At 39.3% G+C, this 71525-nt stretch overlaps 1 protein-coding gene and 1 long non-coding RNA gene across 8 annotated transcripts; both read right to left on the bottom strand.

Annotated features, from left to right (window-relative positions):
* Positions 1–8901: 8901 nt before the first annotated feature.
* Positions 8902–11746, bottom strand: LOC118493051. The gene is made up of 2 exons (XR_004894993.1): positions 11049–11746; positions 8902–10988 (listed from the first exon to the last, which is right to left on the bottom strand). It is a non-coding gene; the product is annotated as an uncharacterized LOC118493051 (long non-coding RNA).
* A 3236-nt stretch (positions 11747–14982) lies between these two features.
* On the bottom strand, positions 14983–67052 carry sh3glb2b (SH3-domain GRB2-like endophilin B2b). 7 transcript variants are annotated; one of them, XM_031287296.2, is made up of 13 exons: positions 66750–67052; positions 63137–63278; positions 61828–61839; positions 60780–60908; positions 58024–58157; positions 54230–54322; positions 49767–49829; positions 46279–46335; positions 39470–39493; positions 39245–39334; positions 35222–35322; positions 29637–29883; positions 14983–15350 (listed from the first exon to the last, which is right to left on the bottom strand). In XM_031287296.2, the coding sequence occupies exons 1-13, from the start codon at positions 66810–66812 to the stop codon at positions 15243–15245; spliced, it is 1263 nt and encodes a 420-aa protein (XP_031143156.1). In that variant the 5' UTR covers positions 66813–67052; the 3' UTR covers positions 14983–15242. The 7 variants fall into 7 exon arrangements, with proteins under 7 accessions (XP_031143156.1, XP_035847276.1, XP_031143157.1 ...); XM_035991383.1 differs by having other exon boundaries at positions 46279–46329; XM_031287297.2 differs by lacking the exon at positions 61828–61839.
* Between the last annotated feature and the right edge of the window lie 4473 nt (positions 67053–71525).

Here is a 71525-nt window from a genome sequence, read left to right as displayed (position 1 = left end):
CCCTCAAGGCATTCCTGAGATATCACGAGAATGGGACATACGGACGAAGGGAGGGACTTAAAAAACATAACGCCCCTGGCCACGGTTGTTGCCATTGCAAAGCATAAAAAGGAAAACCTTTGTGAAATACTCATCTGTGCTGTTTTTGTGGATGTTCAAGAACCAGACAATCATATTACTGTAACACACATGCAAGTTTATTGCACATCAAACCAGTGGCCATAAGTTGGAGAATGACAAGAACGTGATGACAACAAGATGTGTGGACATTCTATAAGTCCCTACCCCAGGCATGTAACAACACGCTAAATTAAAAACATGAAAGCAACAGCAAACACAGCCCATTAAAAAACAACTTTTGTGAGAAATACACACACACACACACACACACACACACACACACACAATTTGCATGCTATATGGTGTGCTTCGGTCCTTTATTATACAAGAAAAATAGTGTTTAATAATTTGACAAAATAATCTTAACTCTTAACTTCACTGACAAGCTTTTTCTGGAGCTTTCAACTGCCTACATAAGTGGATAGAGTTTGCTCACTTGTCATCCATGTTTGGAAACTCCATTCGCTGATAAGAACGGTAAAATTAAATGAAAAGCTCTGGAAAGAGAATGAATTTGGGCCATGAGGTAAGATTAATAACTACTATAACCAAGGTGAAGAAAGACTTTAACGCTTAAACATCCAATTAGTTCTAAACAAGACCAAATCTAAAGCATTGTTGGCCTGAAAGTCGCTCTAGATAAATTGTCAGGGGGTCACAAAAACATTCAGCATCATCCTCTGGGAACCAATGATATCCATGCCATTTGTGATCTTACTACTGTTAGCATGTTGTGATGTTGTGAAATCCCAATTGGGATTCCCTTTGAAAGCATTGCAACATTACACACAGCTGTGACTCACACTTATTGCACTGCCACTGGTGAGGTAAACCATCCAAATGAAGACTTTACATCATCCATTGTTGGTTACGCATAATCATACAAGACTCCACTCTCTCATGAGTTCATGACTAATTTCTTTGACTTTGATGAATTCCCCAGAACATCATGAGTTCTATTAGCTCATCACATATCACAGCAAACTGTATCACTTTATTTTAAACTCTGTTGTCACACTCACTGCAAGGACATTACACAAATTGCATGTCAACAGTGTTGGGCAAGTTACTCAGGAAGTGTAATATGTTACTCTTTACTAATTACTCCTTAATATTAATTTATCAGAAATAATTAGTTACTTTACTCATTTTATTACTATATTACACCCCCTCAAAAAACACAAAACGAAAGCACAACGTTCCAGCTACTTTACAATTATTAACCTTACAGGAGGAGTCAACAACCAGCCAAACTGCATAACTGCCAACGTTCAAACATGTCAAACCATATCCTATCCTGCAATATCCGTGACCTGCCCTGGCCTGCTGCGCGCTAAATTACGACAGGCGTACACTCCACGTTATCATATAAGAAAGCCTACCTGGGAAAAAGAACAAATCACATTGGGGTAACACCATAACGCAGTGTTACCTGGCTTAGCAACTGTAATATAATTACCATTTTGGAAATTGCAATCCCTTACAATACTCAGTACCGTGGAGAGTACTAATATTACATTAATATGTTACTGAGTATTGTGTTACTGGCAAACACTGCATGTCAAGTAGGTCTACTTTTGTGGAGACAGTGAAATTCTTTTCAGCAGCTGGTGGTTGCTCAAACTTTACCTTGCCCTTTTTTTTGGCCTCATAACCTAGTTAACCTGACATCACCCTACATGGTTTTTGAGTTGAGGTTTACAGTACAGCAACGTTCACAACATAAAAGTCCAGAATTTGGATTCCATTTTAGTTGAAAGCCCTTTTCAGCAGATGACGATGTATTTGTATTTCTGCTTTTCGAGAATTAATGATGAAATAGAAAACACAGCTTTGCTGTAACTGTTGGAGATTGTGGAGGTGAAAGTGGACTGGGGTCTCATTTATAAAACTGTGCGTAAGATCCTTACTATAAGTGTACGTACGCCCAAAAGCCCAAAATGGCATACGACAAAAAAATGTCAGATTTATAAAACCATGTGTTTTACGCACACCTGTAAGCAATGTTCCCTTTATAAATCAGAGATTACCTACCTAAGTGTGCGTACGTGGATCAGCCTCTTATCCCGCCCTGTACACGCCCATTTTTAACCATAAATAGTCAATGCAAAGCACCTCGTGAATGCTGATCAGTATATGAATGACACTGGCAGTTGTTACACCAAATCATGATGACTGGCAGAGAAAAAGCAAAAAACTTCTCAGACGTTCAGGAATTGCTGCAAATTGAATTATAATTTCGGCCTGTTCTTGCCCAGTGTAGGGAAACCTGATCTATAACTACATGTATTAATAATACGTCCAAAACGGTGGCATTATGGCACTCGGGGACAGCTTCGATATACCAGAGCTATATAATAAGATTTAACAAAACTATATATTATATCCAAACCAAAAGCCTTAGCGATGAAGTTGAAGATTATATATAATATTTATTAAAAAAAACATTTAGCTGTCTGACATTTCCCTCTGGAAACAGCCGGTTGCCCCCAGAGTGGCGAGGACCTGTATTTGGACCAGGATGGACTGGGATGGCACGGTTCTGGCATGTTGCCTTCTCTACTGGACCCAATTCAGTACATAGATCCAAGAGCTCAGCTTTAGGGAATCTAAATCGGCATATTAGCCAGTTATCGTCATGGTCCCTGAAGTCTCTTTTTCTCCTGATTCTTCCATTAGCGTAGTCCTCCTGCAGTGCCATCAGTGCCATCATGCAGCATTACGCACGGGGTCACCGCAGCATGTATATGTTTTAGGGCTGTCAAACGATTCAAATTTTCTTAATCGCGATTAATCGCATGTTTTATCACATGATTAAAATTCTATTATTTTACATTTCAGAACTGTTTTTAAGTACATATTAACAATGGAAAGCAATTCTTACCAGTGTATCTTGATTGGGAATCAAATGAATGCAAAGAAAATTACTTTATGAACTTGATTTTAAGATTTCTATTTGTTTATTATTTATTTATTTATTGTAAACTAAAGAAAACTGTGTGAATCTAGTCACACATTTGAATCTAGATTCAATATTAGGGTTGGGTATTGTTTGGTTTGGATACCGGTGCTAAAACGGTATTTCTAAAATGGTACCGGTGCCTTAACGGTGCCTGAACCAATACTTTTTAAGAAAGTAAAAAAAAAGAAGGTTACTAAACAGTTGGTGACATTAAAGAATGGCTTGTTTATTGCTAAGGCCATATCGTCAAAATTAAATGTTTAATAATAATGTAATCACTATAACAACTTATTTCACTAGTAAATAGCTGTTGAATGACAAAAACAACCAACAGATGGGAAAAGGGCATTTAACAAGAACTTTGAATGCACCACAAGGGTGTAAATTACCAGTTTCATTAAACACACCGTCTGTGTTTTTCCGACAACAGCAGCTGCAGATTGTTACATCCCGGTGTCGGAATCCTCTACAGTGAAATACAGACAAACTTTACACCGTTTAGGGTTAGCTGTCAGCATTGTAACCGTGTTTAATCCAGCTACTAGCTAGCAGTAGGCTAACGTTAGCTGCTGTCGAGTATAGTGTTAACTAGCGTCACGTCCAACAATGTTTCTGTTGCCTGTAACATCTGTTTCAAAGCATCAGAGAGAAGTGCAGGCATATCAGTGGCACCAGAATGAGGCACCGAAATCCGCCTTGCTATTCCTGCAGCAGCAGGATGTGTTACAAGGAAGTACGGCAAAATAGTAACCTGTTAGGCACGACGCAAAGCCGAGTGAAGTGAAAATAAATTAAAAGGTTGATTGAATGCAAAACCGATTTTACCATAGTCATAGTTGAATAATGACAGTTTGGTAGGTAACTAGGACATACATAGAACCTCAAAATCCCATTGACACCTCTTTCCTCTGCAAATCTCACAATTTGAAACTGCCTCTGAAAACGGGCAAATCTCAACGAGCCGCCTAGTTGACGTCACTTTGGCGGCTCCTCCTCATTTGGCTCTAGTCTCTATCTTTGTAACGCCCCAAAATTTACATAGGCCACTAACTGATCTGAGGTCAGTTAGTATTCTAAATCTAGGTCGCGCAAATCTCAGACACTTTTTACATTGTTCGCCTGCTCTTGCATTATTAAAGTCACTTCTGAGACTTTTTCATGCGAGAAATCAACTATGTAGAGGTCAAATATGGGCTGTTTTACGAAAATTGATGGCTAATTGCAAATTTTGTCTGACTGTGTGTCGCAGTTCAGCAGGAGCTCAGCAGGCTACGTGACAGTGGCTGGTGCTGCCTCGCCGCCCGGCATGTCCTACTTCATAGACCCCGGCTCGCTGTGAGCTAGCTGGATCTCCGTCACAAAGGGAAGCCCGCGGCGCTCCATACCCGCACAAAGTCACCGTTTCTCGGGTTACTGGACTACAAAATGCCGAGGCCCTGATGGAGCTCCAGGGCCTGCAGCTAGCCGCGATCTTCACCCATAGGATTGGAGGGACAGTTGCAGCTAACGAAACCCCTAATGTATAATAATAATAATAAATTTGCAATTAGCCATCAATTTTCGTAAAACGGCCCATATTTGAGCTTTATATAGTTGATTTCTCGCTAAAAAAAGTCTCAGGAGTGAATTTAATAACGAAATAGCCCGACAAACAATGTATAACTTTGCAGTGTCTGAAATATGATACCTGCTGTCTCGTCTCCAATGTGTTTCTATGGGGTTCGCTCAAACCAATCAGCGCGCAGCTCATCTAAATATTCATGAGCATACCATATGTGGAAGAAAAGCTCTTGTTCCAAATAGAGCCATATTCACAGGGTAGTTAAGGGCCTAATAAAATAGCATTCGGGCAATTTTCAGCCCAACCAATGTTACATACCCTATTAGGAGACCTTAAGGAACATTGTAAAATACCCTATATAATCACTCAATCACCCCTTTAATAAATGGTGGCATGCGATTAATACGATTAAAAAAAATTAACGCATTATGCTCAGCCCTTAATCGCATCGCGATTAACGCGTTAATACTGACAGCCCTAATATGTTTACAATTTGTGATTGTTAACCCCTTGCCAACACAGCATCAACTAGTGGTATCCCCCACTCCGAGATACAATTTGAAGGCAAAAGAAAGTCTAATAGGCAAACACACTTTTCTTCATGCAGATTTAGTCACAAACAGTATTAAAGTTCGGACTGATAACGAGGACATTAAGGGTAACGATTGCGCGAGAGCTTAATGGCTGTATTTTCAGACTTTGACATTTGATGATATATGCACAGTATTAAAGACAGATAATTAGTTATTTACACTGTGTTCTGCCGTTATCTAATGCTAGGGTCGGGACTGAGCAGTCGGGCCATCTCCTCCTCCTGCGTTCTGTAGCGGACAATGTGACGGTGAGACAGTGCTGATTAAACATGTTCATTTTTATTTAAGATTTGAGTTGGAGGTGTTTATGGAACAATTATCACTCAGTACAAGCGCAAATAACACTTAATCTTCATGGTAAGGTGGATGATATGGAGTGAAAAAATGTACGTGAGGCATCAATACTTGAAAATATTATGAGTAATCATTATTCCCATTTACTTTCTGCAGTCTGACTTCAGTTCACCACCTCACCATCTGCGTCGCCAATTCCTATTTTGTCTCCAAAATGTGCGTACGCATGGGTCAGAGTTTGCGTGGTGGACTGCACATTCTCCCGTCAAGTTTGTTTTTTATAAATCACAATCTTTGCGTGGGAAGTGGCATACGCACATTTTCAGCCCCATTTTGTGCATACGCCACATTTATAAATGAGACCCCTGGAGAGTAGAGGCAGCAAGCAGATATAATTCATCACGCTAGCCCTACATTATCCTGCAAAGGATAATTCTGGTTTATAATTCTGGTAATTGTACTCACCACTTTAATTACTGAGATTTGGAAACATGACAGCATTACTAAATGTTTAGATGTCTGAACTAGTCACAGCCTCTCCCCCCCATCAATGCACTCATAGCCTCGCACTGCCAGACCTACGTAAAGTGTGATTTATGGTTGCGCGGAGGCTCCACGCCGCACCTAGCGCCACGAGGGGGCAAAAGGGGACTTTGCCCCCTCAGCTGTATTTTCTGCCCCCTTGGTCCAACATCGTCCATAAAACGTACAAACATAATTACTATTACAAGGTCTCCATGGCGTCTTTATCGCAGGGGGTTTTCAACTACTAACAATGTAATCCCATCTGCAGCGATGTTTGACACAAGAGAGCAAGCGCTCTAGCCGTCCTCTCACTTCATTAGTAGCCTAGTTTTAGTGTTGAACACACATGTAGCATCTTGACAGTAACAGGGTTGACAAAATATGTTATTGGCAGCCATTACTAACCATGTGGTGGACACCATGAAAACACATGTTGTGCATTCAAGAGAGGTTAAAATGCTGTTAAATATTTACATTTTAAATCAAATTACTTTTTAATGCATGGTTTTATGGTAACATGGTTGACAAAATTACCTTGCCCCCTTCTGTCAGACAGAGCAAAACTTTAAGAAAAGTAATTAAAAGAAAACAACACTTACTTGTCTTTTCCTGAAAGGCAGTTGATATCACTTCTCCAGGGGGGGTTTTATCCAAAAGTAACAGGGTTGACGACAATATAGGGACCAATGTAAAATGTTGATTTTTTTTATCATTTTAAAAATATTATGAATAAAATTGTTTCATAATTCATGAGCAAACAATTGAGGCTTTTTAGAAGTGTATTTATTTTTATGATAGTTTGACTTTTTTATCCTAAAAAGCCAGTGATACTAGACAAATCATACCAGCCCTTTTTACTGCTTCTGCAATATACTAATACGAAAACTGCTTAAAATCCTTTTAAAAACAACAAAGGCTGACTTTTTTAAAAGTAAATAAAAAAAACAACAATCATTCTTCATATATGTTTACAATATATTTATAATTTTATCCTTAAAATTCTATCCTTTAATTTTTTATCCTTACTGTAATTCTATTCTGTTGGTGTGTTCTGTACACATAACATCTACTGCATGTCTGTCCAGCAAGAGGGATCCTTCCGGTTGCTTTTTCTGAGGTTTCTTCTATTTCTTTCATTGACTTGACTCAAGCATCCACATTTGTCATCATCCTGTGTGTCCACAGTCAACAATGGGATATCCAGATGTATCCAGATCATGGACTGAAGTAAGCTATTGCTTTTATAAAACGGTCATCAAGTATGGCAATATGAAAGTTATAGTCCAATTTGACTAGATTTTTTAATAACCCAATATCTCATTAATCAATACAGTGTACACTTACTTTTTCTGTTTAGAAGCAGAGAAACTCATTGTTTTAACAAAGTCCTCCGTGCTATTGTAGGCCTTGCAGAAGCTTTTAAATCCAGCCTGGATCTAGAGTCTTTGTACAACAAATCCATAATTATGAATCCATAAATCAAGTTACATAATGTTCGAAATATTGCTTTGCTTCAAGCTAGCATCATCTTGTTTAGCTTGATAGCTATAATCTGGGCCTTTCCAAATACATCTTCTGTAGGATCCTAGGCCTTCCAGAAGCTTTGTAATCATCCGCAATGTTCCAGAGGACATGACGTCCATGATTTCCAAAAACAATTTGAAATGTGGACTAGTCAGACCACAGCTAATTTTTCCACTTTGTGTCAGTCCATCTCAGATGAGCTCAGGTCCAGAGAATCTGGTGTTGTTTCTGGGTGTTGTTGATATATGGCTTTTCGCTTTGCATGGCATCCTCAACTCCTTTTGTTGACCCTGTCCCAGCTTTTTTGGAATGTGTTGCAGGCATAAAATTCTAAATGAGTGAATATTTCCAAAAAAACAAAGTTTATCAGAACATTAAATATCTTGTCTTTGTAATGTATTCAATTGAATATACTTTGAAAAGGATTTGCAAATCATTGTATTCTGTTTTTATTTACGTTTTACACAACGTCGTAACTTCATTGAAATTGGGTTGTATAACCTTAATCTATATCCACAACGTTCCACTTCTGGGATTGCTCCGTTGCCCCCCGGAAACTGTGCCTGATTTCACTATTTTTGGCCACATATCCAATAACTTTGGGTTGGAATTTTTTTTGGAATTGGGGTTTGTACAAGCATTATTATAAACTACAATTACGGTCTTGCCAGTTAACATCCATGTCTGTCCAGACTCAGATAATACAGTATATGAAGACTTTGATGCAATTTAATAAAAGATATTGAGTGTATTTGTTGGCAAAACATGGATGCTTCACACATTTTCAATTTGACAGCACAGAAGATCCATACAATCATCACAGTTTCAAGGTGGGCACCCACGATTAGTGTCACCACTTATGTATACGACCAAATGTCTCCCCATCTGTTCCTGAGTTATGAAGTTGAATAATTGAGAAAAAAAGGTGTGTTTGCAGAACATTATGATGTCAAAGTGAAATTGACCTTTGACCTTTTGGATATAAAAAGTCCTCACTTTCATCATTTTATTCTATTATACGTTGGTGTTAAATATTGTAATAATTAGAGTAGGAATTCTTAAGTTATGGCCAAAAACGTGTTTTGTAAGATCACAGAAACCTTGACCTCCAAAATCTAAGTGAATGTTTGTGCTAAATGTGAAGAGATTCCTTCAAGGCATTCCTGAGATATCACGAGAATGGGACGTACGGACAAAGGGAGGGACTTAAAAAACATAACGCCCCTGGCCACGGTTGTTGCCATTGCAAAGCATAAAAAGGAAAACCTTTGTGAAATACTCATCTGTGCTGTTTTTGTGGATGTTCAAGAACCAGACAATCATATTACTGTAACACACATGCATGTTTATTGCACATCAAACCAGTGGCCATAAGTTGGAGAATGACAAGAACGTGATGACAACAAGATGTGTGGACATTCTATAAGTCCCTACCCCAGGCATGTAACAACACGCTAAATTAAAAACATGAAAGCAACAGCAAACACAGCCCATTAAAAAACAACTTTTGTGAGAAATACACACACACACACACACACACACACACACACACACACACACACACACAATTTGCATGCTATGTGGTGTGCTTCGGTCCTTGACTATACAAGAAAAATAGTGTTTAATAATTTGACAAAATAATCTTAAAGGGGTGATAGAATGATTATATAGGGTATTTCCACACTGTTCCTTAAGGTTTCCTAATAGGGTATGTAATATTGGTTGGGCTGAAAATGTCCCAGGTGCTATTCTTTGGGCCCTTATGCATCCCTGTGGAATGTCTCTATTTGGAACGACAGATTTTCTTCCAAATATGGTATGCTCATGAATATTTAGATGAGCTGCGCGCTGACTGGTTGAGCAAACCACATACACATACATTGGAGACGAGACAGCAGGTTGATTTAAATCTATAAGGAGAATAGTGTTGGCCTGATGGTGGCTTTAGACAAATTGTCAGGGGGGGTCACAAAAACATTCAGCATCATCCTCTGGGAACCAATGATATCCATGCCAGTTGTGATCTTAGATTCACTGAACTACTGTATAGCTTCTATTATTAGCATGTTGTGATGTTGTGAAATCCCAATTGGGATTCCCTTTGAAAGCATTGCAACATTACACACAGCTGTGACTCACACTTATTGCACTGCCACTGGTGAGGTAAACCATCCAAATGAAGACTTTACATTATCCATTGTTGGTTACGCATAATTAAACAGTCATACAAGACTCCACTCTCTCACGAGTTCATGACTAATTTCTCGGTTGAATTCCCCAGAACATCATGAGCTCTATTGGTCATCACATATCACAGCAAACTGTATCACTTTATTTTAAACTCTCTGTTGTCGCACTTATTGCAAGGACATTACATAAATTACATGTCAACAGTGTTGGGCAAGTTACTCAGGAAGTGTAATATGTTACTCTTCACTAATTACTCCTTAAAAAGTTAAAAAATATTAATTTATCAAAAGTATTAGTTACGTTACTCGTTTTATTACTATATTACTATTTGTGTTAAAAAAACACAAAACAAACGCACATCCTGCCAGCTACTTTAGAACTCAGTATACTTTATTGCAACAATTATTAACCTTACAGGAGGAGTCAGCAACCAGCCAAACTGCATAACTGCCAACATTCAAACATGTCAAACCATATCCTATCCTGCAATATCCGTGACCTGCCCTGGCCTGCTGCGCGCTAAATTACGACAGGCGTACACTCCACGTTATCATATAAGAAAGACTACCTGGGACAAAGAACAAATCACATTGGGGTAACACCATAACGCAGTGTTACCTGGATTAGTATCTGTAATATAATTACCATTTTGGAAATTGTAATCCCTTACGATACTCGGTACGGTAGTAATAATATTACAGTAATATGTTACTGAGTATTGTGTTACTGGCCAACACTGCATGTCAAGTAGGTCTACTTTTGTGGAGACAGTTTGAAATTCTTTTCAGCAGCTGGTGGTTGCTCAAACTTTACCTTGCCCTTTTGGCCTCATAACCTAGTTAGCCTGACTTCACCATACATGGTTTTGAGTTGAGTAGTTAAAACTTAGCCCATTACATAGTCACCGAGATTATTCAAATAAGCAGACAGGACACATCTGGAGAACTTCCACACAGTACTAATGACACGTAGCTGTTGGGTGCCAAGAATTAGTGATTCCCACATGTTAGTTTCCTCATCAAAGTTACAACACACTGCTACTCTGTACTATAATTCTTTGTATTATAAAAAACTCTTTTACCACATTTACAGCATTGTCACATTTATTGCAAGGAAGTTACACAAAGTGTCACACGGCAAGGCTTAAGGCCTCCGTCTGCACTGCATATTTTGTAAATAAAGGGGAAGTCCGTTTATTTTTTTAAGCCTCTGTGATCTACTTTTTGCAGTGTTGCAACAGTTCTTTAGGCTGACGTCACTTTGTAATCATCTTAAAAACCAGTTTGTGGCTTGACTTGATGATTAGTGGAGATGTACTGTGGTGTAACTACTCATACAGGAAGTACATTTCTATTATGTTCCTCCACAAACATTTTAGAAATTCAGATTTAACTACGAACCAACCAGCTGTAGCACCATACTATGTGTCAAGTTGTTCTTGATGATGACGAAGCATGATCACTGTAGTAGTCATTAAACTGGTAAATTGTGAGGTTATGATTCAAGTTCTGCATCTGAAAATCCCTTCCCATTCACCATTCTAAGAGGTTTACAGTACAGCAACGTTCACAACATAAAAGTCCAGAATTTGGATTCCATTTTCGTTGAAAGCCCTTTTCAGCAGATGATGAATGTATTTGTATTTCTGCTTTTCGAGAATTAATGATGAAGTAGAAAACACAGCTTTGCTTTAACTGTTGGAGATTGTGGAGGTGAAAGTGGACTGGAGAGTAGAGGCAGCAAGCAGATATAATTCATCACCACTAGCCCTACATTATCCTGCAAAGGATAATTCTGGTTTATAATTCTGGTAATTGTACTCACCACTTTAATCACTGAGATTTGGAAACATGACAGCATTACTAAATGTTTAAATGTCTAAACTAGTCACAGCCTCTCCCCCCATCAATGCACTCATAGCCTTGCATTGCCAGACCTACGTAAAGTGTGATTTATGGTGTCTACGGTGTATACAGTGGACGGCAGTCTGCAACGTCACAGCGTAGCCACGTGGCGTGTTATCGCGAGGCTACCTGTTATCGCGATGCTACGTGTTATCACGAGGCTGCCCCCTTAGTCATTTTACCCTGGCGCTGGGCCTGCTCCATGCAGAGTTTTCACCGTAGCCTACATAAGTGGCCTGAAGTTTGTACTTGTGCGTCGATCTCAGCAGGGCCGGCATGTGTGTGTGTGTGTGTGTGGGGAGTGTGTGTGTAGATCAAGTGAGAGAGTGACGGTGATTTTTCGGAGTGAGTAGCGATTCTAGAGTCATAGTGAGAGAAACAAAGTGTCTCCCCTGTGCTTTCTGACCACGGTGGGAAATCTGTAGCAGGAAAAGTTAACCCTCTCCTTGATTTCATGTTGTTTATGGAGAAGGAGAACCAGCAAATGAGTAGGGGGACATGTAGTCTCGCTTTGCCAGGCCATCCACACGCTGCGGAGCAGAGGAGGGTCTGGCTACTCCACACAACATTCCGGGATGGGAGAAAAACGTGCTCTGGTTTATTGGCATTTCTTTAAACCAATCACAATTGTCATGGGCGGCGATAAGGTCTGATCGTCAAAATAGTCGTGCGAGAGAATACTCGGATTGGACAGATAGATCCACCGGAGTTTAAAATTTCAACAAAAAAGAAAGTGGAAGGAAACAGAAATCGTCGAAAATACATGCATCCGGTGGAATTTCCTGCAGCACCGGAGCAATTCCGGAAGTGGAACGTCAAGAATATAGACTAGGGGACATGCAATGCTACCAAGCCACAGCCAAGCAACATGCGTCACCGGGGCGTGCGTCGCCGGGGCGTGTGTCGCCACAACGTGTAGTTACAGTTTTTGAGAGCAGCGTAGGAGCCGTGTCTCCACGTACCTACGTACATAGCCACGCCGTAGATTTAACGCAGAAACATAAATCACGCTTAAGGTCTGGCTACACCACAGATACATTCTGGTATAGGACTTTGTCGAAAGTAAATAGCTCAATATAATGTTTTCAAATTAGCCTTTTCCCCATTTCCTGAAAAGCTCAATTCTCAGCAGTTACTCTGGTGAGTAAGACATTATTATGAAGGTAAATATGGTGCAAAAAGGGAGAGCTTGTAGAATACGATGTGAGAACTTGCAGAACAAAAAATCTGAACTTGTATGTTAAAATTTGCACTTGTAAAAATAAAATTTGCACTTGTAAAAAATATTCACACACGTGATCTGAATTTGAAGTCATACAAAGAAAAAAAACATGAGAGCTTGTAAAAAAAATCTGAACTTGTAAGTTGAAATTTGCACTTGTAGGAAATGTTCACACACCTGTATTCTGAATGTGAAGTTACAGAAAATATATTCACAAATGTGTAGATTGATATTTACATGAACACAATGACAGCTGTAAACTTATAATGCAACATTTACTCGTATACTTTTTTTTTTTTACTCTGGTTCATTTTCCATCACAACCACAACTCAGTGATTACAACCTCTCGAATCTGTCACTGCAACTTCACATATGTGCTCTCTCGCATCACAAAGTGGCGAATCTGCGCACCTCGACTTTCACAACACTCTTGACGATACATTTGGTGCAAAACTAATTTGTACCTGTGGACTTAGGCTGTGGAGCTCTAAGCTAACAGAACGGGAAAAGCAGGGTTTCTATCGCCAGATGAGGGACAACTCTGTCCAGCTTATTTATGTAGCATGGAAACTTGGTGGAATAGCATGCTAGCGTTAGCTAACTAGCAGCCAGCCCACTTCTAAATAAATACCTTTTAATTGTCTAAACACTTTTTAACAGTCAAACTAAAACACTGGCGGTGAGCTCCAGGGCCTGCAGCCGCAGATGGACCGTCATCAGTGGGTAACAGGTGCCAAGTTTCGCAACCCTGCCGAGAATTGCATCCACTAGGGAAAATAATGATTATAAGGCAAAGTACTGTTTAAAAACTAGGCAAAAGTAAATCTCTTTGTCATGTTCATCAATAATGATTAGAATTTTAGAAGGTTTAGAGACATCAATGTTTTATCAGACTCTGTAGTAGCATTTCCTTGTTACCTAGATGCAATTTTCGGCAGCAATGAATTCTGCAGAAATGATTGTTTCTGCCCGAGCGGATGCAATTCTTAGCAGGGATGCACAACATCAGCAAAGCAAGCTCTGGTCATGGCCGGGGGATGGGCCGCTGCTACCGGATGTGGGGCTCTCCGTGTCCCGCTGGAGCTCCGACTGCAGGTTGAGGTCAGCAGCGAAGCTTTCTGGCAAAAGCAGTGTTGCTACGCTGGTCGATCCCCACTGATGACGGTCCGTCTGCAGCTGCAGGCCGTGGAGCTCACCGCCAGTGTTTTAGTTTGACTGTTAAAAAGTGTTTGACAATTAAAAGGTATTTATTTAGAAGCGGGCTGGCTGCTAGTTAGCTAGCTAACGCTAGCATGCTATTCCACCAAGTTTCCATGCTACATAAATAAGCTGGACAGAGTTGTCCCTCATCTGGCGATAGAAACCCTGCTTTTCCTGTTCTGTTAGCTCAGAGCTCCACAGCCAAAGTCCACAGGTACAAATTAGTTTTGCACCAAATGTATCATCAAGAGTGTTGTGAAAGTCGAGGTGCGCAGATTCGCCACTTTGTGATGCGAGAGAGCACATATGTGAAGTTGCAGTGACAGATTCGAGAGGTTGTAATCACTGAGTTGTGGTTGTGATGGAAAATGAACCAGAGTAAAAAAAAAAGTATACGAGTAAATGTTGCATTATAAGTTTGCAGCTGTCATTGTGTTCATGTAAATATCAATCTACACATTTGTGAATATATTTTCTGTAACTTCACATTCAGAATACAGGTGTGTGAACATTTTCTACAAGTGCAAATTTCAACTTACAAGTTCAGATTTTTTTTACAAGCTCTCATGTTTTTTTTCTTTGTATGATTTCAAATTCAGATCACATGTGTGTGAATATTTTTTACAAGTGCAAATTTTATTTTTACAAGTGCAAATTAAATTTTTACAAGTGCAAATTTTAACATACAAGTTCAGATTTTTTGTTCTGCAAGTTCTCACATTGTATTCTACAAGCTCTCCCTTTTTGCACCATATTTACCTCCATACATTATCATAACCGCTATAATGATGGTCGTAATAATTTGGAATTGGTCTTGTAATGCCACATGCATGCTTTTGTGGTAAAAACACATGTAAGATTCAGAAGAACGGAGTTTTAGTTTCTACACAAAAACACCCAAATTGCACAGTTAACAAAATGAGGGAGTGAAGCTTTAAAAGTGGTCTCATTAAACTCACCCACACATTACTGGAATAAGGGGAATTCTAAAACGCGTTGGTTGCAATCTGTATTTATAGAAACATTCCCAACAGACAGGTTTGCATAAATGTTTTAGATAGCCACGGATCAAAATACCTTAACTAAAAGAAAAAAAAAGTGTGTGTGTGTGTGTGTGTGTGTGTGTGTCTCCTGTTGTTTGGTCCATTAGCTCAGCAGTTCAAGGTAGGTGACAGGGACTTTGCCCTTTTGGTTCCCTCGTTCTCCAATCAACCAATCAGGGTCCATTCCTGGTACGGTGTATACAGTAATAAGCTGGAGAAACAAAACAACAAATGTGGACATTATAAGATAAAACAATACTCAAAGTAAAAAAAAAAAAAAAATAATAAAATCTGCAAGCAGCGCTGGACGAGCCCTCGCGCCTCTGCACGCGTTGGGGTTACTGGCGGACGCCGCTCCTTGCGACCGTGCATTTGCGCGGCACTCAGACACTGCAAATCGTCACCAATGAAAAGGGAACTCCCTGCTGAGTTCAATGATACCTCACACAAGACTCTACGTCATACAGTTCATTAGCTGTGAAAGGGGGCGTGGCCAAAGCATAGGGGTCGGGGCAAACCTTTACCGACAAAAAAGGAAGTCTCTGCTGAGTTCATTGATACCGCACATAAGACTCTACCTTAAAGGGGTCACCAGTTATGAAAAGGGGCGTGGCTTAAGCATAGTGGGCAGGTCAAACCATCATCAATCAAAAAGAAACTTGCTGCTGAGTTCAATGATACCTCACACAAGGGTCTACCTTAAACGGTTCAAATGTTATGAAAGGGGGCATGATCTGAGTAAGTGGGCGTGGTTAAAGTATAGGGGGCCGCTCAGTATCACATTATACATTATAAGTTTCATGTAAATCGGATGATGTTTGTCATATAAGGGTGATTTCCTGTTGCCAAAAGTCAATTTTGGCCTATAAATGTCCTCAGGCCTGGACCCTTTTCAATCGTGAGAAATTACGGCCAAATTGGATAATGTACACTAAAGTTACAACAACTTGGATTAGTTGCTCAAACATGGATAAATGCTCAAAATGGCCGCCACGCCACGCCCACACCGTTGGACAAAAAGTTTTGTTTTAATAACTTTTCATCGTTAAGGTCTTAAAGCACCCATATTACGCTCATTTTCAGGTTCATAATTGTATCTTAAGGTTGTACCAGAATAGGTTTACATGGTTTAATTTTCAAAAAACACCATATTTTTGTTGTACTGCAGTGCTCTCTCTCACTGCTGCAGATCCTCTTTTCAGCTAGTCTCTGTTTTAGCTACAGAGTAAGACTGTTGCAATCAGCAGGGGAAAAAGGACCCAAACGCAGAGAGAGACAGGCAGGCAGGAGCAGTGTTGAAACTCAAAAGATTTATTTCCTCCAAAAAACAAAAACAAATCAAGGGAGTCCTGTGAGCTGCAGGCAAAAACCAATACCGGGGAGAAAAAGGAGAGACGGAAAACTGACTGACGCGGACACACACAAACTGACACAAGGGGATACAAAACGATCTGACAAGAGACAAAGGGAACACAGAGGTTAAATACATGAGGTAATGAACAAATGAGGGACAGGTGACACGACAGGTGAAACACATCAGGGCGGGGCAGGACAATCAACAAAGGCGGGAACACAAAAAGTAAAACTAGACATGACAGGACAGAAAACAGACTATCAAAATAAAACAGGAAACAGGAACCCCTGACAAAAACCTGAAATCAACTAAACACAGTAACTTGACAACACAGAACACAGAACACAGGAATTAACCAAAAAATACACTATAAACCAGGAGATAACTAAACAGAAATATACAGAATATACAAACACAGGGAACATGCACAAATAAACAATAAAGACAACAGAAATGAACAAACTGGAAACAGAAATATCCCTAAACCGTAACAAAGACCTCTTTTCTTCTTCTTCTTCTGTACTATCTTTGATTGCACTCGCACATGCGCAGTAGCTCAGATGTAGATCATGTCAGCTAGCTAGCTCCATAGACAGAAAGGCTGTTTCTACAACTTCGGTCAGTTACAAGGCAGGATTAGCTGGGAGACTCTAAATGAGGGCGCACATGTAAGTAGTTCTTTTGTAGATTATGGTGAACTTGTGTGTGTTGTAGCAGTGCTTTGCTATTGAGAACGACGTAGCATGCTAGCATTAGCATTAGCGTTAGCATTAGCATGCTAACGCTACGAGCTAATGGTTGCGGTTAGCCAGCTCGTTTCGGCTTGTGACGTCACAAGCCGTGCCGATTTTGAACAGCTCACCCGGAGACTGAAGGCAGGACACATTCAGAAACTGTATCTCACTCAAAACAGCATGGTTGTTTTTTTTTTCAAAGTTTGTATGTGTGTGGAAGCACCAGAGACACAAAAGAACACCCCAAATCCCAGAAAAAGTGTTTTTTTCATAATATGGGCACTTTAAGATGACAAGAATGACCAAATTTGAAGTCGATCAGATGAAATCTCTAGGAGGAGTTCGTTAAAGTATAGCACCTTGACTTTTAGGCCTACTTCCTGTTGCCACTAGGGGGCGCTATGACTTTAAGTAAATATCGGCCTTTATTTGTCCTCAGGGTTGGACTCTTATGAATCCTGAAAAGTTTCGAGCCAACTGGACAATGTACACTCAAGTTACATCCACTTCCTGTTTCGATGGTGAAACGCACACAATGGCCGCCCCGCCACGGCCATGCCCTATGACGAAATTTTTTTCTTTTAATAACTTTTCATCTTTAACGTCTTAAGATGGCAACCAAATTTGAAGTTGATTGGATGAAATCTCTAGGAGGAGTTCCTTAAAGGGATACTCCGATTTAGCGTCAATCTTTGTATCAGTAGAAACCTGGTAGTATTTTCGAATGACCGTGCTTCCCTCCCTCATGTGCCCCTGAGACGAGAAATCTCTGTATATGTAATTTTTTATTTTTCATTTTTTTATTTATACATACAGAACATTACAGACAAATACAACACAAAATACATAGAACAAATGACATACAACATTAAATCAGATATACAGCATACAGGAATACAGCCACAGTCACAATAGGCCTAAGTTTTTACGGCCTTAGTGTTTTTTGAGTACTTAATTGAATCAATATAATTTCTAAACTCAGTCATAAAACCAGAAAAGAAGAGCATTTAGACTCAATATCCTGTTTGTATCTTTTAAGGAAGGATTTTGCTGGGTAAAACCTGTGTATTAGTTTAAACTTCTCTCACTTTATTAGTAACAAGGTATTTGAAAGGTAAGGACCACACTTTCTTCCAAGGAATATTCTCTACAATACCATTCCAGTATGGAATAACATAGGGAATAGTAACAATGTCAGACTGTTCTAATTTTCCTATTAATGCTGCGATTTTCTGTTGAGAAGCACAAACCACCCAGAAAGTACAGAAGTATCAGTTAATTTGATTAGATGAGTAAGTGGTTGTGGGGGAGTATTACCCTTTAACAACATTATAATCCCAGTGGGAATTGCATCAAAAATAATAGCATATTCCTTGATTGTTACTGGAATTTGATATTTTCTTAGGAAATCTGAGTATTCGTATAGTTTACCATTCGGATCAAAAAGTTGACTAACAAGTGTAATGTTATTGTTAAACCAGTTTAAAAAAAAAAAGAAGAGAGATTTGTTTTTGTAAAGAATGTTCTCGTTATTCCAAATGTAGCATTTGTGAGGTGAGAAGTTATGCTTAAATATGAGAGACCACGCCAAAAGCATTTGCTTGTGAATTTTGCTAATCTTGTAATTGCACATCAATAAAACTCCAGGCCACCAACTTTAGAAAAAATATATTTAGGGATAAAGTTCCATAAGGATGTGGGGTTATTAATAAACTGTCTAATCCAGTTTATTTTGAAAGTGTTATTTAATGTTGTGAAGTCTAAAAGGTTCAGACCCCCCCCCCCCCACTGATTAGAGTTCATTATAACAGATTTTTTTTTAATATAGTTTATTCTGTTTTTCCATATAAAGTTAAACAACATTGAATCAATTTTTTTGGACACGCTACTATCTACAGCTAAAGAGAGAGCACCATACGTAAGTCTGGATATACCATCAGCTTTTGAGAGTAAGATTATACCTCTTAAAGATAAGTCTCTTTGTAACCATGAATTCAGTTTCCTTTGTGTTTTCTGAAAGGTAGGACTAAAGTTAAGGGAGCACCTTGTAGATTGGTCTTTGGCTATGATAATTCCTAGATAAGTGACCTGATCTTTTACAGGGATGTTATGTATAGAGGGCACCAAGCAATCTTTTATAGCCATAAGTTCACACTTTTTAAGTTCAAGTGAAGACCAGAGGCTTTCGAGAAACCTTTAATTAATTCTAACGACAGAGGAATTTGGGAGGCGTCCTTCAGGAAGATTGTGGTGTCATCAGCAAGTTGACTGATTATAATCTGCCTATCCGCAATAAAGATTCCTTGTAAGGCACTGTTTGAAATATGAAGAGCCAGGAGTTGAGAAGCTATTAAGAACAAGTAGGGTGAGATAGGGCAACCTTGCTTAACCCCACGAGACACATTAAACCTTGGGGATGTACCAAGATTTAATTTTACTGCACTATTGCCATTTTTATACAGGGTTCTAATAGTTTTACAAAAGAAGTGACCAAAACCAAATTCATCAAGAGCTTTCAAAATGAAGCCATGTTCAAGAGAGTTGTCTTTTTGTATGTTTATAGTCATTATTTAGCAGTGTAATCGGACGCCAGTTCTCCAAATTTTCCTTCTTCTTTATTTAATCTTTATTTGGCTTTGGAATCAGGGTGATGATACCTTGAGTCATACTTGTTGGAAGAGCTTCATTACGAATGCTTTCTGAGAAAACATTTAGCAAAAAGAGGGACAGTTATTTGTCAAACATTTTATAGAACTCAGAGGTTATACCATCACACCCTGGACTTCTATTATTTTTAAGACTATCAATAGCTTTCAGAACCTCAACATTGGAGATGTTATAATCACATGCATCCCTATCCTCTGCGGAAATAACTTTACAATTGTTGATTGAGTCTATAAATGGATGTGTATAGATTGCTGTAAAAACGGTGGCAAACGGCAGATATATCTTTGGGATTATCAACTATCTGGTCATCTATTTTTAGTTTGTCGATTGTATCAAGAAGAGATCTAATTTTCTCCAATCTAAAAAAGTAGGCTGATTTTTGCTTGCCCTCTTCTAACCATTTGGATCTAGATTGAATGTATGCACCCTTAGCTTTTTCTATATGTAATTCATCTAGTTTATTTTGTAAGTGCATATATTCAATCCTCTCCAATTCAGATAAGGGCTCCTTTTGACAAAGAGATGCCAGTTGCGTAGTAATCTTGTCTTCACTTGCTCTTTTTTGTTCAGCCAAATCAGACCTAAACTTCCTAAAAAACTTCCCTAGCTCATATTTTAACAGTTCCCAATTCCTCCTGTAAGCTTTCTGGGGTTCTGCATGGTTCCAGTGAGTTATTATAAGATCCATAACTTTTTCTTTGACCTGTGCGTAGTTCAGAAGAGAACTTTTCAATTTCCAGAATTATGCTTTTGGGCCTGTATGACTACCAGACAATGATATTGATAGATTGCTTTATGATCAGTCAAAGGAGTATTATAAAAATGAACTAAAATGTTATCATTTATCAGGCATCTGGAAACCAGCCAATAATCAATTCTAGATTGTCTTGATCTGTCCTTATTAGACCAAGTATATTATTGCTCACTAGGAAACAATTGCCTCCAGACATCAACTAGTTCAAACTTCTCCATAAAACATTTCAGAGTTGAGTTGAAAGATACTGAATTCCTTGGAGGGAATCTGTCTGTGGTGTTATTTAGGGCTATATTAAAATCCCCACCTAAGATTAAAGAAGCATTGGGATATTTGGTTAACCAGTAAGAGACGTTATCTTCCAAAGTATCAAAGAGTGTACTATTTTCCAGAGAGGAGTGGTATCCATAAATGTTGATAATAATAATATTAAGAGTGTTTATGGCTATAATCATACTGACAAAGTGACCTGAAACATCTGCATCGGTCTCCATAACATGTCCCTTAAAGGAGAATTCCGGTCGATTCCAACCCGTAGCTCTGTTGTTTGTAAATTAGGAGTACTGTCAGTAGCGAGAAAAACGAAACCAATCGGTGCTGCCTACACCGAGTTATCCTCCTGCTAGCATTAGCACCCAACAGGCTTAAACAGGGCAAGTTTTAAATGTGTTTTTAGCCTCTAAACATGCTCGAAATGCCATTACAAGTGCTTAGCCATGTGCAGTTATTCCTTCCAAGGGAACACAGCGAATTTGACTGCAGTAGATGTGACAGAAAGCCATAAAAGTTGTGTTAATCCATACCTCTGTTTAATTCCTGGTTTATGGTGAAGCCCACACTAGTCGAATGCCGATCTCATACAATCCAATATTCCAAAATGCATTTTTTCCTCAAAAAACGATTTGCCGAGGTTCTTTCCATAGTAACGCGTATGTATCAACAAGGTGTAACCTGACACCACAGTGGAGCGAGCAGAGCTGCAGTTCAAGAGTTCAACAGCTAGGTAACCTAGCAACGGCAGCAGGGGGAGGAGCTCACAGAGCTGACAGACGGAGCGTGGAGTTAGATCAGGACTAATATGGGTCCGTGTACTTGGTGGCCAACGGATTTTCGTTTTGAAAGGAAAAAAACAAAAACGAAAAACGGCCAGTTTCCCAATTACCATTAGTAAATAGGAAAACAAAAAACGGAAAACAACCCATTATTCGTTTTTTGTTTTGATATTAAAAATCGGAAAACGAAAAACAATCTCGTTATCCGATTGTCTTTGATGTATTTGTAAAAGGATGGAACTCGGAAATTAAAATGTGTGTATAAATCTTATTCCTTTTTCCGTACCGCCTGTAAAATCCGTTCTGTGCACTGCCTGATCAGTTCTACGCTTGCGCGAACACCGGCAAACTTCACAGCTCTATGCACGCATTGGCGTAAGGATGTTTGGACATTTCTGGTTACCGGAAGAAAACATTAGACAGTGACAGTAGACCATTATGATGGCAGAGATGAAGTTTACAAGGTGTTTGCTGGAGTTGCCTAAAGTATCTGTTAATGATATACGAAGGGTCGTCTGGCAATCCAGTACAACACCATGTAGCAAATTAAATAAAGGCTTCAAATTTTACGTTTCGTCATTTCTTTGCAACTTTGAAGGTAATTTGCTAACGCTAACTAGCCTGAGCTAGAAGCCTTGCTTTGGTGTTTTAAGTCATAACTCCGTCCTGCTTCAGGTTAACCATGTTTTAAATAAAGTTTAAGCATGTGTATACCTCTCACTTCATGTGTTTGTACTTTTATGAAAGTATCGGGTAAAAACAGGGCTACAAATGAGACCTCTGTGAGAGACCAGCTAACTCCTAGCAAACTATTATGTAGCTCAATGCTGGACATTTCACTCCTAATTCCGGTCACTTTACTGTATTTGTATTTGTTTAGTATTTGGTTTAGAAGCCTTTATTGGTGATTTTTACGGTACAAAGTCCTGCTACATACGTAAATAGCTAGCTATATGCTCCGCTATGTCACGTTAGCATGCAGCTACAATAGTTAGCTATGAGTATGCTAACGTTAGATTGTAGTGGAACGAAGCAGCACTTTCTAACGTCAAAAATCACAGATAAAGGCTTCTGAACCAAACACTACACAATCGGACATGTTTCAGCAGGAATGTGACCCGGAATTGGGGAGAATTTAACAACATTGCCAGCTAACATGACCGTTAGCATGTAGCTACTATAGTGTTTACTGCCGTTGGCATGTAGCTACAATAGTGGTATACAGTGGTGGCTGGGAGAGCTGTCATCCCATCGTCAAAAGGACACTTATGTACGTTTACACTTCATCGCATTAATAATAGACAGTCTATGGTTATTAGTCAAGACGAAGTATTAAAGGTAAAAACATTAATGTAAACAACACAACAACGATGTCGCTACACTGTTTTGGATCAGTGACAAGTTTCGAATGTTTGTAGCTATGACTATTGTATAATAAAGATTTAATAAAAAAAGATTTAATAAAAAAGTTGTAATGTTTGGTCGTAAAGTGTTGACACATGGTAAATCGCACACTGACAACAACCATACAGTCAATGACAGGGACATTGTTAGTTTTCTACTACGTAATTATGCGCATGCACAGAACGGATCTTACAGGCGGTACTGGCCAATAAATGCTATTGAAGGGCGGGTCTTGGCGTGGTGGGAGTAACTTCCGGGTCACGAAAAAATACCAATGCAAAATTAAGGAATACGACTTATACACACGTATTTTAATTTCCGAGTTCCATCTACAAATACATCAAAGACAATCGGATAACGAGATTGTTTTTCGTTTTCCGTTTTTTAATATCAAAACAAAACGAATAATGGGTTGTTTTCCGTTTTTTGTTTTCCTATTTACTAATGGTAATTGGGAAACTGGCCGTTTTTCGTTTTTGTTTTTTTCCTTTCAAAACGAAAATCCGTTGGCCACCAAGTACACGGACCAATATGAGAAAATGGTTCCAGTTTGTGCCTTTCCAAATTGCGGCAACCAAATGAAGAGATATTTGAGCTTGAGCTTTCACCGTCTACCCCTCCGCAACCGGGAGATTTCACAGTTGTGTGTAGCATGATTATGTATAAAACCACACACTGCACTGTACATACTTTACATTGATTATGTATAGATTCTGATATTGTAATTTCCTTTTTGTTGATAAAGTAAAGACACAAAAGCACAAATGTAATGTGTACTGTTATATTATAAAACCACTGATAACAGACAGGTGCAGCAATATATTATAGAACTGTACAATGTACTTATTCTTACAATTTATTTATTCTTACAATTTACTTTACTTGTACAATATACATATTCTTACTTTTTCCTAATAGAACTGTGCAATTGCTTTGTTTATTCCTAATAATGGCAATACCAAGTATTACTAGAAATCATAGTATTAGACTCAGAAAATGTCCTCTGCCTCTTTGAATCCCGTGTAACTTCCAGTACTCGTGTCTGATAACTGCTATAACACAGGTAGGCAAAGTTCTTCTGGTGCCACGGCCAGGGCGCTCTCCTCTCAGAACCCACTCCAGAATCACCCGGTAGGCCACGAGTCTGCATTGGTTGGGGGGGAGGAAGGGCAAGCTTTGGTTATTTCACTAAAGAAGTGATGCATTTACTTATAATAAATAATAATACATTTAATTTATAGAGGGCTTTTCATCGTACTCAAAGACACTTTACAGTAAAAAGCAGCACATATAGCACATTAAAAACAGATAAGCAATAAAACCAACACATACAACAAGCATATTTAGAAGCAATTAAAAACATTAAAAACAGTAACTATCAGGTGAGAAATGTAAGATTATTGTATGTGGAAAGCTAATCTGAAGAGGTGTGTTTTGATTAGTGTTTTGAATGTGTATTTACAACAAATGTACATGTACCTAAGCTAGGACAGAGTCACGACAGCCTGTTGTACTCACTCATTAGACAGCTGGCCATCAGGTCCGTCCGGTTTAGGCTGCTTCTTCCAATTTACTTTCAGGACAAAAAAAAAAAAAAAACCATCCTTATAGATCAGATAGGGAAACCTCTGTGTATGGGCGAAACCATGTCCGTTAACTGGGGACCCATCCAGACCAGGCTGGATGAGATCCCATTCCTTAGAGCACAGGCTTTCTTCCTCGGTGGTCATTGCGATACAGTATCCACACAAGCATCATGTACCCGCATCACGTGCAACCAGCCACAACTGTGAAATCTCCCGGTTGCGGAGGGGTAGACGGTGAAAGCTCAAGCTCAAATATCTCTTCATTTGGTTGCCGCAATTTGGAAAGGCACAAACTGGAACCATTTTCTCATATTAGTCCTGATCTAACTCCAAGCTCCGTCTGTCAGCTCTGTGAGCTAAGCACTTGTAATGGCATTTCGAGCATGTTTAGAGGCTAAAAACACGTTTAAAACTTGCCCTGTTTAAGCCCTGTTTAAGCCTGTTGGGTGCTAACGCTAGCAGGAAGATAACTCGGTGTAGGCAGCACCGATTGGTTTCGTTTTTCTCGCTACTGACAGCACTCCTAATTTACAACAACAGAACTACGGGTTGGAATCGACCGGAATTCTCCTTTAAAGATGTGTTTGAAAGTTCCTACCCCAGACGAATGTTCAGATCCGTGTGCTAGCCATATGTCGTTCCCCCCATTGTGATTTCCAAAACTTAAGTAATTTGGAGTTGAGTGACATTCTTGAAAAAAATAAAAAATCTGCCTTGTATTTCACATTATCTTTCAGACCCCTAACATTAATTGACAATAAAGACAAAGACATAGAACAATACTATGAAGGAAACACAGATAACTAGAGAAAAGTACAATTTTTCCCTCTATGAACACTTAATAGCAGACTAACTCTGCAGTAGAGGAACAAATTCTGTAGTCAAAATAGCAAGGGCATGTTTTCCATCCTGTTCAGTAATATACATGCTGAATAAGCACCAGGAGATAACCTATTACTTTCAACACTAGGATACTTTAACGACTTAAACTCCCCCTTCTTTACCTAAAATAAAAAAATAAATAAAAATAAAAAGTTGGTGATATCAAATATCAGCCATTTTCTGGCGATTAACAGTAGTGGCCTACGAAATTTGCATATGAAAGAACAGAAATAGACTAGATTGTTATCTATGAGACAATATTAATAACTTCATTACCCATTTAATAGTGGGCCAAATTAAATCTCGGACAGCACCGGCAAAAATGACAGCCTAGTAGCAGTAAAACCATAGATATAGAACATTTCACACTTCATTTACAAATGATTAGCTGTGACTTTTTTACCGTCAATGTATGCAAAGGACCCTTTGAAGCCTGCTTTCTTCCCCTCCTTCCTCGCCTGTTCAACCAACGGCCACAGCTTGTTTCTGGTGTCATTGGTCTCCGAGTATGGCTGCTGATCTAGCATCCCTCCAGATTCTGTCCCTTTGCGATCTTGACAGGAACTGCACAATGATGCGATGGCTGGAGTTCACCTGAGCAGAGCGGGGACCTAGTCTGTGCACAATGTCCATGGAGTAGGCCAGATGATGAGCGATGTCAGGGGAAACCTTGCTGAAAATGTCGACGATGATATTCTTAACATTCTCTCTAGTTTGCTCAGGAATGCCAGCAACTCGCAGGTTCCATCTTCTTTTGTATGTATCCAGGTCGCCGCATCTGTCCCGGAGAATGACATTCTCCTTTTCTGGGATGTCAACTTTGTTCTGCAGGGATACAACTTTATGAGTCACGTCTTTGACTTGTTTTCCCACGGAGTCAAGTACATCGGTGACGCTTTTGATGGAGTTGGTTTTGTCTTTTACCGTTATTTCTAATGACTGAAGTCGTCTGAGTGATTCCTCTTGCATTTTTTCAATTCTTTCCATTACCATTAACAGACGTGAGTTGGACATAGGCTCAGATTCATTCTCGTCGCTGGTTCGTAACTTGGACTTCTTTGCTCTTCGCGGTTTAGAGTTTCTGGTAACTTTGAAGGCTCCACACACATCTCAGTTTGCTCTGATAATGTTGAAGTGTTTGATTCAAATTGGTCACTAAGGGATTTCTTGGCATAAGAATGCATTACAGTATGCATATCTTCCACTTCTTCCATGCTCCAAAATATTTTCGAAAAAAAAAAAGAGTCAAAAAGGGCACTTACTGGGTTAGTTTCTCAAAATGCAGTCAGGTCAGCTGGACCACGCTGAATTAGCAGGTTGCTCGAACCTTCTGGATAACTAGCTAACTAGTTAACTCGGCTACCAACTTTTGTTCGAGAATAGAGTGAAGAAAAAAAACACTTGTATGAGAAGTTCTTCTTGAAAGTTGTCGTCTTGATAAGTTATTCTTCCATAAGGTTTCTTCTGCTCAGCCCTTAGTTATGTTTAGTTATTCAAAACGTTAGTTTTATTCCTCACACTGCAGAGCCACACGGAAAGGATGTTACTTAGACGCCATCTTGAACCCCCCCAATCAAGATCACTGTATTGTGGGTCTAGAAAAAAGCCTCTGATGACGAAAAAATCGTTGTTTTCCGTCATCGGAGGCATTTTTGCCAAGAGGCAATGGACTACAGCCAGTAGTAGGAGCTACTTCCGCATGTTTTCAACCTGCCCATAGGGGGTTGGACTGTCGTCTTTACTTGAAGATTGCCGAAGCAAAACGAGTGTCAGCCATCTTGAAGGTGCGCTAAACTGGCTCCGTCTTTTCAGAAGAAAACTTTTACAACAATTATGTGCATTCAAATTACATGTGTACCACCGGGATACATTGGTACAGATCGGAGAATATGCAGGACACTTTATTACAGATGGAATACTCTACACACTACGCGAGCTTCGCCTGCTACGGAAACCAGCACCTCAGCCTGCGGTGTTGCCCGATGAAAATAGCCGGGGAAAGGGACCTCGACAGCGGTGTGCAGAAGTTCGAGGCGAGCTAGGTGGAAAGCTAACGCTAGCCGGCCACCTGTTCCATCAATCCTGCTTGCAAGTGTCCGCTCATTAGACAACAAACTGGACTACATCCAACTTCAACGAAACTCCCAACGCGAGTTCAGAGACTGCTGTGTTTTTGTTGTTGTGGAAACATGGCTGAACAACAGTGTACCGGACTATCCAGCTACCAGGCCGGCTGCTCTGTCGCCGTAAGACTAGTGGAGGTGGGCTGTGTTAACACATACAGACTTGTGCAGAAATGAGGTGATTTGTATCCAACTAACTGCTAACTGCTAGCGTAGTTTGTGACTGTTAAATGCCGACCATTCTACATTCCACGCAAATTTACGGCTGTGTTTATACTCGGTGTTTACAGCCCACCAAGCGCTAATGCTAGTATGCGTTAGCTGAACTTTACGGAGCCTATAATGTGTGTGCACTAGCTAAATGTAGCCTTCTTCGTATGTCGTTTTTATATAACAATAAACAATAAAACACACAAGTTGAGTTGAATGCTGCCTCACTGTCTGTCTGTCTGTAAACGGTAGGTGTGGCTTGGGAGTGGACTCCTAAAGCAGCGAAGCAAGTGCATTCTGGGATTTGGTGTCTTTCATCCATATGAGCCAAAAACACATTTTCTGGCTTATCTTGGCCTAGAAAGCACTAATTTCTAAAATGTTTTCACATTTCTACTACATAAGTGACCCAATTTAAAGATATATTCATCTTCCCAACGGTGAAATATCCCTTTAAAGTACGACATGTGGAAATGGCCAAAATCGCACTAATTTCGAACTTTCAATTCAAAATGGCAGACTTCCTGTTGGATTAGGGTATAGCTCCAATGACGTTTGTTGTATGTCTTGACATGCTTCATATGTGTACCAAGTTTCGTGAGTCTACGTTAAATGTACTACAGTGGCTAAATTTTTTTTTATTTTGTAGGGGGTGCTAGCGAGCCATTTTTGTGCGCCTATTCCCAAAACCCTTAAAATACGTAACTTTTCACCAGAATTGATGCGACAGCCAATTTTTGTGAGTTTTTGAGTATATTAAGCCCCTCAAAAAGGCGATTCATTTGCTGGAAGAAAGAAAGAAAGAAAGAAAGAAAGAAAGAAGGAATAATAATTCCTTCAGTTTCAATAGGGCCTTCGCCGCTGTTGGTGCTCGGGCCCTAATAATACTGACGTTTCTACTGCCTGCTCTGCTCTGCTAGTGCTGCCTGTGATGACGTAAGGTCTGTCTCACAACAATGTAAGTGCCTACTTAATCTATTGGGTCTCATGCTGTCAGCTGTCAGAGTTTTTAGACATAAAATACACACTGGCTTCTCGGAGCATTCACTGTGAACTCTTGACTTGTTTTTTTGGTTAATTACTGACAGTTGAGCATGCTATCTTGTTTGTTTGGCTGAACTTTAAATCGTTGTACTTTCGAAATAGACTAATTAAGCCTGAATGTTTATCTCTTACAAAAGATAACATCCCGTGTGCAGGAGATTTGACGATCAGCCCAAATCTAGGGGGGGCATGCTCTATTTACAGCAGCTATATGCTTTATTTTCGAAGCCATTTAATAATAGAATGCCTAAAACTCTGTACATCATTTGGGAAAAACATGATAGTTGCCAAGGAAATAATGTACAGTAGGTACGGTAGGAATTTGGCGTAAACAGTATTACTAATCTTAAAACCTTTTTTGAGTGGAGCTCATGGGATATTTCCCCAATAATATAACTTTTGCTCCATTGTTTGCTGGTTCAGTCAGAGAGTCTGAGGGGAAATTACATTACGTTGAAGTTATTTTAAAACCCTAAAAGATTCGGGGCTTTTGCGAAAACAATTGGGGCTGGAGCCCCAGAAGCCCGAAAATGTTTTTTTGTTTTTTACCCTGCCTTTCAGGGCTTCCGTATCTACCAGTCTCACAGCTAAAAGTCTTCTTACTGTTTCCTGACATTGTTCCTTATGTAACAGAGTTACACAACAGAGATGTTAGTGTGTGGGGTGACTCAGAATATCCTACTTTACCTCATCAGCCAAAAGTGAAAGTTCGCTGGCATCATGGGCATCGTAGTCATATAGGACCTTGGCCTTTCTGGATCCTGTGACAGGGTGCTGTGTCTGCTCCATATCCACCGTGCTGGGCCTTTGGCTAGACAAAGAGGAGACTGTGGCCCCAGGAGACGATGGACCAGACAGGAAAGCAGAGGAGAGGTGGTCTGGGTCGGGGCAGACCGCAGCTGCAGGGTGGGGTGTGCTCACCGAATTAGCACATCTGCGTGAACATTGAAGGACAAATTAAAGAGTTGAGTTGTTGGAAGTGGTGTATACACACGTGGATGTGACCACTGCCTCGTTTTTGTTGAATTTGTTCATACGAATACTATTCCAGGTCAACCAACATGGTAAAAGATTATTTTTTCTTGTGGCAGTGGTGCTGGCGTCTAACAGCTTCCTCCTGGTCAAGTAAAAACAGATTTGGAAGCCTGACTCTGGCGTTTATAGATGACATGATATATAATTCACAGATTCACTCCTACTTTGTTCACTTTATTTAGCTAATGAATAAGCCCTTTTGAGTTCCTCTTTGGGTGAACTATAAAATCTTTTAAATATCTTACATTACTGTATAAAAATGTATGAAAATAAGAAGTGATCAGTGATGAATAAAAAATGTCTCAGCATGAGGACGCAGTGCTCTTCCACGGTGTTTATGTGTTAAAACTACAAGCATGCAGACATGCAGACAGGAGCACGTCATTGATGAGATTTCTTTCCAGTCCACATCCTGACCACAGAAAAAATACTTAGAGATACTTAAAAAGGACTCATTTCCCAACAACCATCAGACTGGAGAGGGTAAGAGTGCTTTCTAAGAAGTGTGATTCTAAAAATGCTGAAAAGATTAATGGATTGATTTTAAATTAGGGTAGTTTAACTGTATGTAAGCCATTTTATATGTTAAAATTGCATTCACTTCCGATTAAACTATCCCTTCCTCTCTTTCCTTGAAATATGTGTTTGACACCATCACACATACAGCATATTCTGTATCTGCTTGCGCCAACAAAGTATTGAAGTTATATGATGTTTACACCACATGCTCAAAACCCAGGAGACCATGTTTGGAATGACTGCACATTTCCATCAGATGGAAATATCTGTAGATATTTAACGTTCTTCTACATCATCTCAGAAAGGACAATACAAGCATTGTATATCCTTATAATCATGACACTGATGGTGTGTTATTATAGTCAGGACACCGCTTTTCATTTCATTTGCATTTATATCTCACATATACCTTTAGTTTGTCAATGACAGGAAAAACCAAAAAGTCCTCCAAACCGTATAACAATATCTGCCGTTTATTCCTACCCTCTAAGCGTTTCATAAATAAGCTCCCCTAGAAGTTAACCAGAGAATGTAACCGTTGCGGTTTTAAACTAAGTCAACGGTCGCAGTTTGGTGGGGTTTAGGCACCAAAACTACTTAGTTAAGGTTAGAAAAAGATTGCGGTTTGGGTTAAAATCAGACGCTACTTCACTTCTGGTTACGGACGTGACGCAAAAAGTTATGTAACTGTTCCATAAAATAAATAAAAACTTGTTTACTTTTATTTTCAAATGGGACTCAAACCCCGGTCTCCTGGGTGAAGGTCCTGTTTGTAAGACCCATCCACCACCCCAACCTACCTTCCTACATGGAAATTTGGCGGTCTTATACCTCGTCACCTTCCTTCCTGCTCTGCTCCATTCATAATTACTACTGCCACTATAGGACACCGCCACTAGAAACGTAAATATGAGTCGTAATTGCAGTCTTGTAAAAACGTAGCTTGTGGTGTACAACAAGGGAGTTGCTTAGGTCCACTTTTATTTTCAATTTTAAAAAAAGATAGATATTGACAAAAAAAATTATGTAGTTATTTATGACTTAAAGGACATATCGGGCGCAAAATAAACCTAGGGGTTAATAACACGTGTACCGAGTCGACCGTTCTATGGGATATGTTTTCATGCTAATCGAATGTGACCAGTTTTATCACTAGTCGTCGGGGCACGGGTAAAGTAAAAAGAAATCACTGTTTCTATACCACTAACAAGGCTCAAAATAGCACCACACTTCCACGTTAGCATAATGAGGGTCCCTACATGTAAACCGAAGCATTAAGAACTTTCTAACCGGCAATTTCCACTGGATGCGGAACGTCTGCGTCCCTACTCCGTCCCAGTTCCGTCAGTCCGCAGCCCTCCGGAGCAGATACGCAGAGCTTCTATTTTTGACGGACGACGGAGAGCTCCGCAGCAATTCAGCACAATTCAGATTGTGCGGGACAGGAAGTCGAGCACAGAAACAAAATAAAACATCCGGTTACTTTTCAAAATAAAATACACCGTGCTCACAGCTGGTCATATTTTATGCCTATGTTATCTCCTTACATATACCTACGCTCTCCGTCTCTGCTAGATTGGGAATGATTGAGATTTCTCGTGGCACAGCTACCAGAAGACTTACAACTTTCAGACACGTTGCTCACGCCACATTTACGTCGTCTCTCTCAGTTGGAGGCTGCGCAGTAACGCTCAGCGCTCACCGGAAAAGTGCTTCTAACGGCCTTCACTGGTCTGCGTCCAGAGCAACGGGATCTGTTGGTCCATTCTTATATACAGTCTATGGTATTGACGGACGGCGGAGCACGCAGCCGTTCCGCAGCGGAGCCAGTCCGCAGACGTTCTAACGTTCATCCTGTGGAAATCCACGGTAAGTGTACAGACAGTTTATTAAAGAGATAGTTTATATAGACAGTACCGTTCACGTATACATGCAGGCGCCATCTTGGGATAACAACACGACCAGTCCAACGACGAACGCCGTGCAACCAGTAACATAGCTCAAGCACGGCGTTCATCGTTTGACTGGTCGTGACTGTTTTCCCAAGTGAACGGTACCGTGTTTATAAACTATCTTTTTAATAAACTGTCTGTACACTTACAAAGTTCTCAATGCTTCGGTTTACATGTAGGGAGTGGTGTGGTGCTATTTTGAGCCTTGTTAGTGGTATAGAAATAGCAATTAGCGACTAGCTTTATAAGCTAATTAGCGGTTTGCGATAAAACCAAGGGGGTAAGCGAGCATCCGGAAAGCGTACCTCCTATGGGGAGATTCTCAGGCTAACAAGCCATCACCTTCCGCTAGTATTCCATTGACTGCCATTCATTTTGGCAATATCTGGCAACCCGGCCTGGCTGTCAAACTGGGCAGTTGATAACAACACACAGGCCAAAACAGACCAGTTAAGTCAATTAGAAGCACTTTTCCGGTGATGGCTGAGCGTTACTGCGCAGCCTCCAACTGAGCTCGAAGACGTAAATGTGACGTGAAAAGTCTTCTGGTAGCTGTGCCAAGAGAAATCTCAATCATTCCGAATCTTGCAGAGACGGAGAGCGTAGGTATATGTAAGGAGATAACATAGGCACGGGCTAATTATTGCTAACTAAAATGCTAGTTAACATTAGTAATTAAACTTAAACAGCTAATGTAAGTCGAAACTGCCTGTGAGCTTCTCCTGTACTATACAGTAATTCCTCTACTATGCGACAGTAAGTCGCGTGGTTATGACACAATCGTTACTGGGGTGGGCAAGTATATTTTTATAAAATCGTCTGCTACGGAGCCATAACGTGAGATACAAGGTAATGGAGCCTTTTATACATTGTCGTGTTTCTTTAGAAATAAACAATGGACAAATAGAATCTATACACGCTTCAGATGTAAAGTTATTCGCTGTCAAAGTGGTGCCAAAATGAATGGCAGTCAATGTAATGCTAACGGGAGGTGATGGCTTGGTAGCATCAAAATGGCGCCATAGGAGCTACGCGTTCTGGAGAGAGGCTTACCCCCTTGGCCACTTCACATTTTCCATTTTTTTTATATTGTTGTTTGTTTTTATTGTTGTCGTTTTTTTAAGTGGAGCCAAGGAAGAAGAGCCACCACTTTTGTGACAGCTAATGGGGAGCCAGATACAGAATAGAGAATAGTTTCACAGTGGTAAACTGGTGGTGGTTTATCAGAACACACTGGGGCACACTTGATTAATAGCTTACGCAAATAGATAGCTCAGTCAGGCTCATATGCTTTGTTTGTTTTATTCAATTTCCACATAAAGAACAAATAAGTACAATCAATGAATACACTATTACAGTTACACTCAGATGATTGTACACATTCAAGGGCTTGGAGGAGTGGATAGTACAATTAATTAAGCAATTCAATCAAGTTATCCAAAGGAAATGTAGGTCTATTGTTTTATTATTTTTAATGGTTTTGATCTGATAAAGTTTACAGAAGAACATATTTATCTTAATCATTGATAATATGATTTGCCATTTAGTTTTTATAATGTTAGATACATCATTCTGATCAGTCTCATTAAGATATAACTATGGATAAATACTGACAAAGGCGTGTCCCGGTCAATGCAGACTCTGTGTCTATATTTTATATACAGCCTCTTTTATTTTTTCAAACTGGACCCTATTTTCCTAAGCAAGATCGCTGCAGCCGACAGCGGCGAAACCAGCTACAGTGTTAAGTTATTGGGCAATTCTGTAACTTTAATTTACATTCACAAAATTGCTTGTCCTACCACTGACATGATCACATTATTATTCTAAGTGTCTGACAACATTATGGAAAGGATCCCTACAGACATTCACCTTTTTGTCAAAGAGTAAGATTCTTTTTGTTTAACATCCCGTAATCGCCGTACCCCCAGAGTCCATTTAAAATAACAGTTATTTTATCATTGTAAAACGCACTTGATTTAAAGTCAACAGCAAAAAAGTCTAATGCCGTCTTGGTTCGTCTTTCCACTGTTCACCCATTTACATGTGAAAATATGCTGGCTCTATATACACTTAAAGTATTGTTTATTTAAATTGTTTAACCAGAACTGTTTATTGTGAAAATCTATCACATGTAACATTTTAATTACTAGTTTTAGTCTGAGATATTTGTTTAGGTCTCGTTTAGGCAAGTTATGTAAACACACAGTGACTGAAGTAAATGTCTGAAAAAAAGCCATTTCTGTGTACGCGTGGATATGGAAAGAATTTGGGTAAATGCACACATAAACAACTGTGCCACTAAGCTTTCAGACAAAAATGTCTCCACCAAAGTTAAAACAGAACCGGCATTGACTACAGTAGCCCACCCCTCTCACCCCAGACACAAACTGTCTGAACCACTTCCCTCCGGCAGGTGTTGTGATCTTCTTGAATTAAAGATGTGGGAAAATGGGGCACTTTTTTTTTTTTTTTTTGTCCATAAGCAGTCCGAGGGGTCATCTGACATAACAAGGAAGCATATGGTTTAGCTCAGATTATAATTGCCTTTGTTTAAACATTAAATGCCATTACGCACTGGTCTGTGGTTAGTCTGTGGTTAACTCTGAGCTCTTCCCATAAGCTGAAGAGAAGTGGGAAAAATGTAACCTTTCACAAAATTCTATTACTCTTTGACCTGAGTGACTGAGCTACAAATATATTATCCTGATCTAATCACCATCTGGCATACACATGTTACAGATGCAGCTACCACTGAATCCTCACTTGTTGAGCTCTCTCTGAAGGTCCTGCATGTAGTGATGACACTGGGCGTAGTAAGTGGCCTGAGCCTCTGCAAAATCCTGCAAACAACGCAGGTGGTTGAGCTGAGGGGAGGAAGGAAAAGATGAAGTCAGTATGAGCGGAATCCCCAGCAGAACACAAGGATACATACATATAGGGCTGCGGCTAACGATTATTTTCATTATTAATGTATCTGCAGATTATTTTCTCGATTAATCGATTCATTGTTTGGTGCATAAAATGTCAGAAAATAGTGTCCACTAAAAAATGCCCACCCCAGTTTCTCTAAGTCCAAGGTGATGTCTTTAAATGTCCTATGATTTATGTTTATGTGGGTCTTTTTACTATTTTAAGGGGTGTACAAGACTGACATGACACCGTCGTAACCAATTATGACCCTTTTAATGCTAAGTTAGTATTGTTTGAGATGTTTGTTTTATGACAACTTCACATTAACCAAGGCAACAATCTCTGTGTTATAACAACTTGACATTAAGCAAGACAGTAACCTAGGCAGCATTATCTGAATAAATATGTCATAGCAGGCCTAATTCTCAAACTTTATGTGTTACCAATACATCTGTCATTAAATGTCATTAAGTTGTTGTTTTTTTTGCATTGGCTGTCATGAGACCATTATAATTGTTTCATAAACATTTTCCTTGACCTCAAGTAAAGTGAAACTATTTGGACTTGTCATAAAGTAAGATTTCACTGTCAAATGCTTTAATAACAGTGTCATGAATAATATCATTGACCTCAAGTATAGTGAACCATTTTGATTTTTCATTAAGATAAGTTTGATGACAGTGAATGCAGTACCAAGGTGATTTGATAGGTTTTCAACAGATAACGTTAGCTTAAGGCTAACGTTACTTGTTGCTAAAGTAACCGCTGTAGTTAGCTGATGTTAGCTAGTAAGCTTGGTTAGCTGTACAGCTGACTCAGCCCCGGGGATGCAAGGATCCAAACCTGGGAAAAAAATTTCTCGGTAGTGTATTTTCTGTCGTAACACTGGCCTCCTTCTTAAATCTCGGAGGCTGTTTTGTTTGCTATAAAGTTTGATAATTAAGCCTGCTATGAAATATTTATGACAGGTTATGTTGCCTAGGTTAACATCAAGTTATCATAACAAAGACATTGACAGGTTATAGTGTCTTGCTCAACACAGATGTTGTCTTCATTAATGTCAAGTTGTCATAACACAAACATCTCAACCAATACTAACTTAGCATTAAAGTCAATTTAGTGAATGGCACATTCATAAAATTCATAAAGACTCCTTCATGTTCATGACGTGTCATGTCATGGTTATGACAGTATCATGTCAGTCTTATGCACACCCCTTTAAAGTAAGTGCTACCATAACTTTTTGTGTGTTTAATGGTGTGTATAATTAGTCATAACTTTTGATCTCCAATCCCTGCAAATATTGTGTGTACGTTGCTGTTAATTTCTTATAATGCTGAAATGCGTGCGTTTGACTACTTTTTCCAAAACTGTCTGGCAATAAGTGATTTAGGCTTTTGGCCTGTGGTTATTGCAGAAGGCTTTTATCTTGGGCATGGGGCATTCAACTTTTTGAGCACCCACCAGCAGAAACATAAAAATGGCGCCTATAATTTATATAGTATAATACTATATATTTTATTACTATATATGAGTACAATACTATATATTTTATTACTAACTATATGATTATATTTTATGTAAATGTTTTAGTTACATTTAGATCCAACATGGTCTAAATGCTGGTTCAAAGCCTTCTTTAGAGTGCCAAGAATTCTGTTCAGGAATTACTGAATACTTTATTTATTTATATTGGTCCGCCTAAAAGTTAAATTAAATATTAATATTAAATATCTGGTGTAAGAATAGTGGAATTGGCCTATAATATCATATGTTAGTTTTTTGTGTGTGAAATTGTCAAGACTTGAAATATGTGGCTCTAGAGCCTTGGTGACATAATGACTAACTAAATGTTTAGTTTATGAACTACTGTAGCTGGCAATCTAAAAGCTAACACTCTAGCAGCCAAAAACATGCTGGTGCTAGTTAGTCACAATAGCTCTCCAAACATCTTTCTATTTTCCTTGTACTGTTCTGCATGCTCCACCTGTTTGTTCTTAGGATAGTACACCATTTCATACAATAGTTACTGAAGTGGGAAAAAAAGCTCCCGACGCTAAAGAGCCTCGTAACTATGGAGCTAAATCAGGGCCAAATGTTTTGTTAATTTGAAAAAAAATATATATAGTTATAGTATATATATATATATATATATATATATATATATATATATATATATATAGTTATAATCTGAAAACATGAAATGTGGAACTGAAAACAAATATAAAAGTGAAAATTAATTAATTAATTATTAATAAATAATTCCAGAATTTAATCTAAATTTTATTCAAACTGAAAGAAAAATTGGTACACTTATTTTTAGTCTGAATACATGGTTTTATTTTTCAAGTTTTAGACCAAAACCTAAATTTTCAATTTCAAGCTTTAGTTTTTCAACTATATATATATTTTTTCAAATTAACAAAACATTTGGCCCTGATTTAGCTCCATACATAACAGGCAGTTAAGTCAGACTGTATGCCTATCTCATTATATGATGCTATTCACTAATGGGACAATAAGTTCACACAGTTAATTCAAAAGATGTACTTGTCCCATCGACTCCTGTTACATAACTGCCTGCAAACGGTTCTTCTTCTGTTGTGTAGCTTATACTGCGACTGAGGAGTGTAAAGGCAGCTACACACCGGGCAATAATCGGCCGTTGGACAGTCTGACTCGAGTCTGTTCGGTGTGTTCCGTGCCGTCGTCCGTCCAAGGGGCTGTCGGCCTTCATTTTGGCCGACCTGATGTGTTCAGTTGGAGACAGGGCAGTCGGGACTCACCCGGAAACGGCGAGCGGAATGAGCGTGACTAATCCTCTCAAAATCTGACGAAAATCTTTTAAACTGACCTTTGTTGATCTGAAATGAAGACAATTCAGCAACTGCATGGCCTATTTCTCGCTTAAAATGTTTTCAGAAACACGTTTTAGTTAACTATTTTAGTACAATATGAGATCGTATTCTGAACAAGCCGCCATGACAGTCTGTCTTTGAATTTCTGGAGAAAACAAACCCCTGTGACGCGTTCGTCCAATCAGCTGCCGGTTTTCATTTTTGGGCGACAATACAGATTAGCGCCGCCTGCTGTTATGGAGACTTAGAGCTGTTATTTGGTGTGTTCCGAGGCACTTTTTTTGACCAACTCGGGGAGACTGATCAGTCCAACTGCCTTTTCTGCCAACGGTTGGCCGTCTGGTTGGTGTGTAACTGCCTTAAAAGCGCTGACACAACCAACCCGATTATCTGCCGTCGGACAGTCTGGCGAGGTCGGTGACTCGAGTCTGTTGTTGGTGTATTCCGTGCCATTGTCAGTTGGAGGAGCCGTCGGCTTAAATTTGGGCCCATTTGACTTGTTGAATCGGCCAGTGGGCAGTCGGACTCAATGACCAATCTGATTGGTGGAGTGCTAGCCCTTGACTAGCGAATCAGTGCACTTATGTTAAAACACTTATCGGAAATGACGAGCAAGATGAGCATGATGAACGCCTCTCAAAATCTGACGAAAATCTTTCAAACTGACCTTTGTCAATCAAAAAGCAACTGTATGTCCTATTTTTCGCTTAAATTGTTTTCAGAAACGAACGAGCCGCCATTATGGTCGGCTTTGAAATTCGTGTGTCTGTCGTGTGTCAAAGTTCCCCGGCTATGTTATCCACTGATAGCAGAAAAAGCTTATTCAACCTTTTTCCCAATAAATGTGTAATTCGCAATAATTGCAGTAATCTGTTGTGAATTTGTGTTGGACAAACATTGAATCAACTTTCTCATTTCCTCTACATTGCTACTCTGGACAGGATGGTCTGGCAACAAACAGTTTTCCATCACTGCTGGCTCACAAAAGGAGTCCCATGCCGGGATATGTTTAACTCACATGTGTGCTGCTGATGCCTTCCAGCAGCAGTCTGGTGACCTCAGCTTGTCGATCAAACTCTGTCTGAGCAACTCGAAGCTCGTGCTCAGCCTGCATGTGGAAATGACAGGGCAGGAAGGAGGCATTAAAAGAGAATACAAACACATGTCATGTTTTATGTGTCTAAATAAGTATTTAGACATAAATAGATTGCCACCCACACTGTCCATGAGTGAAGGTACTTACTTTGTCCACTTCCTCACTCAGCAGCTGAAAAAAGCAGCATGAAACAGAAACATAATCAGTCATGAACCATTCCCAGACTCAAACATCAAATGATGTAGACAATATAAAGATCTACTATAAGCTATGTCTGCGCTTTAATCTAGCCAATCTGAAACTATGAGGGGAGCTAGCAAGGTAAATGGATGCTGAATATTCAGTTTCAATATATTCAGGACTTTCTTTATCCGCAGAAACTGGGTTTAGTTAGTCTGTTTCTGTTACTTTGACCTTTTCTACCCTGAATCTACCCAGTTTAGTGGCCAACTATATTTTACCCACTGATCTCTGGCCAGTTTTCAGTCAAAAACAAAGTTTATGTAATCCAATTTCTGTACTGAGATGCAGGTATCATATGTATCAGACTTTCACTTGTCCTGGCCATGTTATATAGCCCACAATATGCCTACATTAAAATTAGTTAAGTATTTAAGTTTGACTTCACTTAAATTAAACCTGCATACCAGCTCTCCTTTCATTTGTTTTACTATTATATCTTGTAAAGTGTCTTATTGGATTTTGCATAATAAATCTTTGAAGCCTCAGCATTAACAAAACACTTAACCCTTGTGTTGTCGCCTCATGACATGAACTAAAATTGAAAATTTGCTTATATTTGTGCTTTTTTTCGAGGTTTTTTACGCTTTTTTAAACGTTTGTCACTTTTTTTAATGCTTTTTTAAATTCCTTATCAATAAACCTTATTTAAATTACATTATACCTAATAATAGTTTTTAAAAAAAGCACAAATTATGAATTATTTTGACTAATAGTTAAGATCAGGAGGATGTTGAGTGACGCACCGTTTATGTCAAAGTTTAGTCAAGAGACTGTTTTAAAACCATTTAAAATGCTATTAAATTGAATAAAACACCCAAAATTCAATGGAAGTAATCATTAATTTGACCTGCGAAGAATGTTGTATGGTACGTACCAAGTTATTTTTGGGCAATTTGGTTGAAAGAAACCCATATTTCTGATATAAAAAACTTTGAAAACGGGTCAAATTTTTAGATGAGAAAAAAAAAAAAAGATGTTTGCAACTTTAAGGATTCTGCTCACATCACACTAACACAAATATACAGCATCTCTGTCAGCGGACAGTGTTTTAATGGAGCGCAAGAGTTTTTGATAGCTGTCCTTGCAGGTGCAATCGAGGGTCACAAAATGAGTCCGTTGACTTATGTGCCCCACAAACTCCTCTTAGCATCAGGTATGCAGTGCAGCATGAGCAGTGGGTTCATTTAACAATGAAATGCAGCACTGGACATTGGAAATGAAAGTTAAAATTTAACAAGTGATTGTTATACCTGCAGTTCATTCTTTTCTTTTACAAAATAACTAAAGATTAACCAAATACAATGCTGAAAATCAGCGTTTGACTGCAAAAAACATAGAAAGCTGAGGGAGCCATTCATTCAGACTTGTCCCACAACATACTAGCCTACTTGCCAGCAATATGAACTTGGAAATGTTGGTGAAATGTTGAAACTGTCTAGATCTTCTCCAGACGGCTGTGTGTGGGAGGCTCCAGCCTCTTGCTTGACTAATGTTTTCCAGTTATGTGTTGTGCAACTAGTGCACATTCTGCTCTGATAATTATAGGTATACTTGCTATTCTATTTATTTTTTATGATACTTGTCTTTGTTCCAATACCCAATTGTGAGTCACTTGTCAGTGTTATAATTTGGATAATTGTGTTCAGAAATTTCCTATCTAGAATTTATAACCGAGTTAAAGTAAAGATTAAAGTAAAGATTGTATAAATCATCCAAGCAGTTGCTAAAAATATTGTCCATATAGGCAATTATGCTAGATATTGCTAATTATGGGCAATATATGCAAGTTAGCATCCAGTAGTTCTTTAATGCTGGGGACACATACTGTACATTTCCAACATAAACTTTGGGGTACTCAACATTTCCGGGTTCACAATGGGGCTCTATGGGTTGGCAGATAGACAGCTGTATCTCTTCTTCTCTGTCTTTTTCATTTTTAACTAATGTTGAAGCAGCCTGATTGGCTGGGGTTAGGCACTGACCTCGAGTGGTTAAGGTTAGGATAGCCGATTGGTCAGGGGATAGGACCTGAACAAATCGGGTTACGTTACCTCGCGTAAGCATGGACGCCTGGCCAATAGTAGTGTGTGAATGCTATTGAAGGGCGGGTCTTGCCTAGAAGTTGCGTGGGTTCTATAATAAAGCGTCAGGGATGCATTGAATGTTTAACCCTTGTGTTGTCTTCCTGTCGACTTGTTGTCCTCCAGGGTCCAAAATTGACACTTTTCTGTCTCTTATCAGTTTTACACTTCTTTTTTTCTGGAACTAATGGTCAATAAACTTCATGTATATGAAATTATATCTAATGTTTGAGTTTAAAAGCTGAAACTGTGAATAATTTTAACTAATAGTTAAGATCTTAAGATCAGAGGAAGGTATGTAGAAGTTTAGTCAGGGTGCTGTTTTAAAACCATTTGTTTTTTTTTCAAATGCTAGAACATTGAATAAAACACGCACAATTTAATGAAAGTAGTGAACTGATCCTTCATTTAACTTGCGCAGAGCATTGCATGGAACCATCCATGTTATTTTTAGGAAATTAGGTTGAAAGAAACCTAAATTTCTAATATAGAGAAACTTTGAAAACGGGTCAAATTCCACTCGAGGACAACAGGAGGGTTAAAACAAGCTTCAGCAATGCACCCAGTGGTTACTATTTTAGGTTAAGCCTATGATTGTAATAGTAATTTTGTGGAAATGTTATTATTGTGCCTTTTACAAACAAGATTGTGTTTGATTACCAATGTCATGAATGCCAAATAAATACAAAATCGGACTTGGCCTTGAGTGACGCGCAAATACTTCAGTGAAGCGTTTGTGTTTGGCAGCTGCTGCTGCTGCTGTTGTTGTTGTTGTTGTTGGCCCCCAGCCTGAACTGAACCTGACCTTTCCTCTACATTCTGCAGCTGCAGACAGATGAATAGTTGTTGCATTGCTCCCCCCTGTGTTAAACATGTGTTATTGATAGAAAGCACATTTCCCATTGTATTGGGTGCAAGAATATTATTTTTTTTCTTTTCATCTCTCCTTTCTGTTAGTCTTTGGTTTGTGTCATTTTGGTTACATATAGGTCTAAAGCTCTCGGAATTAAGCAGGAAAGTGGGATGAGATCAAGCTATAACATACCAAGGTGTTAAACTGCTGTGTGTAAAACCAACCCGTTCTCACTCCGAACTTGTAAAATACGGATGCTTGGGCATTGGCTGTCAGCATCAGATTCGACACAAAAAGCACCCTCCAGCGTGTGTGTAAAACGCACCGGGCAGAGCAGCAGCTATGCGGTGCGTGAAGATGACATAGTATTAAGAGCGACAGCGGTAGAGAGTAGTATGAAATCCCAAAATTCCACGTAGGGAGGTTGGATGGGGTGGTTGATGGGTCAAACAACACAGGACTTTCACCCCGGAGACCAGTGTTTGTGTCTCGCGTGTCACGTTTCCTAAATCCAACTGTCGCTTTCTTCTTTTCCTAAACCCACCTGTCCCATTCTTCTTTTCCTGAACCCACCTGTCCCGTTCTTCTTGTCCTAAACCCAACTGTCCCGTTCTTCTTTTCCTGAACCCACCTATCCCGTTCTTCTTTTCCTAAGGCCAACTGTCCCGTTCTTCTTTTCCTAAGGCCAACTGTCCCGTTCTTCTTTTCCTAAGGCCAACTGTCCCATTCTTCTTTTCCTGAACCCAACTGTCCCATTCTTCTTTTCATAAACCCACCTGTCCCGTTCTTTTTTTCCTAAACCCACCTGTCCCGTTCTTCTTTTCCTGAACCCAACTGTCCCGTTCTTCTTTTCCTAAACCCACCTGTCCCGTTCTTCTTTTCCTAAGGCCAACTGTCCCGTTCTTCTTTTCCTAAGGCCAACTGTCCCATTCTTCTTTTCCTGAACCCAACTGTCCCATTCTTCTTTACATAAACCCACCTGTCCCGTTCTTCTTTTCCTAAACCCACCTGTCCCGTTCTTCTTTTCCTAAACCCAACTGTCCCGTTCTTCTTTTCCTGAACCCACCTATCCCGTTCTTCTTTTCCTAAGGCCAACTGTCCCGTTCTTCTTTTCCTAAGGCCAACTGTCCCATTCTTCTTTTCCTAAACCCAACTGTCCCATTCTTCTTTTCCTAAACCCAACTGTCTCATTCTTCTTTTCCTGAACCCAACTGTCCCATTCTTCTTTTCATAAACCCACCTGTCCCGTTCTTTTTTTCCTAAACCCACCTGTCCCGTTCTTCTTTTCCTAAGCCCAACTGTCCCGTTCTTCTTTTCCTAAGGCCAACTGTCCCGTTCTTCTTTTCCTAAGGCCAACTGTCCCATTCTTCTTTTCCTGAACCCAACTGTCCCGTTCTTCTTTTCCTAAGCCCAACTGTCCCGTTCTCCTTTTCCTAAACCCAACTGTCCCATTCTTGTCTCGCGTGTCACGAAAACATACCTTTTATAAGCCCAGCCACCATCTTTTCCTTAACCTAACTGCGTCAAAAGTGACGTCAATAGTCCCGACCAAGCGCGTTTAGATAAAGCGTGTTTAGATAAAGCGTGTTTAGATAAAGCGTGTTTAGATATGACGCTAGGGCTGAACGATTAATTGCATTTGTTGTTAGAATAAGCTTTTTCCAGCTTCGTCTCCTGGCTAAAGTTAAGCCTTTCCTCAACAGGCACGATCTAGAAAAGGCAATTCATGCCTTTATTAGTTCTAGGTTGGATTATTGTAATGCTCTTTACGTTGGTCTGAATCAGACCTCCATCGCACGTCTTCAACTTGTGCAAAATGCAGCTGCTCGCTTTTTAACAAACACATCTAGACGTGCACATATCACTCCTGTTCTCTACACCCTTCATTGGCTCCCTGTGCGTTTTAGAATTGATTTTAAGATTTTATTGTTTGCTTTCAAGGCCTTAAATGGTCTGGCCCCGGAGTATTTGTCCGAAATTTTAACTTTGCGGGAGCACAACCGGTCATTGCGGTCTTCAAACCAGCGACTTTTAGAAGTGCCAAGGTCTAGATATAAACGGTGGGGTGACCAGGCTCTTGCAGTTGCTGCTCCGAGACTCTGGAACAAGTTACCCCCTGATATCCGCACTATTACAGATGTAGCTCTTTTTAGGTCCAAACTTAAAACGCATCTGTTTAGTCAGGCTTTTAATACGTAGCAGTGGTGTGACGATTTCATTCTTCTGTTTCTCTGTAACTATTTCTGATTTTACATGTTCTTTCTTTATATTGTATGATATGTGTTTTTATTCTTGGTTTCGATGTTAAGCACTTTGGATACCTGCTGGTTGCTGTAAAGTGCTATATAAATAAAGTTTGATTGATTGATTGATTTGCGATAATATCGCGATATGTTATAACGCGATTTCCTAATCGCAAAGGCTGTGATTTGGTCACATGACTCGCGAGAGCAAATCAGTCTGCACTCCGCAGAGAAAGCATCAACTAGCACGCTAACGCTACGCCATACCTTGAGCTGATTTCTGTCATTCAAACAACTCTGAGTTGTAGTTTAAAACTTTTACAGCCATTTTAATAAAATGAAGGGTTTTATTCGGGCTTGAGTCTATACATGCAGTTAATGGATACAGGCACACAGAACTCAGGGCTCGGTTGGCAACGATTAGCTCAGATTAGCGGTTAGCTCTGGTTAGCGGTTAGCTCCGTTATAAAGATATGGAGTGGAGGAGCTGCCACTGAGAGGGGTAACAATCAGACTGATACATGACGTTTGGGGAGCTTTCACAGCAGCGTGGCCGCGGTGTTTCAACAGTTTTATTAGTACAGTTAATCCCATGGCAAGAACACCAGCAACTACCTAACGTAACGATAGCCTCTCTGAACAAGTGCACACGGCAGCACGCAACTTCACGAGGGGGAGGGGCTGGAGGCAGCTCCTCTCTGTGCACTGTAAAAAAAAAATACACTGTTGTGTGTGTGTGTGTGTGTGTGTGTGTATAGATATATACTATATACTATATTTTTACTTATTTAACTGTCTAGTGTGTAATTATGTGTTCATACTATAAATTATTATATTATTATTCTTTGTTGAATAATACAGAAGACAAAGAGCTTAAAAAAATAATCGAATATCGAATCGCAATATTTGGGAAAAAAATCGCAATTACATTATTTTCAAAAATCGTTCAGCCTTAGTTTAGCCTTAGCCAGTTTAGTCCCGACCCAGCGCGTTTAGATAGGACGCTGAAGGAGACTTTTAGCGTCAATAACAACGTCAAAGGCACCTAACCAAGCGTCCGTATTTTACACGATGGGAGTGAGAATGTGTTGGTAAAACAGGTGCATGTTGCATAGATGTGTGTTATACTCCAAGGATGGACAACATTTAAAAGGTTAGAAACTGACTTTTTAAACTGCCTCAATGTAATACGTTTAAAACAGCTAATGATGCCATTGATGTCCTCAACGTCCTCATCCCAATGCATTACTTGGAAACTTAAAATTGACTTGTCATTGTCTGGCCACATTAATATTGAATTTGTCCCTAAAGCACCTCAATTATTCCCAACCTTTAAAGAAAAATCACAAATTGGCAAAGTGACCATGAACCACTATCAGGTAGGACAAGGGATGGATAACAAAGTCTTTACCACAAACACACACACTAAATCACTGGAGACTACATGACCACTGACTACCACCATAAATAAACAGCACAAATTGACAGGGTGTTAATCCTTTTTCCTTGTTGCTAACAGATGTTTATGTGTACAACCTTCATCTGCTCTGATCCACTGGGCTCCACATCCCAGCTCTCCCAGCCACTCTGCAGCTGGTTCAGTTGCAGAGCCAAAACAAAGAAACATCAACTGAACGTCAACAAGCCTCAAACGGTTTAATTTAAAAAAAGCTCTCTGACACAAAATGAGGGCTATTGTCATTTAAAAAAGCCCACTCAAACCCCAATAAAACTGCACCTGTGGGGTTTTCACCAAAAAAAGCCACGTAAGTTCAAGTACAATGTTGAGGTACTTCCATTTTCTGCTACTTTATACTTATACTCCATTTATTTTACAGCTATATTAAGTCACCAGTTACTTTAAAGACAATGATTTTACATACAAAAATATGATCAATTTATAATATATGACAGATTAAATAATCTAACAGCTCCACTTTAACCAGCTACATCATTCAAATTCTACTTAAACATGAATGCATTAGTTATAAGAATCCAATAATGCATTTACACTCACAGGGGCAATTTTTCTGTAAAATAAGTACTTTTTATTTTTTACTTTTAAGTACATTATCAACTTGTGCAGCTTTACTCAAGTACATCTTTGACTTTTAGTATTTTTACTTTGTTGTGAGAAAAAGAAGAGCATGTATTGTATGACCAATTCCTTCTGTGTTTTTAATGTAAACTCAATCCAACAGGTTAATAATATTGCAGTAGATAAAGCCACTGTAAAGAGACAGTGTGGGGACTACATGCTCTACAACAGGGGTTCTTAAACGTTTATCAATAATGAACCCCCTTTGAAATATTTTTTCCGCCAAGTACTCCCTGAAAAGGGCAAAACATTTTGGTAGAAAAAAAAAACCCATATAAAAAAACCTATATAAAAGAGGTACAACTACCTGCTTAGGCTAAACAACAACCTTGTAACTGAAAAACACTTAAATGCTAGCCTACATTTCAAATTATTAGAATCGATCACTAAATTCATTCATTATTATAGTATAATTATTTTAGGAATTGTGCATTAAAAGAAATCTCATGTACCCTGTGCAGTACCCCTAGGGATACTAGTACTGCCATTTGAGAAATACTGCTCTACAATATGATTGTATTTTTGGTATAGACTGAAAAATTACTTTTTTGACAATCAAAATTGCAACTATGAGCGATGAAACACACACTGTACATTGTTCCAATGGGGTTGTCTTTAAATTCTGTCCTCAGCTAGCACTATGGTTGGCAGAAATAGAAAATCTGCATTATTATTCTGCAGCGTGTGTGGGCAAAGCTGCTGCTTAGCAGCAGTCCAGCTGAACCACTTCTCATTTTGACACAATCATGTCCAACTTAGTGCACAGCTGTGTTTTAAACCCTAGACAGTTACAGTTTGGCTGAAGCAGTCAAACCACAGCTAAGAAGGCCAGATGCTTAGTGACACAGCAACTGCCCTGGCATGTCTTTTGCTCACAATCACACTTTTGGTGAACTTTGACCGTTGATGGCGCAGCACCAATATCGCCACAGCGGGCGATGGATTTTTGACCATATTTGATCAGTTCTCGAGTGGTCAAAAATGGTTAAATGTTGTACCAAATCTGTGCAACAAATGTTATCAACCTAGAAATTTCTGCAACAACTTATGAGACATAATAGCACATGGGAATGGCCATCATATACCTCCAACACAATTTCCCATGCCCTTATACACTTTAAACTTCCAGCATTTAAAAAACATGATTATTACACATTTATGACTAGAAACACTGGACACACAGTGCTGCATATCGGCTTAATCTTCAGGTTCCCAGCTTTCAGATGATGTATACACTTCTATGCGGCATTTACAGATACTGTTGACCTGTTATCTCCCCCTAAAGAACCCCTGTCCCTCCCAAAAACAATGGGTCTATGTGGGTCTCAGAGGGTTAATGTTTTGTTTTGGTAAACAGTTTGACATGTTTAGGCCACCGTACCTCTCCTATACATCTAACATCCTATGAAATGGGTTCTCATGATCAGTGCAACTAGAAAACTCAATTTAGTCTTTTCATAGACACGTCATCATTCCAGTTCATACCAGTATGGAGCTACTGTATTGTATATGGCTCTAAATGTGGTACATTTTAATATACATTATTTGTCATAGTTTTAGTATGTCAAATAACAAAGAAAGTATGAACATTCATAACAAAAATCAAACATGCGCAAACATGCTCATGTCATATTAAAGTATCATATTTATGTTGCAATTATGCAAGTCTGACTTGTTCAAGTATTAGAAATGCGGCACCCCACGTCATTTACAGTACTATCAAACAATAAATCATTTCAAATGTATGACATGTTAATCTTACAGTGTTATTTAATGGCTGTCATCCCATGTTGCAAAAATATACCATAGGCAGACAACACTACAGTGCCACTGGTGTGTTGTTGTAAAGTGATTCCAGGTGTGCTTTACATTTAACAATATATTCTAAAAACGAATCTCCATACCTTTAAAATGTTAAACGTTGCTGTGTCTTTAAAGTGAGACTATCTAACTTTTGCTGAACAATGATACATAGCATAATAGTAGCATAAGTAGAGGAAGTCGTAAAGTCTCTGAACTGACTTAGTAATGTCAGTTACACAGCAATATCTAAGAAACATTAGCTAACATTAGCCACCATAAGCTAGTAGCAGGAAAGTGTACTCAACTGAGCAATGTTGAATTTCTTTGGTCATGGAATTAGATTTTTTACTCATTTCATTTCACTTTTTCCAAAAGCTACACTTTAAAATGTTTTGGTCTATTGGTGTTTGTGGTAAGGTTGCATGGCTCATAAAAAACAGTCCACTAAGTGTTCTAGCGCTCTATGCCTAAAGAGCTCAACAGTGACCACCCACTTTTTGAACGGCTCTGGTTCCGTAAGTGATTTTCCCCATTCAATATCTCCATTGACAGTTCAAAAAAGGCTTATATAACCAGTTTTATGACTAGAACCAAGCCAACCCGATAAATCATGACCAGAAAACATTTGATTTGGAGCATCAACATTTTAAAAAAACGACAAAAAGAAAAGGTACAAGACGTGTATACAGAATCGATCATAGAGTAAAATGTTAGCAGCTGGCTGCAGCCGTTCGCGGGTGCTGTGAACATTTCCATGGTAACAGCGAGCTCCACCAATCAGAGACTTCGCTGTTATGCTTCTGATTGTGGGTAGTGTAGTACTTCTCCATGATATTGCGAATAAAACATGTTTTTCTTTAAACAAGGTTGATTTCATACAGACTTCTGGCTTCTACAGGAGCAGAAACCTTTGTTTCACAATCTTGTAGCTCACAGTCAGTCTACCTTCGATGGTTTAGACATTATGGCTAATTTTAAAAATGCTTATGAAGAAAATGAATGGGATTTTCACTTCTGGAACCACACTGCTGTGCTCTATTAGCATGTTAGCCTAGCTCCTGCTCAGTACTAGACCCTGGATGTGCCCTGCATGTGTGCCACTTGTTTCACTTGGGACTCTTACCGCTGATGCACTGGCAGAAAGAACATAATTTCGGGGCCTTGTCTCCTGAAAATCAGGTGCAGCCTAAAAACAAGGAAGGGGCAGGGAGGAGGAAACATGTTGGAACAGTCATGCAGTTACAATCATTAAGCAGAAAAACAAAAAAAGTTTCCAGCATAAAGCATAGCAGCATAAAGAAAACAGATCAGAAGCAGCACATCATTCAGACAAAGTTCAAAGCAGAAGACAACTGTCGATAGTTGGTGGTGGTGGTGTGTGATATCAAAGTGGTTCAAATTATTTATATATGAATAATTAAGTGATTGCTGTTGAAGCAATAAATAGTATTTGTTAATGTACGAAATGTGAAATGAAGAAACATGAGATTCCGGTTTTGCTTTTATATTAAATAATTTAGTTTTTTTTACCTAAACATTTGATCAATTTGAACCAGGCTCTGTACTGTCCAGATATTACCACCCTGCTGTGAGAAGGGCGACCCCTGCTGTTTCTGAACGTCCCACCCCCGTATTGAGCAGAGGCCAGATTGTATCGTTTATTCAGGTATCTCTAGGTTTTAAGTCAGGTGTTCTGGTATCACAAAGCTGGCTCACTTCTAGTCTATAACCACGATGTTCCACTTCCGGGATTGCTCCGTTGCTCCCAGAAATTCCATCAGATGTCCTTCTTTTTGGCCGGAAGTCCGTTACCTTATTGGCGTTCTAAACTTTGGTGGATTTCTGAGGACTATGGTTAACTGCTCCTCAGATCTCTGCAGGGTAAATCCAGGCAGCTAGCTAGACTATCTGTCCAATCTGATTTTTCTGTTGCATGACTAAAACAACCTTTGAATGTACACATGTTCCACCAAAACAAGTTCCTTCCTGAGGCTATTTTGCAGAGACACAGTGGCGCCGCTCGGTGCTTAGTGCCAGCCATGATGATTGTGATTGGTTTAAAGAAATGCCAATAAACCAGAGCACTTTTCTCTCCCATCCCGGAATGCTGTGTAGACTAGCCTAGATCTTCCTCCGCAGCGATGTGGAGGAAGGTCTGGCAAAGCGAGACTAGCTCACTTCTAACCTGGAAAGATCATCATGGTAACCTATGTTAGACGGCTAATCTGCTCCAGAGTCGTACTATACTTTATGCGGTAAGTTTCAAGTTTTAAAAACAAATGTCTGCATTATTCGTCAGTACTATTCCTTTTTAAAAGGTCATGGCAACATGCAACACGTCTGGGACAAAATCACTAACAAAGCTTCAAACTGGAAATAAATACTAGAAACAGCTATCAAGTAAATACTACCTAAAGATGTTTGTTTAACTGGTGGTGTTTTGCCATGGTGAGGTTTCTTCTCCTATGGATAATATAATGCATATTGATTTTTGACGACTGAACATGTCGAATAATGCTGACGATATTTCAACAGTTACTTACTTTGATATCAGGATACTATTCCTGATATTTGTACAGCTTCTTATTCTTATTATATTGTAATACTTATGTCGCTGAATATTATTTTGTGCTACAGTAACCTAATTTCTCTGACGATATCACCGTTTCACCACGTTGAACTAGGTACACTCCTCTAGGCTGGGATGATATGCCTTTTTCCCTGATTCGATTGTTTCACGATACATGGGTGCAGATTCAATTTGTATTACGATTGTCAATTATAGCTATTCTAGAAGTTTTGCAATTTGATAGTTTTGAGTATTGCAATTTTCTTTTACTTCTTTAACAAAAACAACAGTTGAATTAAACACCTCTAGAGACAATATATCATGAGAAATTTCTAAAAACTTGTTTTCTAAGAAGAATGCACATCACATGGCAGTCAGTCAGTCTGACATTTATTTAATTTGTAAAGAAGTACTTAACATGGATTTTCTGCATTTTCTGAAACGGATGATGTAGTTATGATGTTAGCGGTACCGTATAAACAGAAAATATTTAGGTGAATAATTGGTAAAAATGGATTTTATAACTCGTCGCAAAAAAATCACGATACATACGTTTTGGGGTTTATTTTCCCACCCCTACTCCCCTCATAGTTCTGATGATTTAATAACTCTGCCTCTTTCACACAAACAGGCGTGGAAACCCCAGAGTTAACAGAGCCAGGTGATAACCAGCTTCATGATACCGGTTTTCAAAATCGCCAATGTTTGGTTAAGTGAAACCATGGTAACCCAAAGAGAGCCCGACTAAGTTGAACAACGCTGTTTGATATTTGTGACATCTTGCTGAGCGTGTCATTTTGACCAATGAAATTCTATCAGAGTTTGTCACCAGTCCTCTACAGTACGGAGTGTTACTAGGACTTTTTTCTACTTCATCTTGTAGTGGGCTACTCCATCATCTCCAAGTTCTGGCATCAAGCTGTGATGGCTTCAGACAAAGCATCTCGTAGTCAGCATTAAGAACCTTATCTTATTGAGATACATGCAACAGGCACTGCAGGTAGAATCACTGATGATATGATGATATGGTAGCCAGCAGAGCATCTGAGAAGCTTTTTTAGTCAATTGTAAGCAGCAGCTTGGTCAGTGCAGCCATGCCATCTGAAGAAGCAACCAGGGAACAAAATGACTGCAGAAGTTATGACGTGAAAATGCATAGTTGTGATGTCCTAGTTGTGTGCTTTTTTGCTATTCTGAGCTTTTTCAGTTTATTTACATTTACGTGTTTATTTACGTGGAGTCTGGTGGGTTTAGCGAACAGAAAGGTCGACGTCCTTAGAAATCCTTTCCATAATGTTGTCAGTCATTTAGAATATTAATCTGAGCCTGTCAAGCACTTTTGTGAAGGTAAATACAATCTGCACAATTGCCCTATTAACTTACATTGTAGCTTGTTTTGCCGCTGCCGACTGCAGCGATCTCACTTAACACTGGACCAATGTCAAAGATTGTTGTTCCCATCAGTCACTTAGACACAAAAACATAGGGAAATAGGGTCCAGATTGAAAAAAACGGTAGTTACCCTTTAAGTTGGAATGGCTGAACTGTAAGCAAACAATTGCTCATGTCACCTCCAGCAGATGGATTTGTCTTGCAATAAAAACACAATAAAGCTAAGAGGTTAAAAAGCTCCAAAGAGCTGCAGAGTTGGGCGATAACTCTCTGTGATTGTGATATTTTGAGCAACCCCTTTTACATTACATGGAGTCAAATAATCATTAATGCTGGGTTTATAATGGGAACACAGAAATGCTGTACAAAATGTGGACTAACCCACCTTGTGCCTGAGAATCTTGGGAAAAGTGAGTGTTGTTTACATGATTGCTGTTAAAATCATTTAATGTTAACAATGGATTAAATGGCTACATGTAAAAGAAAGATGATCGCTCGTATTGAAGAGAAATACCAGCAGCTCTGCAGATTCTTCTCAGTTTGGACTTACATTCATCAGATGCACAAACCACCACTCCAAACGAATGCTAATGCTGCTCTGCCTGCTGGATTTGTAAATAGGCAATGTTTGTTAAATGTTTATCTATAGGTATGGTTATAGGTATGTAGGTCAGTCTACCTCTATTACTCAATATCTTGACAGGCAGGAATGGGGGAGAGACCGCAACAACGCAACGTTATTATGAATCCCGGTGCTTCTCTAAAGCATGGTGACAGAGTTTGTGGAATTACTCTCACTGCCAGAGGGGGGAGACTAAAATTCCGCACTCCAGCTTTAAGAGGTTATAGGTTTACCCAACCCATTCTCGCTCCCAACTCGTAAAATACGGACACGTGGTCAGTGTCTCTCAGCATCAGATACGACGCAATAAGCACCCTTCAGAGTGTGTAATGAACGCACGCGCAATGACGTAGTATTAAGAACGGTGGCAAGTAGTATGAAAGCCCGAAATTCCGCAAAACGAGGCTGGCTGGGGTGGTGGATGGGTCAAACAACATAGGACTTTCATCCCGGAGACCGGGATTCGTGTCCCACCTGTCACTGAAACGTTCATTTTATAACCCCACCCACGATCTTTTCCTGAACCCAACTGTTGCGTTCTTTTTTTTCCTAAACCCAACTGTCCCATTCTTGTCCCCCGTGTCACGAAAACGTACCTTTTATAAGCCCACCCATCATCTTTTTCTTAACCTAACTGCGTCAAAAGTGACGACAATAGTCCCGACCCAGCGCATTTAGATAGGACGCTAAAGGAGACATTTAGCGTCAATAACAACGCCAAAGGCACCTGACCAAGCGTCTGTATTTTACGCGGTGGGAGTGAAAATGTTTTGGTTTGCCAGTAAAACCACCTGGTGATTCAGTATGATCACTGTTGTCCAATACATTTCCAATCTATGTGCACAGTTTGGCTGCTGTGGATCTCACGTTTACTGTGATTCAAACACTATAGACAAGAGGATCTTTGGAGGAAGAAGAAGAAGAAGAAGAAGAAGAAGAAGAAGAAGAAGAAGAAGAAGAAGAGTAGCAACAAAAACAGTAACAACATGAAATTTCATCTCACCGCTGCTTTGGCTTCTGCCTGCTTGGCTTTTTTCAGGCGTGCTTTACAGATGTCAAGATCCAGCCGTCGATTCTCCAGAAGTCGCCTCTCTTTCTGCAGAGGACAGAAGGGATCCAATCAGAAAGCAGGGATCTGCTGCAGGGAACAAACCTTGCAACACTGGGCTTCTAGTCATAACAGTACAGTGAAGCAACCAGCTCTATATAAGAAGACATTCCATAGAAAAATCAGAAAATCAGTGTTCAGTGTCAATGAGGCATTATTATGGAACCCACGCAACTTCTAGGCAAGACCCGCCCTTCAATAGCATTCACACACTACTATTGGCCAGGCGTCTATGCTTACGCAAGGTACTGTAACCAGATTTGTTCAGGTCCTATCCCCTGACCAATCGGCTATCCTAACCTTAACCACTCGAGGGCAATGCCTAACCCCAACCAATCGAGCTGTTTCGTAGGGCGGGACTTGCCTAGAAGTTACGTGGGATCCATAATAACGCATCCATGAGTGTCCATGGCAACATACTTCTGCTCACTCGTCGGTGTTAATACGAACTAGGGCTGGGTTTCAGGGGAGGCACAGGCAAAACCACAATTTTTCAATAGTTTTTTTGGGCTATATTGCTTTCATAACGTGTCTTCTTTCAGACTATTGGGAAATAATCATTCAAAATACACATTAAGATGTTTATTTTTTCCCCACTTTCTCTATTTGCGCCTGTAAATTTCTCCTAAATTCACCAAAAGTTAGCATTGGATAACGCTTCATTTGTATATTTAAATAAAAAAAAATAAAGCAATCAAGTAGGGAAGTTTCATGTTGATATCTGTGTTTAAAATGTTTTACCCTATTCACCTGTTATGTCTTGCAAATGTACGGACTTCGCCGTTTCATTCCTATATCTGAAGGTTTCTACAGAGGGGTTTGTTCAGATATCATTCAAAACCTGATTATGTAACATTTTATACCTAATGTGGCTGTTATGGCTGTTGACAGTATATTCTGATTTATGAATGTAAAAACCTTTGACTCTAATATGTCAGCAAAATGAAAGAATCTGGCTTTATCCAATGTTCAGATTGCTGTATGGATGCAAATTAGCGCTAATTTAACAAGATAATGTCTAATTTGTATATTTAAACAAACTTTCAGAAAACTTGTAATACAGAAACTATTTGTCTTAATTTAAGTAAGGGAAGTTTAATGGTAATAGCCATCAGAAAAAAAATATCCCGTATTCATCTGTAGTGTCTCCCCTTAAAAACGTTGATAATCCAATTCAAATCGATATTTATTTGAATGATCCAATATCGATTAATAAAATCTCAAAATCGATCTTTTAAAAAGAGACCTGCGGGACCGCTGGCGATCTCGGTCAACATTACTGTCTTTAAGACGCTCTGTTTTAAAGCTAGGGTGGAGACATTTGCGTAAGACTAAAGGCTGATTGATGGTTCTGCGGAGGCTCCATGCAGAGCTTTCGCCGTAGCCTACGGAGATGGCCTGAAGTTAATACCTGTTGCTTTGGTGTGTGTGTCGATCTCTTGAAGATAATTCTTTTTAGTACTACTAGAGGGCTCCTTGTACAATTTAGAGCATTAGCTCTCTGTGGATCTCTTTCATATCCAAACAAAATTGTTGTTGTTACTGAAATATCCCTAACCGAATCGGGACCTTGTGAATCGGAATTGAATCGATTCGGAAAATCAGTGGCAATATCCAGCCCTAATACAAATACAATGGGCCCCATCTTGCACCCTGCGCAGCACAGCGCAAAGCCCGACACCAGTGTCTTTACTAGTTTAAGACCAACACAGTTGTCAATTTCCCTTCCAGCGCCCAAGTAGTTTAAATAGCAAATGCACCTGCGCCCATCTGTGCGCCCTAGTGTTAATTTCGTCAGACGAGACAGGACTAAATATGTTGGTCAACAACCTTTTTTACCATGACTAAGACGGGACGATGACGAGACTGCACCAATGTCCAAAAATGTTGACTAAGATTAAATTAACATGTATTATTGTTGACGAAAAAAGACGAGACTAAAATGTTTTGCATAACAAACTAAGATAAAATCTCTCTTCATTTTCGTCTACAATCGTCAATACTTTTTCATCATGAGATAGAATATTCAGTTGTGGCACATACATTATGTTGTTTAAAAAAAGACTAAATGTTTTGACTAGTGCTGTCAAACGATTAAAATATTTAATCACGATTAATCGCATTAATGTCATAGTTAACTCGCAATTAATCACACATTTTTATCTATTCTAAATGTCCCTAGATTTCTTTTTGTCCCATTATTTTTCTCATTTTAATGCTCTTATCAACATGGAAAACTGGATCGGCTTGCTTTGTGCTTTTGTCGCCTGGCTTTGACGAGGGGGGGCGGAGAATTGGCATCAGCTGTGTGCTTGGCTATCAAGTGGTATTTTAGACTGGACGTGCTGCGATGATAGCTCTCTTCACAACGACAAAACACACAGATCACTTTGGTCTTGTCAATGGAACCATTTGGCAACTTTTTAAAAGTAAACTTTTCATTCAGAATCTTATCGGCATCCATTTCGGCATCTCGCGCTCGCCATCCACTCAAAACGTAACGTTAGCCTACTACTCTTTGGCCGGCTCGCGAGCCCAACAGGCACATCTGCGGCGTGCCTGTTTTGTTTCCGGTCTAGCTAGATCCGGTGTGGTGTTGTAGTTTTTCTAACGTTACTAGTTGTTGCAACAGCATGTGAAAAAAACTACAAAGTTTGCTATGCCAAAAAGAACGTTAATCTCGCGATAAAAAAATCGACGCCGTTAAAATGGGTTTGCGTTAACGCCGTTAATAATGCGTTTAACTGACAGCACTAGACTAAAATGATGAGACTTTTAGTGGACTAAAACGTGACTAACAAAAAAAGATATGTGAATGACTAAATATGACTAAAACTAACAAGGACATTTGGCACAAGACTAAGACTAAATAAAAAATAGGTGACAAAATTAACACTAGTGCGCCCATGGGTGTGCTGTCTTACAGGGAGGTGTGTTCAGGTGCATTCTTGGCGTATTGCTATTTTGAGGCAGCAGAAAGTGATCGCGCCATTGACCAACAAAAACCTGTTCTAAAGTCAATAACGCAGCATTTCATTGTTATTTTAACAGCAACTTAGTAAAATGTGCCTAGGCTCATGCACAGCGTGCACATTATGCTTGTTACACACACAAACACAGGGACACACAACAGCATATAAACATGCAAAAGATAAAAAATTAAAAATATTAAGCAGCAAATCCGCCATCATAATAGCAATGCACAAAGGTACAAACGTAGCATCGTGAGACCGTCCTGATCTCGCAAGCTCCAGTTTTCCACTCGCAGATCAGTCTGGTATCTTGAGACAGAGAAAATTTGGAGCCGTTCGCCAAACGACCGACTAATCAGCGTTGGTTTTGAGGTGGGTTTAGGTGTGACGCAACGAGAAGCGACTGTTCAGTCTAAACAACATGGCGGCTTCCACGGATGAGATGAGCGTAGCTATCACGCAAGTTTTATCTGAATTAGAAAGTATTCCTTTGAAGTATTCATTGAAAGAAGAGCAAAAAACGGCACTGGAGGCTTTTCTCGGAGGAAAAGATGTTTTTGCTCTTCTCCCGACTGGTTTTGGCAAGAGTTTGATATATCGTTGATCTGATTGGTTGATTTGGCCCGTCTATCACCAACATAGGGCCCAATGTCTTAAAGCACCAAGGACTTACAGTAAAGTAGTGAGTAAGAAAGTAAATCAGTAGGTCAGTCTTACAGATATAGTCTTCCAGTCTCCTTCCAGGAAGTTGCGAAGAGGGGTGAGAAAGGCGGCAGCTGAGGTTTGGAGAAGCTCGCGCTCGGCTCCTCCCAGTCTCTTCTGGTACTCTCCCACTGTGATCAGGGTACTGCCTACAAGTACACACATGTACATACGTATTACATATCATGTCAAATCGGACTGAAAGAGCTGGCTATTTTATTGTTTAGAATAACCGAAAGAGCTGGATAAAAAGTAACAGCTGAAACTTTAGATAACAAAGGAGGCAGGGGAAAATTGACACAATGGGCTGTGATTGAGGAGGAGGGAGGGTTGCCGGCTGCTTATGCTTCCTGTAAACCACTGCTTAACCCTCATGTTGTCCTCAGGTCAAATTTGACCCGTTTTCAAAGTTTCTACATCAGAAATATCTTTTCAACCAAATTTCCCAAAAATAACATGGGACGTTTTCAGCCGCTAATTGATGATCACTACTTTTATGGTCTACCTGGGTGAAAATCTGTGATCATCCATAAACATATGTTTCTCTGACCTTAACTATTAGTCAAGATAATTCCTAATTTCTGCTCATTTTACTCAAAAATTACCAATAATTTCATGTAAATGATGTTTATTCACCATCAATTCTATAAAGAAGTGTAAAACTAGTGAAGTGAAAAACGTATGAAGTTGGCTAAAAAGATATAACATACAATTGGGTAATCATTAAGAGGCTACTTTATGCTTTATAAACAGGCAAACCTAATACAAGGCAAAGTGCATGGTCGACAGGAAGACAATACGAGGGTTTAAGAGATTTTTTGCTGATTTAAAGCCAGCTCTGTGTCATGGCAGTGTGTAGAGCTGGGCGATATGGAGGAAATCAATTACCACGATATTTTATTGGTGCTTATACAAAATATTGACACAATTAGAGTTTTGATAAATAATCAATAATAACCAATAATGTGATACAATGACTAAATGGGTAAAGCCTTAACCTTTAAATTAAAAAATTACATCACTTTACTGTAATGCAGCCTTTAAAACCAGGAAAAGTGAACACTTGTTTCGTGTCACGATATCCAAAATTTAAGACAAAAATCTAGCCTCATATCGATGTCGATATAATGTCAATATTTTGCCCAGCCTTGGAGCAGTGTGCGCAGATAACGGTGTGTGGCTTCTAAGGGTGTCACAATTTCGCTTTTAATTCGAAATCGACCGAAATTAAGTCACAATGGAATCATCGATGCTGCCACGCCCCCATGTCACGTCCGGTCGGCTTATCTAGCGGAAAAAAAACACACGTGTTGAAGTGCTGCGAGTCAACCTCCTCTAACTTAGCTACAGCCAGTCAAAAGATAGCATGGCAACTGCAGATGCAGGAGACACATCGACAGAACTTGAATCCCCTCCTCTTTCACTGAAGTCGCCGTAAAGTATTTTGGATTTCCTGTGAGTGACAACGTTCAATAGCAGTGACAGCACCGTTTGGCTTAGTTATCAATGCCGTTAGCATCACGGCTAACACTTTTGTTACTTTATTTTTTTGACAAATTGTTAATTTTTTTTAAATTATATATATATATATATATATATAAATAAAGACTCACACGATTTATCGATTAACAAAATAGTTGCTGATTAATTTAATAGTTGACAACTAATCGATACATTTTTGCGGCTCTAGATGCTTAACACACATCTTTAACCTGGCAGCACAGAAGATCCATGCAATCACCACAGTTTCAAGGTGGGCAACCGAGATTAGTGTCACCAATTCAGTATCCGACTAAATGGCTCCCCTTCTGTTCCTGAGTTATGGAGCTGAATAATGGCCATAAAAAGCCTTGTTGCAGAACATGGTGCTGTCACAGTGAAGTTAGTCTATATCCATGACGTTCCACTTCCGGGATTGCTCCGATGCCGCAGGAAATTCTGCCGGATGCACATCTTTTCGCCGATGTCCGTTTCCTTCAGCTTTCTTTGTGTTGGAATTTTAAATTCGGTGAATTTATGTGTACTATGGTTACCTTCTCCTCAGATCTCTGCAGGGTAAATTCAGACAGCTAGCAAGACTATCTGTCAAATCTGAGTTATCTCTCGCACGACGATTTTGCAGTGGCTCTGAGCGGAGTTTAGCACCGCCCTTTATGATTCTGATTGGTTTAAAGAAATGCCATTAAACCAGAGCACGTTTTCCTCCCATCCCCGAATGCTACATGGAGTAGACAGACCCTCCTTCAGCGCGCTTTGGAGGAGGGTCTGGCAAAGCGAGACTACATTGAAGTTGACCTTTGGGATATAAAATATCACATTTCCAAAATCTAATCAGTTCATCCTTGAGTCCAAGTGGATGTTTGTGCCAAAGTTTAAGACATTCCCTCCAGGGGATCCTGAGATATTGAATTCACAAGAATGGGACGGACAACCCGAAATGCCACAGCTGTCAGAGGCATACAAATTGGGGTTTGAAATAACTAAAATGATTCTTACTTTATAGAATTTGCTCCCAGAATACTGAACTGGATCACATTAGAAAAACATCAGCACTTTTATGTACAGAGAGACTGACCACCGTTTAAACCGTTCACCCTGCAGTTTATAGTAGCTGACTGATCTATCAACTGTTTCATTATTATTGCTATTATAAAAGGAAGGTGCTTCAGGAAAGCATCCCCAGCCCTCAAATATGAGTACAAAGCAGACAACAGGATCAACGTGTCATCATGTGATGCAACAATATCAGTTTCAGTAACAGCACCACTGACCGTATGGCGTCCCTGGACCAAATTCATTGGCAGCTTCCAGCATGTACTGGCCCAGCAGCTCTGGGTTAGTCGTCCTGGAGGGAAGCTTCTTATCCAGCTTGTCATAGATGAACTCCTCTATTCGAGCACCTGGATTGCAGATCATAAAGACATCATTGTGAAACTGTACACACAAGGTGAAAGAAAAACTAAAGTTTCCACAAATGTTTTTTTTCTGAGACTTTTTAGCAACTACAAAACCAGCTACTAACATTTTATTTGCAACAATATCAAATTGCAAAGATGTCAACCAACCACTGCACATAGGAATATTTTTAATTTACCATGTGAGTCATTACAGTACAGGGTATTTTCATGCCTCTTCATTATTTTTTACCAGCCTTTATAAGCAACCCGCTTTTAATGTACGTGTTGCTGGTAGTTATTTGAGCCTCTAACCGTTATTATGCCGTTAGAACCCCGACTTTTATTTGAGAATGTAACTATGGAGGCAGCATTAGCTGTATCCAATCAAGCAAATGCATACAGGTGTCTTCCTGCATGGACGGGCATTAGTAATTCAACACCTGTTTATATCTACACATAGTCAGTCCATTTACTGTACAGCAGACTGCCTCTCCTCTTATACTTGGTATGTATACACCCTTGTTTTAACATGTGATACAATTGACCTTTTTCACAGCAGACATTTTGACTTGTCATAGTAGGAAAAGCACAGCTGAAATTGATAACCTTAACGATGGCTCAATTCCATCAAATGTCCCAGTAAGCTATTTCAGTGAGTCAGCATGCACAATACCAGGGCCTCTCCTAAGTGGAATGCAGCCATCATTAATGGTTTTGAATACACTTGTGCTTTTCCTACTATGACATGTCAACATGTCTGCCGTGAAAAAGGTCTATGCAATCTATGTAGTTCAAACTGTAAATTGAAGCGTGGAGCCATACTGTACGCTGTATATCATCTGTACTCATTAATGTTGAGGAGGCTCAAGTACAATGAGTTCACACAGTCTTTTCTTACACAGCACCCTGGGAAATGACTTACCAGTGTGGTCAACTGGAGCATGGAGGGTTAGAAAGCAAACAGATCAAGAGTTAGACATTACTACCAAGGTCAATTTGACAATTCTATCCATTCTAAATATATTATAGATTAAAAGGTAACTTTGGAGGGTCACGTGATGCATTCAGACTGAGAGGATCGCTTTCGCCGACCTCCCACTTCTTCGGCCCATAAACTTCATTTTAACGGGCCTAACCTCAATTACTTTGGTGACGCTTGCCGGGAAGCATGTCTGGCCCTAAAGGAAATACTATTTCTAGAGAAGCTCTGCGGAAACCACGCTCTGAAGCAAAAAAAAAAACCGCACATGGCTAACACGGAGGCTAGCATGGCTGATGGCGACAACCTGTCGTTTGAGGAAAACGTGGCTAGCGCTGTTTCCAATACTGTTACTGAAAGGATTAGCGCTCTCGTGGAACAGAAGTTTGCTGAGCTTCACTCTACTCTGGACAAGCTAGCTAGCCGTGTCGAAGACAAAAAGAATAAGTGAGACTGAGAAACGTATCTCTGATGGCGAGGACCGCACAACCTCTCAGGAAAACAAGATCGCCGAACTTGAACAGAAGGTAAAGATCTTAACCGACCGTGCCGAGGACAGCGACCTAAGTGACTGATGGGAACAACAATCTTTGACATTGGTCCAGTATTAAGCAAGATCGCTGCAGTCGGCAGCAGCGAAACAAGCTACAATATAAGTTATTGGGTAATTGCGCACCTTCAATTTACGTCCACAAACATGCTTGTTTTGCCACTAACAGGCTCAGATTATTTTTGCGTCTGACAACATTATGGAAAGGAGCCCTACAGAGGTTGATTTTTTTGTTAAAGATTAAGATCATTTTGTTTAACATGAAACTGAATAATCGCTATCGCCAAATCCACTAGACTCCATTTAAAAAAATACATGGGAAAATAGGGTCCAGGTTAAAAAAAAAATGAAATTACCCTTTAATGTAGGACTATAAGAATGTCTAAGTGTAATATAAAAAATTGCTTGGTGACAAAAAAAACACAATTGCAATGTTGCAGTGTGATACTTAATGAATTTAAATTGACAAATGTTTTTGCCTACTGATTGTTTGAAACATGTTTCAAACAATATATCGAGTCCCTGAGGAATACAAATGGATAATGCATTTCATTTCTTTTACACTCAATTTAAATTAATCAACTATTTTTGCAATTTTTTTTTGTTATTCAATTATACTTTTGACTAACCAGAAAGCCATAAATGCCATTTGTTTTATCTGGGACTCCATATAAGGAGATGTCTTTTTTTTTCCTCTCTTACTTGGGTTGGGCTGCAGCAGCACCTCGGTTTGTCTTAAGATCTTTTCAGTCCAGTTCTTGGTGCAGTCGGCCCGAGTGATCAGGTTCTCTAAGTGGGGATCCAGCTCTGTCTTCTCAGCCTGGCCCAGCTTCTCCTCTGTGAACTGGGAGACAAAGTCAGGATCCTGAGTGTACATCGCAGGCATGTAACATCTATCACAGCTAACAGGACATATATAGCCTACACACAGTATCTAATAAGTGAAAAGACATCAGTTAATTGGGTTGGACATTGTGTGTGTATATATATATATATATAAAAATCGCGGTTTCTTTGTTTAACCGCAATGAATTGCTTACATTAGCTAAGGTCTTAAGGCGATGACTGGTATTGTTGATGTTGTTTAGATATGCCAAATTGTAATTATATAAGTGATTATTGGTCAGCTTATGTATTTTTATTATTATTTCAATTGTTAATTGTTGGCACTTAACCCTAAAAACGTTCATAGCAACAAAAAAGACGGAAGGGTTTAAAAAAGGTTTTATGATAACAAAGAGGTGTGGTTTACTTCATAGGCTGTGTATTTATTTTATTACATTATCTGGGTCACATGACTAAACAAAAGCTGTATCATGGAATTCATTCAAAACTAGAGCTGGGCAATATATCGGTATTATATCGATATCATGATATGAGACTAGATATCGTCTTAGATTGTGGATATCGTAATATCGTAATATGGCATAAGTGGTGTCTTTTCCTGGTTTTAAAGGCTGCATTACAGTAAAGTTATGTACTTTTCTGAACTTGCCAGACTGTTATATTATTTGCCTTTACCCACTTAGTCATTATATCCACATTACTGATAATTATTTATCAAATAAATATTTTGTGAAAGCACCAATAGTCGACACTACAATATAGTTGCGGTATCAATATCGAGGTCAAAAATATCGTGATATTTGATTTTCTCCATATCGCCCAGCCCTATTCAAAACTTTAATTTGTTTAAAAAAGTAATACATAAATACATTTTTTTTTTCAATTTGACTGAAAGAGACAATTATATTGCAATTATGTTTTAAGACACTTAATTGTACAGCAACATTTGGAATTGTTACAGCTCTAGTCAAGACGTGTCTGGTGTGACTGACAGAAGGCAGCAGCCAGCTGGACTTAAAAACCACACAGATGACAGAGAAATTCACCATTACTGCCATATAGCAGAAGGCAAAACCCTGACTGACAACAGCTTTGTGGATCAGAACAAATTACATGTCACATGTTCTCAGTTCTTGAAAAAACGAAACTCAGAAGGGACTATAGGAGACAGACAGTCAATGCAAGGCTAGATTACCAGGCCCCAGGCCAGGCTAACCTGAGAGGTAATTAGACTGTGGGAATTTAATTAACCTTTTAACATCTAATATCCAGCCCATGGGATACAAGCACTTTGTAGAACTTGTCTTACTGTCACTATGAAAAATGTTTACATCATGTTTATTCTTATTAATGTTTAATATGTTTGTTTGTATGTGTGCACCCAATCACCAAGGCAAATACCATGTAGTTTTCACTACAATAAACTGCTTTCTGATTCTGATTAATGGCTGTTAAAATTCAAATACTTTTGTCTCTTATTTGCTTCCATATTGGCTTTTTACTGTTGAGGGCAGTTCAGGAGTTCTGCTGTGCTGAGCTGTCATCTATTGTTTTTTCCCCTCAGTTTGTCTTGCCTACTTCCTCTGCAGTCTGTGGTTTCCATTGTTTCCCATAATGCCAAGGGACAACCTACAGAAAAGTGATCTGAACTTGTTGCATTCATGGATCTATTCAATCAAACATTGCACAATTGACCTTTTTCACAGCAGACATTTTGACTCGTCATAGTAGGAAAAGCACAGCTGAAATTGATAACCTTAACGATGGCTCAATTCCATTAAGTGTCCCAGTAAGCTATTTCAGTGAGTCAGCATGCACCATACCAGGGCCCCTCCTAAGTGGAATGCAGCCATCATTAATGGTTTTGAACGCACCTGTGCTTTTCCTACTATGACATGTCAACATGACTGCCGTGAAAAAGGCCTATAATGTGTCAGAAATTAAGCTACAGTAGCTACCACACTTGTTAGCTAACACTGGGGCATGTTTTGTGGTCACAGCACTGAAACTCAATGTGTCTTATGGTTGCATTGGATTGGATTCAAATGAAAAATTAAAAGATGTATACTTCAAATACAGGGGTGGCTTAAATACTGTGATGTTTTGGCCCAGCACGCTTTAAGAGATTCATTCGAGTGCAAAAAACACACTCTTGCAATAAATTTGATTATAGAGGTGCAACAATGAATCGATTAATCAATTAGTCGTCAACTATTAAATTAATCGCCAACTATTTTGATAATCGATTAATCGTTTGAGTCATTTTTTTATAAAAAAAAAATAAGATTTCTCTGATTCCAGTTTGTTAAATGTGAATATCTTCTAGTTTCTTCTCTCCTTTGTGACAGTGAACTGAATATCTTTGAGTTTGGGACAAAACAAGACATTAGAGGACGTCATCTTAGGCTCTGGGAAACACTGATCCACATTTTTCACCATGTTTTGACATTTTTATAGATCAAACAACTAATCGATTAATCGAGAAAATAATCGACAGATTAATCGACTATGAAAATAATCGTTAGTTGCAGCCCTGTTTGATTATTAATGATTTTATTTAATACCTATACAGGCTTGTTTCAGATCTGACCAATGTATTGCAGCTGTAAAAATAGTACCACATTTATTTAATGGAGGCTGTCAGATACGATACGTGCTTTCAGTGATGATGGGAACGTGTCTCATAGCCCCTCAAACATTCCCTTGCAAAATCTTCTACTTCGAGGCTTTTTCGATAATCGGCAAAAATACGTTTTGATACATCATAACTTTAGACAGTGTACTTATCGATAGTGAGTTTAGATTCATTCGGCATACAAATGGTTGACCAAGAAAACGTAATATTAGGGATAATTTAGGATGTATAGCTACGTGATTACACCCGACCGATGTGTTTTGAAAGGGAAATGCAAGGATTGTACCAAGGAACTAATGACAAATCGATAACTAATTTCAAATAAGTTATTTTTGGTATATTACATGGATGCCGAATTTCTAAGTGAAGGTAGGTTTGGTTCTACTAGTTGCGCAGTTTGTAATACAAAGGGAATCCTTTTCATTATTGCCAGTTTTTTTAAGGGGGTTTGTTTTATTTAATATAGAATTGGCAGAACTGGGACAGGTAGAGTTCATTATCCCTGGCGTCTGTTCAGAGAAGCTCGCTCCTGTCGAGGACTTGGAGGGGAGTCTGCTGGTGTCACATGTACAGTCTATGGTGACACACTCGATCACAGCCATCAATAATGGATTGACAAGCCTTTATCCGCTTACAGCGCTGGCCGTTCTCATCAAAATACACGACGCACAGTATACCTTAGTTCATCTTTAAAATTGTTATTTAAAATCTGCTAATGGCCCAAAGCTATTTTTCATCCACGCAGGGTGCAGTTGCAGTGTGACGGTAATATTACCGTTACTGGAGGCTGCTCGGTCTACTGCTCGGATGTCCAGGAAATGATTTGCGGCTTACCTGCACTGCTCGGGTGAAGAAGACCCCTGCACCAGAAGCCAGTTTTTTTACGTTGAAGTCCATGGTACTGCGATGATCTGAGCATACAGGCAGGGCTTGTTGTGTTTCCCAGTGGAGGGAATTCTCCGGATCAGCTGAGATGATGTAGCAGCAGACGTAGGACTGGACTGAAGCCGTTAATCCGCTTCACGGCCGATCGGAAATCTGCTCTCCGCCCTGCGTTTAAAGTGACCACAGCACTTACAGGGCTGTAAGTCACGACTCCCTTCTCCCTGCAGCATGTACTGTACCACGATGACCTCCGACTACACATCCACACATAGGCCTACAACTGAATACAATGTCAACACAATATTCATTGTATGGATTAGTTTTAATGAAAACTGTTCACTAGTCTACACCGTGCATTGAGTTTATTGATTCCATTCACCTCCCCCGTATTGGAGTAGATGCAGAAATCTCTGACAGGTCATCTATCTATCTATCTATCTATCTATCTATCTATCTATCTATCTATCTATCTATCTATCTATACTAATTAATAATATGTTATAATGTTCTGTTTGCTTAATAGTCAATTCAGAGTATTAAGGATTACATTTCTGCAATGTTGGGGATTCTTTATTTGCACATGATTCTTTTAGAGCAGCCCAGATTATTATCGGATGGATGCAACAGTCGCAGATTTGTTAGCTAAACATTCATTCTGTGAACTCTACTCCAGTATAGTGTAACAAAAATAGGTTTCAAGATTAGTAATGCTGTTTATGCCAAATTCCAACTACTTATGTTATGCAATTTAAAAATAGGAACATCCATTTTTTGCCTCTTTTTAGGGGGCAGGAGGAAATTAGATACCATACAGAATGTAGGCTCTACAGGATTATTCTTATCCATGGCAACTATCATGTTTTCCCTAAACAATGTACAGATTATTAGGCATTCTATTATCTTAAATGGCCGGAGAAAAAGTGCATATAACTGCTGTAAATGGGAAAAGAATCTCCCCAGGGGAGCATGTCAGCCCCGACTGCTTTAGGTCTGGGCTGAGCCCCGAATGTTTACAACATCTGGCTCCGCCCCTGTACTAGAGGAAAGAAACTGACTCTTTAATACATAGAGCATTTCAAATGTCTGTGAAATAATTGACAATTATTGGAATGTCATTCTGTGGCAGTATTTACAATACGTGATTTGACTTGAGACTTGAATAGGCAAAAACGATCAGAATTCTGCTTGGAGGCCATGTTTAAGTATATAAAACAATAAAAGTAAATTTTGGGGGTTGTGTCCAAATTTAATACTGAAAAATGAGAGGAAACCCCGATAAATGCAGTAGCTGGTTCTGCAGTATAGGTCAGTCTCAATTCCATCTTTCACATTATAACAACTGAACCATCTTCATATCAACTGTGCAAAATCAATTAGCTGATGAAGACCACGAGACATGGCCAAAAGCTCTGGGAATTTTCCAGTATGGGTTTTGTGCTGAGAATAAACGGCATGGCAGTGTGTTAAGATTAGGTACTGGAGCCAGGGATCATCACACTGTTCACACATGGTATGGGTTCATACTATACAAGTCACAGCATCACCAGTGCAACATATTATGGAAGAGGATTAGGGCCACATGTGAACATTTTCTTTGAGTTCTGAGAAAAAAGTCAGAATTCTGAAAAAAGTTTTTTTTAATTATCATAATTCTGAGGATTTAGTCTGGCTAAATAATTACTTGCTGTTGTCTGTGCTATAAATCCATAACTCCTTACAGTAGCCATACAGTGTACTAAGGAAGAGGATTAGGGCCACATCTGAAAAAATGTATTTGAGTTCTGACTTTAAACTCAGAATTCTGACTTTATTTTCAGAATTCTGACTTTAAACTCAGAGCTCAAATCATTTTTTTCTTCCGTAGTATGGCTACTGTAAGGAGTGATAGATTTATAATACAAACTACTGCAGGTTATTACTTACTTACCTATTTAGAGACTAAATGTGTTGTGCTGTCCTCAATGTGGGAATGACCTTTCTACTTCATTGGACTGACCATTAATATTTGTGTGTACTGCTGTCCACAGAACAGTGTATCTGTATGACACAAACTACCCAATACACTCAAGTCTAAAAATGTAATAGGCCTGATATAATACAGGGTGAGACTCTTGAAGCACTTCAGTGTAAGAGGTTAACAAAAGCTCCACTGTTTAGTCTCACCGGAAAATCACAGTTAAGGAGCACTTGGACTTTGGACAACTTTGGATCAGCGGTCCGCTGTAGAGTTTCCAAAAGTGCTCACTGGCTCACATCGAATGCTGGATGTTAGATACACAGCTGATACTGTAACCACTGTATCAATGGACACTACTAGTCTCAGGACTTTTTCTCTCACTCAGACACATTGACACTTTATGTACATGGTGTACAGAATTATTAGGCAAGTTGTATTTTTGAGGATTAATTTTATTATTGAACAACTACAGCGCTCACAGTCAATCCAAAATGTTAATAAACCTCAATCCTGAATATTTAAGGAAGTAAAAGTGAGATTTTGGCTTTCTAATGACAAAATCTATGTGTGCAGAATTATTATGCAGCTAAATGAAAAATGAAAATGTTACCATCTCACTTGTTTATTTGCATCTGTTAAAGTGAGAATAATCAACAAACAACTCAATTTAAACATTTCTGAAAAAAAAAAAAAAAAAAAAAAAAAATCAGTGACCAATATAGCCACCCTTCTTTTCAATAACAGTTATAAGCCTTCCATTCATGGAGTCTGTCAGTTTCCTGATCTGTTGATGATCAACTTTTTGTGCAGCAGCCACCACAGCCTCCCATACACTGTTCAGAGAACTGTACTGTTTTCCTTCAGCGTAAATCTTCCGTTTAAGAAGGGCCTACAAGATCTCAATAGGGTTTAGATCAGGTGAGGAAGCGGGCCATGTCATTATTCTGTCATCTTTGAGGCCTTTACTGGCTAGCCACGCAGTGGAGTACTTCGATGCATGTGATGGAGCATTGTCCTGCATAAAAATCATGGTCTTCTTGAAAGATGCAGACTTTCTCCTGTACCACTGCTTGAAGAATGTACCTTCTAAGAACTGGCAGTAGGTTTGGGAGTTCATTTTGACTCCATTTTCAACCCGAAAAGGTCCAACTAGCTCATCTTTAATAATGCCAGCCCATACCATCACCCCACCTCCACCTTGCTATCGTCTGAGTCGCAGTGGAGCTCTGTGCCCATTACTGATCCAGCCACGGGCCCATCCTTCTGGTCCGTCAAGAGTCACTCTCATCTCATCAGTCCATAAAACCTTTGAAAAATCTGTCTTCAGATATTTCCTCGCCCAGTCTTGACGTTTGAACTTATGTTTCTTGTTCAGTGGTGGTCGGATTTCAGCCTTCCTTACCTTGGCCATTTCTCTGAGCACTGAACACCTTGTACTTCTGGGCACTCCAGGTAGGTTGCAGTTCTGGAATATGACAGCACTGGAGGATAATGGGTTCCTGGTAGCTTCACGTTTGATTCTCCTCAAATCTTTGGCAGTTAATTTGCGGGTTTTTTTCTCAACACGTTTCTTGCGACTCTTTTGAGTATTTGCTACAAAACGTTTGATAGTTCTGTGATCACGCCCCAATATCTTAGCAATTACAAGAGTGCTGCATCCCTCTGAAAGACTCTTTACAATTTTTGACTTTTCGGAGTCAGTTAAATCTCTTTTTCTGCCCATTTTGCCTGAGGAGAAGAAGCTGCCTAATAATTATGCACACCTTGATATAGGGTGTTGATGTCCTTAGGCCACACCCTCCCTCATTACACAACACTCAACACACATCACCTGAAATGCTTAAATCCAATAAGCATTCGAGTTTATATAGCTTGGAGTTGGAAAAAAATGCATAAAAATTATGATATGGTCCAAATACTCATTTGCCTAATAATTCTGCACACAGTGTATATATATATATGTGTAGTGGCAATCTGACCACAAAAAATGCCACTGAAGGGAATTTGAAACCATTTCCAACGCTTGCTGGTGCAAATAATGAGGTCCGCCATCGTCTTAAGGTTAACCTTTTATTTTATAAATGCATTTAATAACACCTACAAACAGACTGACTGTGAAAGATTAAATACAAGCAGATGAGATCTAAAAACACCACTCGCACACAGCGGAGGTTGAAAAACTGTGGCTTCCCAGATCCTAATTCCTCCATCCCCCTCACCTGTGATTCCCTTTCTAACCTCTGATTAGCACACATACACACAGGTGCGCAGGTGACGTAGCGAACACACCATTCACACAAACCTAACACACACACACACACACATGCACACACGGCTATACACACACGCAGCAAAATTGACAATTTGTTTATTCTTTTACTTTTTAATATCTGTACATAGGTCTACATCATAGTCTACACACTAGTGTGTTTCCATTTATTGTTTTCTGTGATGGAAAAAACTATTCAGAGCCTATTGTAGCCTGTTTGGCAGCTGCCGACTGCAGCAATCTCGCTTAATACTGGACCAATGTCAAAGATTGGTGTTCCCATCAGTCACTTAGACACAAAAACATAGGAAAATAGGTTTGAAAAAAACAGTAGTTACCCTTTAAATATCATTCTAAATGGTATTAAAAGGTCTTAAACATTTTAAATTTAACTTGTGGAAACCTGGGAGTACCTTGTTCAAGGCTCACCATTAATCATTAATCAGTTAACACAATTTAATAACCTGTAATGAAAAGAAAAACAACACAGGAATCCCAT

This window comes from Sander lucioperca, chromosome 14, assembly GCF_008315115.2.
Source record: "Sander lucioperca isolate FBNREF2018 chromosome 14, SLUC_FBN_1.2, whole genome shotgun sequence".
NCBI lineage: Eukaryota > Metazoa > Chordata > Actinopteri > Perciformes > Percidae > Sander > Sander lucioperca.
Note: the sequence above shows the minus strand (reverse complement) of the source record. Positions and strands in the feature narration are given on the sequence as shown.

Excerpts from the sequence above, each read along its gene's own strand:
- sh3glb2b (XM_031287296.2), bottom strand. The coding sequence starts at position 66,812 with ATGGACTTCAACGTAAAAAAACTGGCTTCTGGTGCAGGGGTCTTCTTC. Across the intron at positions 63,279-66,749 it reads TCTTCACCCGAGCAGTGCAG|TTCACAGAGGAGAAGCTGGG; the intron begins GTAAGCCGCAAA and ends TTTGTCTCCCAG. Across the intron at positions 58,158-60,779 it reads TGGTCCAGGGACGCCATACG|GCAGTACCCTGATCACAGTG; the intron begins GTCAGTGGTGCT and ends GTGTACTTGTAG.